This window comes from Equus caballus, chromosome 6, assembly GCF_041296265.1.
Source record: "Equus caballus isolate H_3958 breed thoroughbred chromosome 6, TB-T2T, whole genome shotgun sequence".
NCBI classification, from domain to species: Eukaryota; Metazoa; Chordata; class Mammalia; order Perissodactyla; family Equidae; genus Equus; species Equus caballus.
Window position 1 is genome coordinate 9,974,513 of NC_091689.1, and position 72,089 is coordinate 10,046,601.

The window sequence follows — 72,089 nt, forward strand, 5'->3', positions numbered from 1 at the left end:
CTAGGTAGTTACAGCAAGAAGCACATAAATCAGTGTGGGCAAAGTCATATTTAAAGTGCATTCCTTCATATATCGATATGTCATTATTTAAATAGACAAATTGCATTGCAATTAACTCTTAAAGATGTTCTAATTTTAATAAATAATTTGAAATTCTAGTGATCTCAATACCATAATGTGCCATCAGTTATCTCAAAAAGTTCTTCCCCCAATTTCTTAGTAAAATTTTTAATTTTATGTCACTTTGATGTTTTAATACTACACCATGCTCTGAAATGAGCATTTGCAAAATTCATACAAAGATGATAGGGTTTTATAACTCTAAAGTAGTGGGAATCGCTGTGGCATAGACTTTCTGAACACACATTATAAAGACATTTTCAGGCGCTCTTGACCTTGTCTTCTAGAAAATATGCTCCTTATATGTCCATTTACTGCTGCATTTTGAATCATCACCTCTGAGGTTTCTGAGTCTCTTTTCCACTTTGAACCTGATAGACATGTCCATTTCTTAAAAGTAAAGATTCCACAAAGGGATAGGAAGTAAAGGCTGAGTGGCTAAAAGCAGAATAATATTATCCTACTGCAGAATACCTAGGATGTGATGTGGAAAATTAGCGGCTGCTTCTGGATGTGGAAAATGTGTGTTTTTATTCCTCCCTATTCATCTAGCTGGAGAGTAGACAGTGTGGGGGTTAAGGATCCAGGCTCTGGGGCTGTACCACCTGAGTTCAAATCCTCGTTCTTCTGTTCGATAGTCATATGAACTTGGGCAAAATTTTAATCTTCTCTGTACTTCAGATTTCTCATCTGTACAATGGGGATAATATTAGTGCCCACATCACAGACTTATTGAAAGAATAAATGAGCTAGTACTTCTTAAACACTAATAGTGTCTAGCTAAGCATTCTATAAATGTTAATTATTTTTATCTATCTATCTATCTATCTATCTATCTATCATGCTTCACACTCTGAAAGTGCTATCATAAAGAAGCATTTCTTCTTATTTTGTACAAAGAAACCTATTTTAGACTGTAAGCCCCATCCTTGTATTACCAGAAAATTCCAGAAAATTGAGGATGTCCCTAAACCCGAGATTTTGCAAAGTTTTCCCCACTGCTTAGACTCTTCAGTCTATTAGTCATACATCTACATGAGTTTAGTTCAGAGCCATCCTTTATCACAGCTCTTTGATTCCTTTATGTCCCCAACTTCTGCTGCTTTTGTGCTATGTACCACACTGCCATTCCCTCTAGGGGCTTCCAGGCACAATGGGGAACACAATTTAATAGCTCAAGATGGAGTAACAGAGATCAAATTTACCCTCCTTCCTAGAACAACCCAAAAATGGATACAGCACATAAAACAATGATTTGTAGGCCGCTAGACATGAGACAATGAAGCTCCATGATCCCTGCGAGACAGGAAATGATGTGAGTCCTATGATTGCTTCAGTTTACTGTCAGGAGAGGGTTTCCAGTCTACAGTGTAGGAAAGGGGGTCCAGGCAGAGACGAGGATATTCCCTGGATTAAGGAGATGGATCTGAGAGTCTGGGAAAACCAACCAGCTGGAGTTCACTGGACAGAGTAATGGAGAGAAGAGAGCTGCGTAGAGCGAATGCCAGAGAACTACAGGTGGTTCTCCTCTAGCATTTAACTAAGTACTGATATGTGTGAGGAAACTGCACAAAGCTAGGAAAGAACCATCTGAAAGGATTAGAGGGAGCAGAGCTCAGCAGTCAAACAAGGCTGGGACTAGTGTCTGTCCCGCCAGAGAAACTAGAAAACCTCAAGATTCATAGGCTTCGGGTAGAGTGCTTAGGAAGATCTTGTCTCAACAGTGGGAAAAATTGGTCCTAGACTGAGCATTGCTCTGATCTCAAGTAAGAAATGTTAAATGCAAGAACCAAAAGGATCAAACAGTGTCCAAACAACTTAACTGCATCCTGGAACAAAGCTCCAGAATATTTATAGTAATACAAAATTATATAGTTCCAACAAAGTAATATTCATAATATTTGGCATCCAATCAAAAATTGCCAACTTTCAAAGAAGCAGGAAAATCAGTCAATTGAAACCAACCCAGCACTATCACAGGCATTAGAATTAGCAGATAAGGACATAAAAAGAGTTGTTACATCTGTATCCCATATATTTAAACAGTTAAAACATAGAAAATATAATAAACATCCAAATAAGACTTTTAAGTTGAAAACTATAATGCCTGAGAAGACAAATATACTGTATGGTATTAATTTCAAATTAGACCTTGTAAAAGAAAGATAATGAATTTGAAGGCCTAACAATAGAAACTATCCAAAATGAAACCGAAAAAAATATGGAAGAAAAAGGAAAAAAGAAAAGAGCATCAGTGAGCTCTAGGGTAACTTCCAATGCCCTAATATATGTGTAACTGGAGTTCCTGAAGGAGTGAGAGAGCAGAAAATACATTTGAAGAAATAATGATTGAAAATTTTCCAAATTTGGTAAAAATGATAAACCCACAGATCTAAGAAGTTCAGTGAATCCTAAGCACAAGGAACATGAAGAAAGATGCATTAAGGCACATAAGAATCAAATTGTTCAACACCAATGATAAAGAGAAAAAGCTTATAGAAGCCAGAGGAAAACAGACATGTAATGTACAAAGGACTGAACATAAGGATTACAGAACATTTGTCATCAGAAACAGTGTAAATGAGAAGACAGTAGAGCAACATCTTCAAAATACTGAAAGGAGAAAGAACCACATCAATCTAGAATTCTAGACTGAGTGAAAATATCTTTAAAAACAAAATTGATGTGAAAATATTTTTTATATGTAAAAGATTGAAAGAATTTTATCACCAACAGACCAGCAGTATAAGAAATGTTGAAAAAAGTCCTTGGAGCAGAGAGAAAATATCACCAGATAGAAACATGGATCTGTGTAAAGAAATGGGAAGCAAAGACAGGAAACACATAGGAAAAATCTAATAGAAGTTTCTTATTATTTAAATATCTTTAAAGGTAATTAATGTTTTAAACAAAAAAAAAATGTAATTTCAGTTTTATAACATATGTGAAAGTAAAATATATGACCACAATAACACATGCGTCAAGAGGGAGAAATGGAATTACGCAGTTGTAGGTTCTTATGCAGGATGTGAAGTGGTGTAAGACCATTTGAAGACAGACTATGACAAGTTTAGAATATATGCTATACATTCTAAAGCAACCTCTAAGTTAAAGAGTTATATCAAACATGCCAACAAAGGAGACAAAATCATGAAAAAAAGGGTGTACTGTCCAATGTATGTTTTGCTTAAAATAAATATTATAAATCTTACTTCTGGAAATTCATTCCTTTAATAACCAAAGAGTTGATTCTGAAGAAAGAATAGAAAAGCACTTGGAAAAGCTCAATCTTACACTTATCTCTGGGTATATCAATCATCTTTGTACTTACAAATAACCTGAAAACAAGAAGCTCATCTCAAGATTATTGTACATATTATGAAAATATGTATAAAATACTATGAAATATTGTAATTGCTGTACTAATTAGAATTAATTTTTAAAACTATAGGCCACTGACAAAAATGCTGTTTTACCCATCATCTATGCAAGCTGATAGTCTTAAGTCCTACTTAAGGGAGTATGCTGTATTACCTTATAACTTAAAAAAATGCCCATGAAAAGGGTACTTTTGAAAGTACATTGGCTGGGCCACCCATGCCACATAAAATTCTGATAGTATTGATATTGTTTGAAATTCTCATTTTGTCGATCATTCTCTTCTTCTGCTACTTTTCTTCTGGGCTCATTTAGAAACAAATGGCATTTCCTATATTATAAACTACCGAATTTTAGGTAGCTTTGACTAATGTACAGTATAATTCATCCGTAAAGATAAAATCCATAAATAAATTCCTATGGATAGTTTTATTACGCCAATCATTACATTTTGTTTTTTCCAACTTTAGATAGAAGCTGGCTGAGGGCAGAATCAAAAAATAGCATCCAACTAGTTTTCTCCAAATCATATTTTCGGAGGTAGGATGGCCTTAGAGATCACATAATGCAATTCAACACGATCAGTTAAGATAACAGGAAATTAATTAAGGCCCAGATTGATGATGCTCATTCTTGATGGTAGAGCCATGATTGGAGCCGGCTCTTCTAAACACCTACAAGAGTCTTCTTTCTGATATTTTTTTCTTAATTGTTGAGGGTCCCACATTTTTTAAAAGGAAAAAACAAATTCATAACCAAAATTGGGTGTTTCAAGAGAAATACAGTCTCAGGGGACGAGCTAATGTGTACAGAAAGCGTAAAGTATAGAGTAAAAGCAATTAAAAAAATTGAAATGTGTTCTTTAGTTATTTAAATCAGATAAGTGAGGACGTATGTTCTTACATGATATCATGAAGCTATTCTATTTTCTAATCTTGTTACAGCATCACCAAAGGGTATTTTATCTTCCGTCTTACTTTCTGCTTTTCTTGGTTTAGTAATCCTTTTAAAGGAAAAAAAAATCTTGCTAAAATTGAAGTGAATATATTTAATGCAGCATAATGAGCTTCTAAATCTACTTAACGGGAGCCCCATCATGCATTTAGTACATTGAATGAATGGCATAAATGGGAAACATATTATAATGAGGCCCGGGTGAATTTTGTGAGACTAAAACTTCACTTTGTTGAAATGTTTTTAAGCATCTGATTTTGTAGTCAAGTATAGCTCAATTTGCATACTTCTTTATTTGCATTTGACCTAGACACCTGCATTACTTTTTGGAGAATTCTACTTTTATGGTGCTTTGGAACACTTCACTGCCACCCCACTATGACAAAATGCATTTCGCTTGCTGTGGCTCTTTGAGGGGTGCACAGCGTGATTATTTTTAACCTTTCACTTGTTTTCATTTAAGCTAGAACAAGTTGTTTACTTATATTACAAGCGGGTTTTGTTTTTTAGAGGTTTACTTTCTCATCCAGTTTTTAAAAACTACACGTAGTTTTAGAGACGTGGGCATTTTCTGAAAATAGAATGCAAATGATACCTATCGATATCATAATTGCTCATGTACTCATAAAGGGCCCCTCCCTACTCATATGTCCCACCTATCAGCTTCCCACCTCATTTTTCGGCAGAAGAGTGCACCACTTTAATTGTCTCGATAGAGAATTATCTCTATTCTCCTTTTTGTCCAACTTGAAAACCTGGAGTTACTCTTCTTTTTTGAAGATTGGTCCTGAGCTCATTCCTGTTGCCAATCTTCCTCTTTTTTTTTCGCCCCAATTCCCCAGTACGTAGTTGTATATCCTAGCTGTAAGGTATTCTAGTTCTTCTATGTGGGATGCCATCACAGCATGGCTTGATGAGTGGTGCATAAGTTCATGCCCAGGATCCAAATCAGCGAATCCTGGGCCGCCCAAATGGTGCGCGCGAACTTAACCAGTCGGCCATGGGGCCAGACCCTGGAGTTCCTTTTGATTCTTTTCTTTCCCACTATCCTATATCCAGTCAATCACCAAGTTAGGTTGCTCTCCCTCCTTCAGATCTATTGGGTCTGTTGCTTCTCTGTTTCCATAGCCATTGCCTTAATTCTGACTCTCACCATCTCCTAGCTGGACAATTTCAAAGTCCTTATTCCTCTACTTCCTGCATCCAATTTTCCTCCTTTCCTATGCAGCAACTTTTCCAGGATTAAAATTTAAATCTCATACTGCCTCGCTCAAAATGCAAAAGGCAAGCTATCCCAATTTCCTTTAGGGTAAAAATTAAACTCCTCTCATGCTGTGCACCACATCTGCAAAATCTGGCTACTGGTTGCCTCTTCAGTCTCCCACCTCTCACTGACTCTTCCTCATACGTTACTCTCTAGCCATACGCAACTCTTTGTTATCACACCATCTTTTGTGTATTTCTGAACTTGTGTGTGTACTGTGCTTAGAATTCTCATTGCCTGGCTGCATGCTTTGTGGTGTATGTCAAGATTATTGGATGTCAGCATATAGGTGGCAATATAGGGTCTACTTTCCAGTCCTCCCTTTTATTAGCTGCAGAACTTTGGCCAAATTACTTAGTTTTCCCATTTTAGTTTTCTCATCTGCAAAATGGTGATAGTAATACTGCTGCCTCATTGAATTTTTGTGAGGTTTTGTGTGTAAAGAGTGAAGTACAGTGTCTGGCACATAGTGAACAATGAATGCTGGCTATTATCAATGCTAATAATTAGGAATAATTATGTCATTATCATCATAGGAAAACAAAGCTATTAAAGACACCATGTTGTGTCTCATATAAACTGCTCAAAGCTATGCTGGATAGCTATGGGGAAAAGAAAGAAAAAAACCTATGCTTTTCTCTACTGTGCCTTAAATAATCATCTAATTTTAAGTCAAGTCTGTGTGATTATATATAATGTAATTCATCTTCAATGGATGTCAATGGATAGGGCTGAGAAATTACAGTCACCAAGAAAATATCGACTGGTGGATATTACTTATTTGACTAATGAGTCATAAGCTTCTGAGGCTCGCTGTCTTGGACTTTCTTTTGAAGGAGAAGAAAGAGTCATTAGCGATTTCCTGATGGGCATCTGCTGAGAGGTACAATGTGCAATGGCAGCTTGAGTCTGGGAATCTCCTGCAGTTCACACTCTGCCTTTTTCACCCTTGCTGGCCTTTTCAGTTATTCCTGATTTGCCTCTGGGTTCAGATCCCAGAGCTTGCCTGCAGGGTAGTGCGGGTGGCCAAGAGGAGCCCCTGATTTTACAAGCTCTTTAAACTCTCCCTCCAGGGCTCGCCCAGAGGTCTGCGCTGCCTCCTCCAACTCCTTCTTTCTCTTTCTGACAACCTGACAGTCACCTCGTGATTTCACTGGCTTTGTGGTCAGAGTCACCTCTGCTATTGGAGTAAACCACACTCCCAGAATAGCCATCAGCACCTCCTTCTCTCTAGGCCAGAGAGCAGGAGAAGGACCCTGCCCCTCTACTGTATGAAATAAGTAATTATTACAGTTTCCAGAAGTGGATGACCCAAATCTAAGTTGAGCAGGAAGCTGCACTAGGCAATGCCAAGGTCTCTTTGTGCTCTAAGATCTTATGATTCTATGTTTATAGGCATTTTATTTTAAAACTCCCTCCCCCCTAAAATAAGTTATGATAAAAATTAAGGGCACACATGATATCTTTTGTTAACAGCAGCAAGCAGGCTGTCTGCTGTAGTGAGAAGCAAGGATTGAGTCTAGTTCTTCAACCTGGCCCCTGGCAATCTTCCTGGTGGCAACGCAGCCCGTCCCCAGGATCTGCATTCCCCTCTCCCCAGAGGTGGCTGCGCCTTGGAACCCTGCGTCAAGGAACAATCTTGATTTCAACAGGAGAGTTGGATTAAGGAGTTCTCACTACCTTCCCTAGGACAGTTCCTGGAAGTCCTGGGGTCCCACTAAGATGCCTTAGTGGCCATAGAAAAGTAGGATGTGAAGGGAGGGAAGATAACTGAGCCTTAGGCATGGAACCTTCCATCAGAGCTCTACATTCATCCATCTGGCAAATGTTTGCTGAGCCCCTGCATGTGCCAGGACTGTGCTGAATGCTGGTGGTACTGGAGGTGACAGACAACATCTCTACCTTCTACAGGGGCTGGGGAGTGCAGGTGGAGGGTGAGAGGGGGCAAAAAAGTTAGCAAGGTAATTTCAGCAAGTGAAAATTCTACGAAGATATTGATAAATCATTTATAGAATGAGTGATTTCAGGGGCCACCTTCGAGAGGGTGCTGTGAGGGGAGAGGGCAGTGGCTTTACCAGGAAGGTCAGGCAGAGACTTTTCCAGGTGGATGGTCTGACCACGGTAGAAGGCTAAGCCAGGAAGTGATGAGGATTTTTAGGCTGGTTAGTTTTAAAACTACAGATGAGATTCAGGCTCCAAGGAGTGGAATTTGTTTGCCCCTTTGTTGGGAAACATTTACATTTCTAAGGGAAACCTCTATCTGTGAAGATGCCTCCCTCTCTGTGCCAGGAAGAAGGGGGGATGGTCTTATCTCTAGAAGCTCTTAATCAATGCCAGAGGCAAGAACTTAAGTTGGTTACTGTCTGGCAACCTCATGTAACTGACCACCCTCCCCCCCACGAATCCTCCTTTGTCTTTAGCCGAGGATAAAATTCAAGCTGTGACTTCTGCCATTTACTCAATCTGGTTTGATTCTTATCTAAAAGTTGTGGGACCGCCAAATGGCCAGACCAAACGGGCACTGATACCATTTTAACTTTTTTACATATTCTTTGTCTTGTAAAGAGATGACTCACATACCTATGCCTTAAATTTAGCCCTAACCCTCAACTCGGGGCAGCAGCAGGAGCTCTGACTGCCCGTGGGTCCTGTCCCCATGCCAGCGGGGGCAGCAGCAGCGGCTCTGCCTGCCCATGGGCTCTGTCCCCATGCCAGCGGGAGCAGCAGAAGCGGCAGCAGCAGGAGCTCTGACTGCCTGTGGGTCCTGTCCCCACGCACCAGCTCTGCCTGCCCATGGGTCCTGTCCCCATGCCAGCGGGGGCAGCAGCAGCGGCTCTGCCTGCCCATGGGCTCTGTCCCCATGCCAGCGGGGGCAGCAAAAGCGGCGGCAGCAGAAGCTCTGACTGCCCATGGGTCCTGTCCCCATGCTATTCTACTCTCTAAATAAAAGAGCACTACTGCCAGATCTTGAGAGTCTAAGAAATCTTTCTTTCGACTCCTTGGCTCACCGACCCCGCATCAGAAGGACACAGAGTATACAAGAATCAAAGGAAGGTAAGAGGGTGTCAGAAGGGAAGGCGGGATCCAGGTCACGTGGGCCTTTCAGGTTACAAGACAGAATTTGGAAGTTATGCTAACACATTGGGTTTCAAGCAAAACTTCATATGAATGAAGAAAGTACAGCAGAATGAGTCCAATCAGGAGACAGAAATCCCACAGTAGTTTGAACAGGGGCAGTTTAATATAAAGAATTATTAACTATGATAAAAGACTAAATGTAGGATCCCAGAGGGACTGCGGCTGGACCAGGCTCTTCCACCTACACACCAAGCTCTCCAGCCAGCATTCGAAATTGCAGGAAGCCTCTTCCTCCTGGAGTGCCCTTCCAGCACCCTTTACTGAGCAAGATTAACATCGTGCTCACTTTAAAGAAGAAATATTTAAAGGATTTTCATTGTTTATCTCAGAGCATATATTGAAGGGTGCTTCTGGAGCATGGAGGCAATAAATTGATAACTAACACAGGGGTCTGGTAGCTAAAAGTAAAGTAAAATAAACCGTCTACTCAGTGATGTCAAGTTAACTTGCTAAATTTCCTTGCTGATGTTCTGAGCCCTCAATTCTGGTGTCTGTGCTTATCAGAAGATGCATTGTGTCTTGTCCCCTGCCCTTGTATCTTGCTGTCATCCCTGATTTCTTTATAGTTCTCTGGATCTGAGTGTCTATTTTCACTTTCTCCCTAGTTCTCTAATCTTGGGATGAGGGGTCCTGACTCTGCTGTTTTCACATTTTCCTCCTGGAGCCTCCTCGAGCTGCTCAACATGTGACATCTCACACTCACTGAAGGACTTCCTGGAACTGGACTTCCTGCCTGCCAGCCTGCGTTCCTGAGGACCACCGCCCTGGCTGCTTCTGCACCTTCCACCGCTGCAGCAGGGACCATGTTCTCAGCAGTGTCTGCTCCAACGCAGCAGAAGTCGCCATGTTCCAGAGGAAAGAGCCTGGGCTTGGGCATTAGCTCTGGTTGCTTCCTTGCATGGTTATTGTGAGGAATAAATCGAAAAGCAATTTAAAATCTAAAACATAAAGTACTTAGCACAATACCTGGCACATAGCAAGCACTTCAGTCATGTTAGTTTCCTTCTGTCCCAAGGATCAGCTCCCAATCCTGCTCGGAGCCTCTCCTAGCTGGCCCCATCCTTTGGTAATTATCTAGATCATTTTTTTCTAAAAAAAGGGTAACAACAGCAACAACAATGTGTGCTGTATATCAAGCCCTTCTTATTTTCCAAGAGTTTATAAGCATTAATTCATTCCAATATTAACACAACTTTTTAGGGAAATGCATCAACATCTTTGGGCAAATTAAAAACTGAAGCTCAGAGAAATTAAGTAACCCATCCAACATCAGCCAGTTGTTAAAAAATGGAGCTGGGACTCTAGACCACGTGTCACCCATTCTGCTGTTCATGCCCTTAGCCAGAGGGGCCTCCTAAATATCAAGAGCCGATTAGCAATCTTGTCTTTGAGGAAGTGCTCAGGTCTCACATTGGGTATCTTCTGCGAGAGGCCCTAAGCTCTGGTATTTCAAAATGTTATTTGGGGATAATGATATTTATCGCTTTCAACGCAATATCATAAAGATTAATTAGTGGATGTTGGTAAAGCACTTTGAAAAGGAGTGATTTAGACATAATCACAAGTCTTACCTCTCATTGATCTCTAGGATCCTTTTTATTTAGTATCGACCCAATATTATTGACCAGCTCGATGGCCATTAATCAGGCTGGCTCAGGTTTTCTCATTTTGAAATACATTTCTGCAAATAGGTGATATAAGTTATTTTTGTCATAGTGCGTCCATGCTTCCAACTGTCATTTTAACTGAGAATTTGAAAAGTTAAATTAATTAACCTTCAATGATACTTTTTTTCATAGTTTTATTATAGCCATTAATACATGGTATCGTAATTTACTGCATATGTGTCATCCTAGTTTTCTCCATTTGAACTCTTTAGAGCAAGGATTATAATTTCTTAGTTATCCCTGAACTAAATGGCTCGAATAAGTGCCAAACATGATATTTGACATCTACATGAGCTGAACATTAGCTAAATGTAAGAGATTGTGTAAAAGAGTTAAGTGTACTCTGGGTAGACTCTGACAAGACTTGGTTTGGGGGAAGACACTTAAAGACCGTTAGGAGCAATCTTGTAGCTTTTAGGGGGTCAAGTCACCCAATTTCTTTCCTCTTTCCAGCTGTTGTATACTACACTAATTCGAGAACTCTCATGGCCATCTTCGCAATCACCCCGATTCTCAACATCATTATTTTATGCTAGCCCCTATAGAACCACAGCACAAGAGTTCTGAAACAGTTGTTCTTTCCTTCTAAAAGGAAGGAAGCAACGTTGGGATCTGGCATGCATTGTGTGCACACTGGTGCTAGTTGTAGAACTGTATAGAGCAATTATGTGGGAAGTTATTACCCCAGCTTTGCAGGTAAGGAAACTGAAGCTCACAAAGACTGAAGACCTTGTATAGGTCACACAGCCGGGAAATAGAAGATCCTGGATTTGAAACCAGGCTTTGACTGGCTCCAGCTCTTGTAGGTTTCAGCCACAACATAACTCCTTCCAGGGCTGGTAATCAATCATCCCTTCCCCCTTTCTCATCAGAGAAAATGTTCCAGTAAACATTTAATTGATACTAACTATATTGGGATCCTTTAAGTAACACTACCGCTTAATTGCATTTTATTTTACAGCTTTGTCATCAACTAAAATAGAGCAAGCAGAGGGCTGTTGGGTTGGTGCTGGGAGGGGCTCGTAATGGGCAGCAGGGACTGAGGCAAACTGGATAACAGTAACAGGAAGCAGATGCTGAATGAGATGAGCATGTAGGCACATCTGTGTGTTCAGGGGAGATGATAAGAAAGAACTGGGTCTGGGGGCTCCCCGTGGCCGAATGGTTAAGTTCATGCGCTCCACTTCGGCAGCAAGGTTTTCACCCATTCGGATCCTGCACGTGGACCCAGCACCGCTCCTCAAGCCTTGCTGTGGTGGCGTCCAACATAGCAGAAACAGAAGGACCTACAATCAGAATATACAACTATGTAGTGGGGAGTGCTTTGGGAAGAAGAAGGAGAAGAAGAAAAAAGAATGGCAACACATGTTAGTTTAGGTGCCAATCTTCAAAAAAATAAAAAAAGGAAAGAACTGGGTCTACCCCAGAAAAATTCATAAAGGAGATGGGACTTAGCTCAAGTCTTAAAGAAAGACACCTGGGTTCCCACTCTTGTATAGTGCATTGTTGAAATGAAGCCCTGGGAACCAATTTTGCAGTGAATAGTTTAACAGTGGAGGAGCCACATCCCTGCAGTGACAGCAGAGAAAAGGACACCAGAATCTCCCTGTAAATCTAGTCACCCTATCTTGTACTCGGGAGCCTGTGGTCTTCTGAGGAAAGCCTGCTCATCTTTCTCCTTCCCCTTCTCATCCCTTTACTGCCCTTCACCGCTGCTCACTCCACCATCCCTTCTTGCCTACTATTGCGTACAAGTGAAGCAGAATCACAGAAGGTGCAATCTTCAGAGCCTTCAGAAATTGGAGGGGCCCGATCCATGACTCATCAGGAGAGGGGACTGAGGGACATTGAGCTGCTGAAGATCACGCATTCAGTGTTGGAGCCATTAATGCACCCTGCAGTGTGTTCATTCACTATGTATTTTTAAGTATGTAGTACAGACTGTGTTATATATAATAGATGACGTGTTGAGTCTTGCCCTCCAGGAGTTTACACTTCAGTGGAAAGAAAAACCAAGACTTGAGCTCCTACGACAACTAGCCCCATCCTTCGTGCTCAGCATTAGCCAGAACTTGAGGCCATTCTCCTGTCTTCTCTTGGTAGGTGCCTCTGGTCTCACATCTCCCCAGAGAATGTCAAAAGCTCAAAGAGACTGTTCACTTTCTTGGTTAAGATTTCTAAGTGGAGAGAGAGAATATACATTCTCTCTTGGCAATGGGATGGAATCGGGGAGAGTATTTCTGTCGCAGCGTGAATCCCTCTGGTCCCCATTGTCCTGCAGTGCTTCACTGGAGATGCGTTCAGCAGGATCAGCCAATCACTTCCCAGCACGGTCCTGCGCCTCCTGGGCCAGTCCCGCCTCTCTGACACTGTTTCTCCTTGTGCCATTGCTGACACCTATTTAGATCTGTAAATGTGGCTGATTAAGCTATAGTTAGCCATTATTCCAATGGGCCTGGGAGAATTTCTGTCTCTTCCTATTATGATCCCGTATCACTAATCCAACTTCATTAAACATATAGGACATGTTTTTAAAATTATATCTGTAATACTATGGAAAAGAGACAACCCATGACAAATTCCTCCCTGCGTTCATACAGGTATGTCAAGGACATATGCGGCAATTTCTCCTCCTTAGACTCTAAAAGAAGCATGCGTCTTATGATCCACCCTCAGAGTTACAAATTTTTAAGAGTTTCTAAGACCACAGCCTCCCCCCACCAAAAGAAGGAAGTCCAAATTGGGTAGGGAAAGAAAGAGTGGGTGGAACTGGAGAAATCCTGGCTCCCTAGTTCCAAAATGACCCCTCAATAAGTTAAGAATATCTTGGCATCTATTTACGTTGCTTTGCAAGAAAACGTGAACATGAATGGGGTGGATATGTTTTATATCTCCTTCAATTTAAATAAACTTAAGTTGGTCTAAGTGATACCATTGCATCTTGGGCTCTAAAAAGACAATCCAAACTGATGGTAGTACTAAAATTACTTGGCATAAAGATTTACTTTAAACCCCTGCCAAGGAGATTGAATAACATAGATATTACTTTCCTTTATTCTATTTTCCATGATTTGAACTGTTGCAAGTACACCCCATCCAGCTCCATAATTGCCTAGCAGATTGCTAAAGGGTGGTTTTCGATTACTGCAGATGGTGCCACCTACAGCCAGTTCCTCAGTCCTCGTTTACTCTGCCAGTGGCCTTGGTCATGGTCTTCTGACAGCTTGTTTAGGAAAGAAGAGGGAACCATGAGCCCTTCTGTTCCCAGTTCACTCACATTCAGCGGCCAACGTTATATTGCCATGGATACAATCGTGCAAGGGAGTGGGCAACCACCTAATACGCCAACCCCATTTCCAAATTATTACTCAGGACATATTGGGAAGAGTGGAGATATCCTGAACATGTGGCCAAAAAATATTAAAGTGATAGCAACCAATGCCTGTTTATCAAATATTCAAGGCTGCAATAGTTATTGATGTATAGCCTAGCTGAATACTATTGAAAAGCTTGTTAAGATCAAACCAAAGCTGAATTCAATAGAAATGTGGAAAAGTGGCTGTTATGTTTCTAGGCTATTGTTATCCCTGTATGTGCTAAGGATGAGTTAACAGATCTTCCATTACTTTTTTACACCCTTTGTCTAACATGTAAATCGCAAAAATTTCTTGGAGGGCCCATGGGGTACTCTGTTTGAAAATCCTTTAGATATAATCAAGAGTTATTCAAATACTCTTTGTGATCTTAATGATCAGAATTGTCCTCTTCCTCTTTCTCCTCCTCCTCCTTCTTCCTGAGACAATAGGAGCACATTTTGGAAGAATCTGAGGGAAAGAGTAGCAAAGAAAACAACTCTTTGCAACCTACTTTCCAAAAAATGTTTGACATCTTAGAGAAAAAAGAAATGTTTGACTGTTTAAAGATTAGGCACAACTGAAGTATTGGTCTCCGTCAAATTGTAGGTTGCACTCTTAAAGCATGTCTACACTAGCAATGTAGTGGAAATTTTATTCAATTGCTCAGATGACTCAAGCCGCTTTCTGATTTCTCCAGATAATTGGAAAAAATACACAGGCAATATGGCATAATTACTGGATAATTATGGATGTTTTGGTGGATAATTTCATCATGAGAGTACAATCCTGGCTTTTATTTCAACTATAAACTCTATTAGATGGTTCTAAAATTATTGAGACAAAGTTAGAGGGTGAGATTAAGAAGGGGGGAGAGAGAAGGAGAGAGGAAAAGAAGGAGGAAGAAAGTGAGAGTGAGAGAGACATCCAGGAACATATTATAAAAAACAACAAAAAAAAGCATTGTTACTTTTTGTTTTCCTCTGAGATTCAACCAAAAAAAACAAAAAAACTATACTGATTTGACTCAGTGTTTTATTGATGCTATCATCAGAAAAATACTCCTTACGAAAGTTTTGCTCGTGACAAAGTGAACAGCTAGGAAACTCATTCACCATCTGGAATTTAATCTCTCTTTGACTATAATATGGGGGAAAATACGCAGAGGGATTTCATGAAGAGGAAGACAGAGCTAACTAAGGTTAAAATATTTTAGATGGAGATATTAAATATTCTATTTGAGATTTAGTAGATTTGAAGTCAAATATTTAAGAATTGCTTAGAACACAAAATTAAATACTTGGAAATTAAAACTTTATAAGTAGAATACATAGGATAAATTTCTAAGAGAAAATATGTTTATTTGAATCACCTTCATGTATTTATTAAAATTATGATGATTCAGAGAAATTTCTATAATTCTGAGAAATTTAGATTCTTTTTTAAACCACACAGTCCAAATCCTACAGCAATTCTGGCATTTGTGTCTGACAAATCATTAAAGTTTATCAGAGAAAAACAATTAGGCCAACATTTTGTCCATCAAAAAAAATGTCTATGACATTTTAACATATGACCATGAAGCTGGCCAAGTTTGAATTGTTTTTCACATTTTTTTCTTCTTGTCTTGCAGGATGTTTCTAGAATCTTTGTCCAAGTTTTTTTTTGTTTTTAAATGGTATTTATTTGGAGAAAAGGAAAACAGAAACTATTCTATGTTTAAAGGATACAAATGAATCTATCCCAGATAGTTTTTAAGATGAAAAGAGAAAAAAAGAAATGACAGGCTACGCTCTCCTCTGATTTTTTTTTTTATCTGACGTGCTTTTTATATATACCATTTCTGCCCAAGGTAAAGTTAGAGAAATGACAATGACAACTGTAGGTCATGATAAGGAGAATGTCAATTGCTTGTCTAGACACTGTCTTTGATAACAATAAGCATTTTCAGATAGCCAGAGAAAGCAGATCCCTTTCAGAAAGGTAACTAGATAGGTGATGTGTTCTTATATTACCAATAATTGTCCCTAGAATTAAAAGCAGAAAATTTTTCCCTTCCCTAACTGGCTCATGCATCAAACTAAATATCACCTGCTCTTTCATAAATGAAATTCCGGGAAAGGAGAATAATTCTGGCTTCAATAAATGTGATGCATTGTTACAGACCATATGAATAGGTTTCATATTATTATCTTAGATACTATATGAATTTTTATAATGACCTCTTTTAATAGATTATATGAATCTGTATGGATTAAACAATGTTCACACTCAATTTTATCTCTTGCTACTTAACATCTTCCTTTCATTCTTGATTATTATGTTTTCCTATGGGATTTGCTGTCATTTATTTGTTTCTATCTATGCTTTTGTCATCAAGGATGTATACAATATACGAAAAAACACTAAGCATTTCTATCCCTTTCAGTTTCTCCTTATTGCCGAGGTGAACTTTCCTGTGGGTAGAATTCAGCCTGCAGAAGCATGCCGGAACTAGCTGAATTTAGACTTCATCAGGTTACAATGCAGAAATATCATGACAAAAGAGTGTGTTTCATCTTGTCTTTTGATGAGCACAGCACAAAGTAGAAAATGTTCCCTTTTAACACTGACTGCCAAATTTCTAAACTGGTGCTCTAATTACACCCTTGCAACATGAAGGCTTGTCCATTTGCACATCAGTGGAGAGCAAATCCTGCAGCACACTGGAGGGTTGATGCTGTCAAACAAACTAGGAGAGTGGGCAAATGATTCTTTTCCTTTTAGTACTTTCCCCCAACATTTTCTTATGAAAATTTTCAAACACACAGCAGTTTGAAAGAATTTTTCAGTGATTACTGAATACCTTCCACCTAGATTCTACCATTAACATTTTGCTACATTTTCTTTATCATATATCTATCCCTCCATCCATTCCTCTATCTCTACATCAATCCATCTTATTTTCGTGATACACTTCAAAATGAATTGGGTCCTGTTCCCTTAAACACTTCAGCCTGCTATAATGGTTTTGATGAAGAAAATGGATGCATTTCTCCCAACCAACTTTGAAAGAGCAATTTTAGAGAGGCGAATAAAGGTAGAGAAAATTATTTTCCAGGAACAAAGATACGAAGAAAAATAAGTTTCGAGAAATCACACAGGGTCAGTTTATAGAACACTGTTCTAGTTCGGCTGGAATTTAAATCAATATATATATATATATATATTTTTTTTTTTTTTGCTCCTGGTAGAAAGAGAGAATTATTCACCATCAGATATATGTGATACTCTTTAGAATCAGCAACATCTTAGTAGTAACTTCGTCCCAAGTGATGCTTAAAATATAAGAATTGCCAGGGGTTTTGTTTTAACACTACTAAGAACATGTAAGACAATTATGTTCATATATGACGTTGAAACCAAATAGTATAGATGACCTGAGCTTAGAATGAGATAAAAGTCATCCTTTCATTAGACCATTGGTTTGCTAAAATGAGGAACATTAAACATGCAACTGAGTAATTGAGACACTCACTCATCTCTGCATAATTTATGTTGCTCTTTGGCTGTATAATGACTTAACCTTATTTGGTAGAAGATGGTTAAGTTACCAAGCAATGTATGGGTGTGGACAAGGAGTGAAACAAGGATTTCTGAACAGGAGATGCTAGAATAATCCATTCAACAAGAATTCTTAAATTGGAAACAAAGATAAATTATATAGAGCAGTCTTCAATCTACTGTATACACGGAATGAGAGATGATTTAACTTTAGGATGCTTCATGTTTTAGTCCTTCAGGAATTGATACCATGGGGCAGGACAGTGAATAATGTAAAATGGTTGTAATGTGCAAGCTGTGTGGCAAAGAGAAGTAGACACACTCCTAATGCCTGGGGGCAGAGGATGATTGGAGAGTAGAAAAGAACCATGGAGGCATCAGAGAGGTTGACCGGGCCCAACCTAAGGGTGAGATAAAGGAGGAAGTCTTGAAATTCCACCAAGGTTAGGCAAAAAAGGAGAGGGTTTGAGAGGTGGTAAAGAAGAGAAAATTGATTGTGATAGTTGAAAGTAGAGAGAGAAGGAGATAGAAAGAGTGAGAGATATACATCTCTTTGGCATGAAATGTGGGACATGGTCTACACTATCCTCCAGAACTAAGACACGTGGCCTTTTGCCCAGAAATTTCTAAACATACTTATTTATTGTTGAGTAGATCATTCCAGTCAATGTTTCCTAGTTCGTCCATCCATATAGATCTTGTGTCTAGTGATTTACTGCATCCCACCAGGGGAAGCTCACACCAAGGGGCATCTGGAGAGAAGAGAAAGGGCAGTGCTTATTGATTGTGGATTATTCTGGTTAAACAGAAACATCAGTAAAGGAGAGATCTGGAGGAAAGTCAGTCTTCCAATTTTATAGAAAGACTTGGTGGTTCACCCAAGTTCACACGGCAAGTTAATTGAAAGCATTGGACTTTACCTTGACTTCTAGTCCAACAGTGCTCAGGGGCAATGAGAGAAGGGAAAAATGGGAGAGAGGGGTGTGGAGGCAGAAGAAGGAGAGAGAGGGAGGAAGAATAGAAAAGAAGAAAAACAGAAGTAAAACATTTCATAGCCCTGCAAAATGTTTACTTTCTTGCTTATCATTTTAAATATAAATTAAATATCAATAAAATAAATATAAATAAATATAATTTATTTTAAAATCTACATTTATGCACTAAATATTCATTTTTATGGGCAAACTCTATTATACATAATGAGTTTTTATTTCCTAAGCTAATCAAATGACTCTATTTGTAATTACTGTAGATGTCCTCGGTTCACCAACATTTTCATTAAAAGAAAAATAAAATCCCAAGACTTCAAAATTTCCCTAAATTCTTATATTACATCTTTATTCTCTCCATCTTATTTCAGTTTTAAACATTCAGCCATCCTCCAGACTGAAAGCCAAGGCAGAGGATGAGCGTGCTCAGCTATTCAGCTTGGAGGCTGTCAATGACAACTTGCAGAGAGTGGTACTAGACAAATATGTTGAGTGCCTTCTTCCCTTACTCTCTCTCCTTTAAACATACTATATATATACATGAATGTTTTAATAAGGATAACTTTGAGATTTAGAGAATAAGCTAATTTAGGTAATTTAACTAAAATTTCTGTGGGAGGAAAAAGACTGTCACTTGAAATTTTCTGGAAGATTCCTCAGAGATCCCTAAGATAATGGCTCTGCTTTGCCACCCAAGAACCACTGGTACCCTTAGCCCCCTAGTCTCCCTCCTTTTGCACCCTCCCTGGACACACATTAACTCCTTGCTCAGCAAATGTTGTCTAGTTTTTAATAAGACAAGGTTTTAAATTTATTATATGGTGCATTACTTCCTCTTTGTTCTTTTTTCCAAAACAAAAGTCAATAGTAATCTACTTTATAGTTACCTTTGCTGGAACCCATCTATTGTCCACTTGATAATGGAAGAAATTTGAATTCTAGAAAAAGTGTGGTTTAGAATAGGTAAATCAATAAATAGTAAATATAGCCCCCAGAGATTTTGAGAACAAAAATATTTCCTACATTATGCATGCTAAAAGAAAAAAAAATTCTCCTTTGAATACTCAGAGAAAGGGATTAATGAGATAAACTAGATGCAGAAGTTTTTTACTGGGTTTTTGCCAAAAGAAAATCATATAAATGTATCTTTATTTTCACATCATATGTGAGATTTTTCATATCTATGTCAACAAAGCTTGCAGCATTGTATAAAAGGCAAATAGATGATAAGGTTGATTATAGGATATATTTTAAGAAATAAATTATTGGCAAACACAGATTTTTTTCTTTGCTCTCTGTCTTCCATAATTTTTATATACTTTATTCATTCATCCATCCTCCATCCATCCATCTACCCATCCATCCATCCATCCATCCAACCATCCATCCATCCATCTATCCATTCATTTGGCTAATATGTGATACATCTGAGGCATCTGTTAGGGTTACGAAGAAGAATGAGACATTCCCTGCCCTGAGTGAGTTAATACCATAATAAAATGTCCTGTCTCTCAACTTAGGGTCCACTCACAGAGGTTCATGCAGGGCGATCCCCAGAGCCAAAGGCTAAACATGGCACCTCTTTCTGGGGCTTTGATTTCACTGTAAGCCTAAACTATTGGGAAAATTAATTTATAGATCATTTAAGCATTTTATGTGTAAAATAATTATAGATATTTTACAGAATGGAGACAAAATTTGAGTAGATTTTAAAAACGTTTAAGAGTCAATAAGACCCTGATTGACATTCTGTGATTCTGGAGAAGAAATGGCAGTTTGGGTCAAAGTGCCTGAAGGAATCATCAGGTGCAGGTGCATTGGGGCAGGTTGTGAGGCACAAGGCTGCCTGGGCAGGTGGAGCCAGCCTGGGAAGGGCCTCGAATGCTGTGCTGATAAATTTGGACCGTATCCCAGAGGCTCAAGGAAGTCACTGTGAATGAATCAACACAACGAAACTCCCAGAATGGTTTCGCTCTTCTTGGTAAGCTGATATCAGGCATTGTCTAAAGCTTGCTGAGACAGCAAAATAAACTGAATATTGAGCTATAATCTGTGAGTCAGAAAAACCTCCCTTCTGGTTCCACTAACCGCTAACCATGTGAGCAAATTGTGCAAGTAGCTTGGCCTGTTTGAGACCCAGTCCTGTAATCTACCAGCGATGGAGAAGGCTATCTGTCCTTTTGCCCCCATAGAGCCATTGTGTGTCCCTAGGGGGACCGTGCCGGTGAAAGCCCTGGGTGAACGGCGATGCACTGAACAATACACAGAATACTTATTGACATGAGTCAGTCGACTGCAAGAAAAGCACTCAACAAATATTTTCACAGTTTTTTATGTGAGCTCCAAATCCTGCTTTTTCATTTATTTTTTTTTTAACTCACGTAGCAGTCCTTAGTCAGAGGATTAAGAGTTCATGTCCCTTCAAGGTTGTTGTTTTTCTGTTTTTACAGCATCTAAGCACAGCCTCCAGTGCAATAATTCAGTAGGAGCTAAGAAACGTTTCTTGTATGACCCTGTTCCTACGGACTGGTGCCCTACATCCAGTCTTGCTTGTCTCCTGCCCAAACAAGCATAACCTCCTTCTTGCCCTTTTTCTTGTTGTTTTTCGACTCCATGTCCAAAATGCTACTTTGATCTTGGCCCACTCTTTGGATTGGAAACTATCTAGATATCTAGATGTTTCTACAAAGCAGTTTATCTTGGAGGTTCCCGACAACTATTCTCTTAGTATTCTTTCACTCCATTCCCTGATCTCTTAGCAGGTAAGTTTAACCCAAGTTTCTTTCATTTCATCATTATTTGTACATTCTTTTTTTTCATATACCAAGCATTAAATGTGTCCTTCCATTGTACAGCACTAGTCTCTGGAAAAATAATGGAGAAATTAAAATACTTTGTCCTTGACTTAAAGGAGCTCCTGAGGGAAGGGGTAAACAAACCTGTCGGAGATTACTTGTGAATAACGCAGGACTAGACTAAAGGTACAAACGAAAGGTGTGAGAACTTGGAGCAGGAGTAACTCTACCTGGAAGCTCTGGGCAGGCTTCACAGAAGGGGAAGCATTAAAGAATCTTAAAGAATAATAGCTTGTTTGTTAATTTATTCATCTGGTCATTTGTATTCCAAGTTGTTCCAAAAACGATTTCAGGTGGATCTCAACATTACAGATAATCCATCTAAAAGTAAGTGAGGAAATCAGGATGCTGAGAAAACAAAATAAAGGAAGAAGCAAATGAAATGAAGGCAGGGGGAGATTAGTCTACAGAAAGAGTAAAGTGAGGTCCTCACACTTACTAGAGCTGAGTGAGTGTACGGAGCATGAAGTCAGATTTGAACTGAAGTGAAGGGAAGAAACATCATCTGAAATGAATCAGAGTGTGCTTAAGATAAACACAAACCAGCTTTCAGGAGACCTCAACTCTTCCTGGCACTGGAAGATATCTATTTCCTTGGTGCCCAGATAAAGGAAACCCTTGTGAAACACAATAAACAATACTTTTGAACAACATCACTACAGTCAACAAAACAGTGAGGTTCATGGGTTTATTCTCACATCTCTTAATGGGGTCCGGCAGCGTCGTGCCCATGCCAAGTTCAGTAAAAGCAATTCTATGTTGTCAAGTATACAACTGAGAATAATGAAAACAAATTTGCCAGGTGGGGCTGGCATTGGGAGCTGAAGAAACAAGATGAACAATAGCAGAGGGTTGTGAAAGTGCCTGGAGTGGCTGTGGAACCCTGCAGAGATTGGCATGGCTGTGGCATAGGGTGTGTCTGGGAGCTCTGCTGCCTGTAGGATGACATCCAAGCTCCATAACGTGGCAAACAGGGTGCTTGATATGCTGGTTGCCTGCCTACCTTCCCCGACTTAAGCATCACCACGCCTCATCTCCACCCTTGAACCAAGAGATTTAGTCTTCCTAAACATTTTTATTTTTCATTTCCTAGATATCCCATGCTCTTGCATGCCAACATACCTTCATTCAGGCCATTCTCTGGATGGTAGCCTGGAATGCCATAATTCACCACACGCCAATCTCTATCCACTGTATCTATTTCTCTTTCTCTTTCAAGGCTCAGCATCTTTGGTCAGCTCTGTAAAAAGCCCCCCAGGCTGAGTCTAACACTCCTTTTCTGCTTCTACGATGCCTTTTGTCTATCTTCTTTATGTCCCTCCTTGGCTTTGTAGTTCTATGTGGATAAATTCCCTTCTTCTCTGGTTTGCAACAAAATGATAAGATTCTTTCTCATTCCTTTTTATTTCTCTATTACCTGGCAGAGTATCTTACATAAGTAAGCACTCAAAAAATATTTATTAAAGGGCAGAAGGAAGGCGAAAGGCAAGAGATGATACTAGAGTAGTTGGCTGGGGAAAGATTGCAAAAGACCCCATATTCATGCTAATGATTGTGGTCTTTATTTTATAGAAAATAGAGGACCATTGAAGGAGTTAATGGGGCAAGATCACATTTAGGAAGGATAACTGGCAGCATTGTGTGGGTAGACTGGGAGACCGACAGACCAACTGATGCTTATTGCAGTTGCCCTGATGTGAATTAGGACAGCTCTGAGCTGAGACAGAGCAAAGAGCTTGCAGAAACACTGGAGGTTAATCCATCAAGACCTTGTGACCAGCTTTTTTTCTGAAACTGCTTTAAAGACACTGTCTGACATACACTTCACCAGCCCAGTAAGTTTTTCTGGTTCACTATTTTTAAATTGAGATATAACATACATAAAGGACATCAATCTTAAATACACAATTCAATGAATTTTATATATTTATACAGCCATAGCTATTACCCTGATCAAGAGAGAGTACATTTCTAGCATATCAGAGGGCCCCTTATGTCCCCTTCTAGTCAATATCACTCCCCAAAGGTAGCTGCTATTCTGATTTTTATCACCGTTGATTAGTTTTCCCTGCTTTTCAACTTTTTTGTAAATAAAATTGTACAGTGCTTCTTCCTTTGTGTCTACCCTCTATGTTGTTGCATGTAATTATAGTTCATTTATTTTCATTGATGTGTAGTATTCCATTTTATGAATACATCAAAAATTTTTAATCCATCCTGTTGATGGATATTGTGTTGTTTCCAACGAATGAAGTTTCATCATCTTAATACCTCAAATTGTTCCATGAGACCTACTTTGACTATAAAGGCAGTTGTATTGCAAAAAGCCTTCAAGTTACAGTCCCGTCCTGGCTCTGACAGTTATTAGCTTTACATCATTGGCAATTTACTTCACAACTTTGTGTCGATTTTATTTTCTGTAAAATTGGGGTAACTCTGAACTCACTCGATCTTGAAAACCAAGCTGGGCCGGATTTAGTAAGTGGGAAGGATGTCTGCATGAGCTAGCAGGAGGTGGGTCTGATTCACCTGCTACTGTAGCTCCCGAGCGTGGCATGCATTAAACGCCCCCAATTGTTGAATAAGTAAATGAAAGTTAATAATAGTTGGCAATTTCACCCTTAATCTTCCCTGTCTAAACAATAAGCCTTTCTATGAGACTTTTTAGTCATATATCAAACCATTATGGAACTCTTGGGTAAGGGATTAAAATATTCGTGGTACACAAGCCTGTTCTAGACGCTCCTACATTGATGTTAGCTGAAAATTGCAATGTGGACATTGCCTGATTTTTTTTCTTGGTCATTATTTCCTTAATGTGATATTCTGCAAACGGAGCTGTTGTTTGACCGGGCTTTGCGCCCTGAGGAGCGCGGCCCACCACTGACTTGTGATTGACAGCACATGTCACTTCTCCTTCTCTTGGTCTTTAAGGCTCACTTTAATCTCCATTCCACCAAATGCACGTAGATCTCCTTTTCACTAGAAATACTAGTAATATTTACCTAATACATGGATTGGTTTAATATTACCCAATTTGCGATCATATCGTTCAGAAGTACACTGTTACTGCTAGGTTTGCTTAGAAGCTTTTGGGTAGGAACTCTGTCATTGGTCATCTACTCAGTGCCAAAACAACTATTGACTGAGTGAACAATTAAATCAGCCTGCTGTTCTGGCTATATGATACCAAAGCAACTGGTTTGAGTCCTGTAGAAATATTGACAGTTTCTGTGTTTGTTTGTTTGTGTTAGAGGGGAGTTCACTCTGAAGGCAGCTACTTTTTATACATTGTGGTAGGTAAAGGAGGAATATTGATGACGATAAGCAATGGAAATTTGTTAAATTTGGATACCCTTTCCTAGGTCCCCAATCTGACTTCTAAGGAATACAGTCTAATGAATTGTGAGGCTAATGAGTGGTTAAGAGGGTCATTGTGCCCTCTCTACTGAGCACCGGACTCCTCCTAATGCCAGCTTGGCATCTCTCCTTGGATAATCTGTAAGACATAGAAATTCAACCTATCAAAAACAGCCTCTTTTTTTTTTCTAAACTCATCTCATCTCTGTTAGCCCCTTCTTGGTGACTGACAATAGTCAGTTGTACAAACCAGAGAGGCTTCTCTCCTATACCACACCCAAACCATACTATTGGGGGACACATTGAATCTGTCACTCAGTTCTTTGGCTCTGACCTCTTTATCCCTCTTCTGTGCTCCCTGGTCTCTGCCTCCCCTTCTGCTATCATAACTCAGGCCCTTAGTGTTATTTTCCAAGATTGTTGTCTTTAGATTCCTCTAGTGACAACATCAACCCCCTCTTACTCTTCACATATTTTTTCAAAGTGATTTTTCTAGAATTATCATTAAATGATGTCACTTCCTCTTTAAAATCGTTCACTGTCTTCTTAAAGCTTTCAGGGAACATTTAAAGCCTCCTTTATTGCCACCTATTGCATGAGGTGGCCTTGACTCAGTGTTCCAGGCTCAGCCCCACCCTTCCCTGGCAGGTGTTTGTCCCTGCAACAAGGACAAACTTCCTCAAAGGTGGCATGCAATTGTTCTCTGTGTGGTTGTGTTTTATTCTTCCTTTTAATACTTACACAACTTGTATATGAACGCATTCTCATTGTGCAAGATTCAAACATCTTAAACTATGCAAAGGATAATGTGCAAAGTCCTTCCTTACTCTACTGCCTTCCCCAATGCCATCATGTTTCAAACCTCTGCATTACACCCACTCTCCTCTTTCCCTGGGAGACACTCCTTCTACATCTTCTAGAAAACTCCATCTCATTCTTTAATACTCAATCAGAACATTGGCTGCTCTGAGAAACCATCTCTGACCCCTCTCTAAAATAGATAGGCCTCCCTGGGCTTGCATTTCAACCCAGACGATTCTGATTAGAAGCATTTGCATTTGTCCTGTAATTATCGATCTCCTTGTCTTTCTCCTTGGCTAGAAGGCAGGCTCCCGAAAGGAAGGGAAAGTTGTCTTACTTGACTTTGTGCCCCCAAAATCATGCTCAGTAAACGTTTATTGAAAGAACGCATGAACAAATTGTTTAACTTGTCATCGGATCCGTTTGAAGGATGAAGCAGGAAATAGCCACATAGAAAAGGACTTTTGAGTAATGGGAAACAATCTTCTCTGTACCGATAAGCTCAGAACATTTTCTTTCTAACTCGAAGTCACAGAGATAAAGGCACCTCTCCCATGGCAGAAGCGCAGACCAGAAGACATTTATAGGGATTTAAATGATGTCAGGCAGTAGCGGCTATTCCGCATAGAACAATGAACTAGAAATTTGAAAAGGAATTGGAAACAAATTCTTCAAGTATACATATGATAGCCTCTATGTAGCCTATATATCAAGGCTTGAATTCTCAGGTTTACATATACAGTCTGAGATATCTGTAATGAGGATGTCACATTAAATTCCAGATGAAATGAATCTGGCCTGGACGGGCCTGAAGCACTGAGGGTCGGTCACGTCAGGAGACGAAAAGCCAAGATGGTACCATGAGCACTCCCGTCTATGGGTTTTGACAACACCCTTAAATCACTATGGTAAACAGTGCAATCAGGCCCTGATCACTTTTGAATATTCTTTGTAAGCTGCTGAACTCATTTATGTTTAAGTTGACTTAGTTGTAGGTGTAGAATTTATTCTGTAGCGTGAAGTTCTTCTTTTCAAATATGTACATTGGTTGTTTTTATAAAGTCTCAAGTTAATGAAATCCTAAGTTATTATCAGAATGGTACCTGAAGCAAACAGGTGTCCATTATATTTTCTTGTTTTGCTCGTAACCTGATGGGGTAAGAGCAATCAAGTGGTCTCAACATAGGCCCAGTTTGTGCCAAAATAGAACATGGTCAAAAAGAAAAAATTACATTAATAAAATGCTCTGTGTGCTTCCATGTGACAACAAACAAATGGTCTTTTATTTACAAGATATATGATTTTTCCTATCTGAACGAAATAAGCTGAGTATATGTAATATAATGGTATGTTATAATGTCATTAAGTGTAAAAAAGAAAACGGAGCAGAAACAAGAAGTCCTGGTGATCAGAAGCCTGGATTAATTGTCAGGTAGATTATATTAAAACTGGGGCCAGAAATCTGGGGGCTTCAAGCAAGATTGGACAATGGTAACAATGACATTACCCAAATCAGTTAGATCATCAAAGTTTTCATAAAGTCCCAAATACAGGATAATGGCTATTAAGGAAAGATAAATATCAAGAGATGGATGAAAGTGAGAGAATTTAAAGACGGAATTTGGGTATTGTGCCTATATATTTAGTTTCTTTGAGGCTGCTAATTGAATAGCTTATGCATTAAAAAAAGAATAAAAGTTAATTGATTGCAATGAAAATACATTAGCAAGATGAAATTAGTGGAATAAAATATAAATAATGTAGTCCACTTACCTATGACACACAAGAAATATTTTAAAAGCAAAGCCTTGTGAAAATGGAGGTCTGTGAAACTGCTTTCAGTTTTCTGAGAGAAAGAAATAGTCTCCATTTACGTCCTCCATTTCCTTCCCTTTCGTCCAGCGCTTAAACTGCCGCCATCTTCCTTTTACCTCCACAGACCCAGGGAAATGCTTTTCCTCAGGTTCATCAGGGGCCTCCACTCTGCCAGACTCCAATGCAGTCTTTCTACTTTTTTTTATTAATCGGCCTCTCTGGGCTGTTTGACACAGACGACAATTTTCAACTTGAAAATTTCTCTTATCTTGCCTTATCTGAGGTCATTCTTGGTGGTTTTCTTCGTTCTTTGGTTTTCTTTGATGTTTTCTCAAACTGCTCGTTTCCCTTCTCTCTCACTGGCTTCTTTCCCTCAAACTAGCTCTTATATTTTTAAGTATCCTAGACTCATTATCAGCTCTTTTCCACTACCACCCCCCAGGTTTTCCGAGAACCTGACCGCTTAAACGATCACCTGCGCAACAGGGACACCAAAAACTCTGTATTTTGCCCCTACCTCCTTCCTGTGCTATTCTGTCATGCTCTTCTGCCCAATTCTCACATTCCCTACAGAAGCACTTTCTTAAAGAGAAAACGTTTTCTCCAGCCCAAATTCTTCTCTTTCTCATTCATTTCCCATCAGAAAGAGCTCCACAGTCCACACTGTTGCTCAAGACAACTTGAGTTCATCTTTGAATCTTTTTTCTCTTTCACCCACCTTACTGAAATGGTCACCAAGTTCTGTCAATGCCACATTCTACCATTTTGTTTTTAAACAGCTCTCCTCCCCTTTATCTCCCTGCCTGTTTGGCTCAGACCCGTGTTCTGTCTCACCTGCACTAGTTTCTGTAGGTAGGTCAGAATCACTGCCGCCTTTGCCATTTTCCCATCTTCTGTCTCTCCCTCTATCCATTCATCCTCCAAATTTGTCCAGAGTAATTTTGCGGAAATGCTATTAGGGTCATATTACTGCCCAGGTTTAACTCCTTAAATGGTTCCCAATCATCAGGTAGGTTAAAATCTAAATCACAACAACAAATAAAAACATTCACTCTTCATTCCCCCCAAGTCCACCCTACTACCCACATGGACTACTCTCTTCCCACCCCGACTGCCACAGCATATTCCTGGCCTTGTCTTTCTCCCTGTCTTGTTGCTTTTTTCACCCATTCTCTGCCTGATGAACTCTTTCTCTTCCTCTAGGATACAATTCAAGCATTTCCTCCTTTAAGAAAACTTTCCTGTGGGTAACCTTATCTTGGCTGTCTCATGATCTTGTGCACATGCTCTGATCATAGCACTAACCAGACAGACGGTATTGTGACCATCTGTTTACCCACCCGCTTTTCCCATTAGGCAGAGATCTTAACATTTTTTCAGATGTGACACATTTCACAGATGACATTCAATAGCGCAACACATTTCCACTGGTATTCCCAATGAGGTGGCTATAACTCCACCATTTTTACTCCCAGTCAAGAAAGCATATTATAATAGGAGTGAGAGTGACAGACAATAATGACCTTGGATCTGTCTGTGCACACATATGTATGAATTTACTTATATTTCAAAAGTCATTTAGAACTCTCATTCTGGAGTCAGACTGCCCAGGTTTAAATCTTGTTTTTTTCACTTACTACCCGAAGCTCAAAATGAATTATTTAACCCATATAAACCCGTTTCATTCTCTGTAAAACAAGAATTATACTAGTAAAAATAACCTTGAGTGGATTTAAAAAAAAAAGTTAAATGAATTAATTCATGTAATTCACTTAGTATAGTAGTGGATATATGAAGTGTTCCCAGTAAATCTTTGCTGTTACTGTTACTATTATTACTACCATTTGACATGGGTTGATCGATTTCCCCTCCAGTAGATCACAGTAACTCACTATTGTTCTCCTGCTACAGAACCTGACTTCACGTGAGTACTTCTGTGAAGAGGTAGAAATAGTTATTCCTGAGACTTTTCTGAACTTCAGTTACTCATTAAACTGGAAAAATAATGCCCACAACATTGGGCAAAAGAAAAAGTAGCACTACTTGGGAGCGTCAAACACATATTGTCCATACAGTAGGCACTCAAATGCTCCTTCCCCTTTCCCCAGCCAAACCTGCCAGCCGGGGGGGAAAGGAGAGGGCAGAGCTCTTCAGATTTTCTGAGGCAGAGCTGTGTATAGAGATTATGATGAGATCAGCTTTGTTCCGTTATGTACGAGAAAACCACTTCACCAGGAGAGGGTCCATCAACTTGAACACTGGAGAGAAACAAGCCTGATGATTGGAAAGGAAATTCTTTAAGTGTGAATTGCTCCGAGTACAATATAAACCTTGTCAGTTACGGGATTCCAGCTGTTGTTTTATTGCCTTTAATTTCCCATTAGTGGTTCAATGTCTGGGAAAGGTATCCAGCCTCTGGGAGGGGAACTAAGGTCGCAACTGTTGTTCCTGTCTCTGCCAACATTTTGAACAGTGTTTAGACAGAGCCATTCAAAAGATCATCTTATGCCTAATTCTTATAAGAAGCGTTTGTGACTAAAATAAGCTTTTTCAGTACCCTCCTCCCTCTCTTATCTCTCTTCCTGTACTCACCTCCTACCCTCACCAGGAAACAAGAGGCTGGTATAACACAAAAGAATCATCATAATGTAGTATTATGGATGTAACTTTTCCTTACTTGGGAGAGAAGGGCATAGAGTGTACTGGCAAAGGAGGATGGGCTTGATCATCTGATTTTACCTCTTCTGCTCCATGGATTAAATGCCTTGTGAGTGTGTAATGCCAAAAAAGAAGAGTGTTCCAATTAGGTGCACCATAATTCCATGACTTACTCAACACATTACCAGGTATCTTACTGGTAGAATTCAGTTAGGTTTACTGGTACAGTAGAGTTGAGACGTTCCTTTACTGATCATTGTGAAGACTACTGATGTCTGGACATCATCCTTGCTGTAGACTGGAGGATGATGAAAATTAGCATTTACTTAAACTTAGATAGATAGATAAGTAGATAGATAGACATATCTTTTTGATCCATAGTTAAATACCTTTAATTTATATCATCACACTAATTTTCACAGTACCAATGTGAGGCATATAATATCATTACTTCCATTTGAGATTAGAATTCAAAGATTCTGAGAAGTGGAGAGCATATAATCTTTAAGGGAAAGGGTGGAACTTGAATCCACATTTAATTAAATCAAATTTTTAAAAAATACTCTGTGCTTTCGTATCCATCCAACTTTTCCAAAAAGAAGAAGGTAGAATTCCTTCTCTTTTGAGCCTAAGAATTTGCACTACTGAGGAACTTGAGGCAGTAACAGGAAGAGCTATGCTTTGTCACTGATTCTTATGGGGCTGGGTCTTCCAATCGGAATCTATCATGACTTAGTGTGTGAGTCCAAAGACAGTCATCTATGGAGTTTTGTAGGACTAGCAAGGATTCCTTATCAGTTGTACCTTCCATCAAAGACATTGAGATTTCTATAGAAAAGAGTGAAAAGATTCTCTCTTCTTCATATACCTGATTTTCAAATCTTTCTGTGGAATTTTTGGGGGTCAGGTAATGAAATACGGGTGATTCCTCTGACAGCCAGAATGAGAAGGTTACAAAACATTTGGTTAGAATATTCAGCACTTATAAATGCTACCCTTGTAATAGCAACATTCTTATTATTCCAAACCCTGGAGTCAGGATTTCCTGGTCCGGAGCACTAACACAAGCCATATTCTGTCTGTTTAACCACAGACACAATGGTTACTTAAAAGGCCCAAGCGTTAAATCCATTGCAGTAGGATGATAAAACATATAAATGAAAACACATAGCAGCAGTTAATATCTAAAAGGCCAACTGAATTCTATAAAAATTTTTGTTAGGAGTGTGGTTAAAGAGCAATCATGTACCAGCTTCTGGTCATGGCCTATGTTTGAGAGAAGCAATTAGCAGCTATTAGTTGGGGCATATTGTTTTCTATTAAGCAATACACAAATATTGTTAATTCTGTATATAGTGCTCATCCCTACTTAACTCTACATGTTTCAACTATTTCTAGTTAATGGATGGTTATTATGGTGTTTTGTTTTCAATCTTGCAATTTATACTAATGACATTACCATTTTAAGCCCCTTCCCCAGCTGGCTTTAAAAAAAAATAATATACAAACAGTTACATTTTTGGCAATATTTTCCCCATACCATTACATAGCAGATATCAGAAGTCAAAATAGTGCAGTTTTTCAGAGATGACTGTCACGTATGACTCCCATAGCAGGGTCAAGGCAGATGGTGGTACAGAAGGGGTGGGAGACCTCCCCCCAATGTTCTCAAAGAGCAGAGAAAAGTAGGCATTATTCTGCCAAAGCCTTGCAGTATTTGGCCCCAAATAAAGTTGGACCTTATCCTTCTGTTTCTCCATCTTTTCCCCACCTTCTGTGTGGAGACCGTGTCTGTCTCAGTCACCATGCTGTTTTGCAAACCCTGCCAATACAGGCATGTGTGCACGGCCCAAATCATAAAATTCAGCCATAGGAGGAACCACCATAGCATTCTGTCTTTCCAAGCCACAGCAGAAGTCATTGAGAGCACCTCTACATTACGGCTTAAAGATTTTTTCCAAGACAGAAATTCTAAATTTCTCTTCATCACTAATTTTTGCTGATCGATGAGCTGTTTGAGAATTTTCTTTTATGTCTAACTGGTAGTCATGTCTACATGATAGATAATTACTGAGTTCTGTAAAAATTAATGGAGTCATCCAAGTGGTTGGCTCCTGTGGTGCCAATCATCCTGAAAGATGGAATTTTAGGGGCATGATAAAACTTCTATTATCAGCTCTAAACATTGATTTGCTTAAAATAAAGTCTTCTGTCTTAATTACAGTCATTGATGCTTTCATATCTATAATCAAGGCATAGCATTTCATGGAAGCAAATCTCACAGTGATCCTTACGATAGAAATATGAATAGAAGCTTTAGTTTCTGAATGTTTTAGTGGCACTAGCCTTGCAACATCAATTTGTCTCTGTTTCGCCTTTTGTTAATTTTATGACTTGGCTTCTTTTAAAGGACTCAAAGGATGTAACTTAAGGAAAAAAGGTAGTTTGACATTTTCTACTTAATTCTGTCTTTTTAGGGAGCCCATTTGGGTAAGATGTGCAGGTTCCTTATTTCTTATTTCAAAGAGAGAAGCTTTGAAAATTGCTTTAGAATTAGCAGATGAAGAGCTGTAATGAAACTTACTAAAATGTCTGGCACATCCTCATACTTCATCCATTCATTTGCTTTCTCATTCTTTTCAAAAAAAAATATTTTGAATGTCTCTGTGCTCTGGGTGTGAGAGTAGGCGTTAGGAATCAATAAGGTATAGTACTTCCTGAAAGTGATTTATCCTAAGAATCTAGTAGATGAGGAAGTAAATGAAGTAACATAATTGAAATAAAGAATTATAGATGCAATCGCGTTGCCTTTGTGGGGTGCAGCACAGATGAAAAAGAGAGGGAAAGATCTAGCGTACCTGACGAAACAAGTAAGGTAAGGCTTCATGAAGGAAGTTATATTTGAGCAGAGTGTTAAAGGAAAAGTATGTGTCTACCAGGAGAGGAGAGGGGAGAAAAGGGCATTCAAGGCAAAAGAGTTGGAAGGGTGGGGGAGAAAAGAATATTCTAAGGATAGAAAAGCCACGGGGGCATGAGGTTGTGTTGCTCTGTTTCAAGTGTTCGAGATCTGCAAGGAGTTCACATAGTTGGAATGTGAGATGCACAGAAGAAGAGGCTTCCTGGCAACAGATAAGGTTGGAAAGAAAGTTAGTGGCCATATGTGACACGTGGGTATTGTTTGCTCTCAATCTACTTCTGGCCTTTGCTCAATCCCAGATATATCCATTTGATGATGGCTGCTATGTGGATATTTTTTTCTTATTGTAGTCCAGCCACAATGACCTTCTCATTTTCCCTATCAACCATGGCAAGAAGCTTGTGCTTCTCACGGGTAAGTAATGGGAAGCCCTTGAAGGATGCTTGACAGAGAAGAGATGTGACCAGAATTGCTTTGTCAGCAGCAAGGTGAAGAATGGATTGGATAGAACCAGACTGGGAGAACAAAGCATCAATGAATGGTAACTACTTGAAACATCCCCTCCAACAGAGGCAGAATATAGTCAGTAACAACAAGAAAGCTATGTGAGACCCTGAGTAGATAGAATCAATTGGATTTGGTCACCAATTGAATGTGGGGGATGAAGAAGCAGTCCGGGGAAATTCTAGGTTTCTGGTGAGGGTGGTTGATTATAGGGATCTGGTGCTCAGGACATGGACTGGGGCCAGAGGTATGGTTGTGGAAGTCACGAGCACCAAAGTGTCAAGTTACTCCAGAGGAGTGATTACCCAGCAAGCATTTGGAGAGTGAAAGAGAAGAATGCCAATGTCAGAACTTTGTCGAATGTAGACATTTAAGGAGGAAGAAGAGTTATCACCATGAGAGACCAAGAAAGAATAGTTAGAGATGTGAAAGGAGAACTAAGGTTGGAGAAAGGGAGAGGAATTATGGAAGAAAAGAGAAGAGAGATTGTAAGATATAAAATTGTTAAATCAGAGTTGCAATGACACAGGGAAACGCTTATATGGAAAGAGAGAAAGAGAAAGCAGAGAGAGAGAGAGAAAGAAGAGAGAAGAAACACAGCAAAAAGTCTTTCTTCTTTATTGACATTTTTCAATGAAAAATACAGGCTGGATGCCTGTGTTGAAGTGACAATGACAAGAAAGGGCTGTCTGAGCAAGGATAGAGAAACTAGAAAGAACTCATTCACATTTGGATTTTGGACTTGATGTGTGTGAAAGAGGGTGTCAAAAGATGAAGTCAGCATCCCAGCCATGCTAAGGAGCTTAAACTTTATCTCAAAGGCAACATCAAAGCATTTTAAGCAGGGAGGAGATAATTTCAGGGTTGTGTTTCAGAAAGAACATTCTGACAGCTGTGTGGAGGAAGATTGGACAAGAGCCAGCCTATGAAAGAAGATCAGTCAAGAGGTTGGTGAAATCTTGGTCAGAGGATGAGAACCTTCATGAGGGTATGCAAAGTGGGCACCAACTGCATGACCACTCTTAGAGATTCTGTTATCTGTCTTTGATAGAATTTTGCTTTTCCATGGATCCTGGTGTTCCCAAAATAGCCATCAAAGTGAACAACCAACCACTTATCTAAGTTAGCTCAGAAGGTGGATACACATTGTTGTAACTCTGTATGATTATTCCTGGCCTTCAACAGGACAATGTCTTCTCTGCTTTGCCATGGCCACAACTCTGGTCTTGAAGAAAGATTGTGGTTTTGGAGCCTGAGCTTTGCTCCACTCCAGTGGGTACATTCTCACCTGTGCTCTGAATGGCACCCCCTGGAGGCCTGCAGCACACAGCCTCTAGACCGTGAAGGGAAGGTCTATCTTTTCCCCATCCCTCACATAGGAGAATTACTAACCATGTCCTGTGCTCTCCTCCTTCTTTCACCACATGTTCAAGCAGTTGACCTATATTTTAAAGCAGTGGTTCTCAACAAAGGGTAGTTTTTCCCACCCAGGGGACATTTGACAATGTCTGGAGACATTTTGGTTATCACAACTAGGAAGAGGGGGGTGCCTTGCTACTAGCATCTATGGGTAGTGGCCAGGATTGCTGCTAAATATCCCATAATGCACAGGACAGCACCCTCCTTCACCAAAACAAAGAATTATGTGGCTCCAAAAGTCAACAGTACCACGGTTGAGAAACCTTCCTTTAAGGTCTGAGATATTCTTTTCTTAAGGATAAATTTTTTTATTTCATCACTTATCATAAAATAATAACTTTTCAGGTTATATATTTTCAGCCATCTATGTATCTACTGTAATGTGCAATGGAGAATTGAAAATTATTTGGTTATATCAAAACAAAATTCTAAAAGAATTTTTACTCAATTATTAAGCATTCCTCTAATACATATATCTTTGATTTAGGGGTTCAAACCATGCCCATCGGTGCTAAAATCTCCATTGTAGTTGCATCTTGAGCCATGAATAAATAGAATAAAAACTGAAACCTGCAGGTAGGTTATCTTATCAGATACTGAACGAAAATATTTTCAAGTGCCCTGTAAATTTTCATCCATATACAAGCTCTGGTGAATCACAGAGGGTAAATATTCCCTATTGGAACAGGATCCAAAATGTAAATGCCCTCACTTTCATCTGTGTACATTGAGATTTAGGCAACAGGTATGGGATATTGACTGAGAAATAGCCATTATCCAACTGTTTCTCTGTAGAATATCACCTCTGGTTTTTTTTTTTTTTTCTGAGGAAAGAGATTTTATTTATGTGAGAATTCTGGCTTCCAAGATATTTCGAAGAAAGAACAAATTCTGGCAGAGTGCCTTAGAGCTCTGCCTTTATAAGGTAAGAGACAATTCACACATCCCACAATTACTAAAAATGTACTAGGTTTATATTAGAAAGATAATGTGTCGTCTTAGCAAAGCTTCACTTAATTTTTGCTGGATTCTTTTTCCAGCCATTATTTATGATGTTCAAAAACAAAATTCATACAAAACACTGCATTCATCATCAACGAAAATATATGTCAACAAGGTAGTTAATTAAGCATTCAACAATTCAAGCAAATGGTTAAAAAAGGATTCTTGAGAGAGTTAGGTATTCTACACTGAAATAAGCCAACTCCTTAGAATTAGCATGGAGACCCGTCAGTCACACAGGACACCTAGAGAAGTATCTTGGGTTCCAGTCTGTTCTTCCTCTTGGCGGTGTACTGACCAGAACTCCTTTTTCAAAGTTGTATCTGAATGAGCTTTTAAATGCCATCTTGTAATTTCTATAAGGCCACACTGGCACCATACTTTTTCCTTTTGACTTTGAGTAGGGTTACCAAAGAGAGGTAAAGTCCTAAAAAGTACTAAAATGCAATCTTCTAAGGTTAAATTTTTTTAAATAAAGTAAAAATCCAATATAATTGTAGAGAAATCTGTGGCTGTTGTTTGTTTTGGAACACTTTTAATCCTTGTATGGTTCCATGACTTCAAAACAAGGGAAGTCTGGCTATTTAGGTATTAGTTTGTGTGATTAAATATTCTCTGAGTTCCCGTAATAATCCATGCACATATCCATCATTGCATTTATCACCTTGAATCTGAATTATCTCCTTATGTGACTATCTCCCCCATTAGACCATAGGGCCTTGAGCTGAGAACTATATATTAATTCATATCCTTATTTCCAGGGTATAGTCCAACCAGAAAAATAAATGAATGGATATAGAGCTGGCTGGATGGAGGTGGAGCAATGAGAGGATGCCTTGAGAATAGGTTAAAGGCAGTATTAACTTGGGCCCAGGGACACTTATAGCATATATTATTAATAGATTTTCAGTCAAAAAAATTAAAAGCTCCAGGGTAAAATACGCTTAGGGAATTCTGGGTTTGTTTTTTATAAATGGAAGGACTTTTCAGAGCCTGTGATTTGTCCATGTATGTTGTGAAATTTTGAGAAAGAATGGAATGTGTATCATTTCAGAAATTTATTTGACTACAGAACACCTAGTATCTTTTCTAGACAAAAGCATTCAGTGAAACATCTTTTGGAAAATGCTAGTTTACATCCAGGGGTCTCTGTGCATTCCCTTTAAAAGGAAGTTCAGAGCCACTGGTGAGAAAAAAAGGAAGAAAATAGAAACTTGAGAGGTGAGATTTGGGGACCTGAACTCTCAGAGTGAGTAGTATGCATCTGTAAAAACGATAATTTTCTTAGAGAACTATGAAATGAGCTGAGCTCAAGTTCATAGCAAGAAAAAAAAAGAATGCGTAAAGATTTAGAGTAGAGTTTCCAAGTTAAACATTAAGTAATAAGAGACCCAACTGTGCTTGCTTTTTTTCATTTTGACTTCTTCATAGTTATAGGATGTGAAAGGGAATTTAACTACTTTCAGTGTTGCCTAATGGATGCCCTAAGGTCTCTGCCCTCCCAACCACTACTCCCATGCCATCATCCCTTAGGGCTCTTTGCCTCTCTTTCCGCTCCAGCCATGGAGAAACTTGCTGTCCTTCAAACACACTGAACACACCCTCACCCTCTCTCCTCGGAGTCCCTGTGTCATCTCTTCTCTGTGTCTAGAAAACTATTCGCCAAATATCACTTCTGAACCTGCTCTCCAAAATGACACCTCCTCAAGGATCCCTTCTCTATCTAAGATATCCTGCTGCTGCTTCTCTCTTAAGCTTCTTTATTTCTCTTCATAGTGCTTACCACTGCCTGACATTACATATTTGTGTACAGTTTATTTTCCTTCACTGGAGCATAAGTTACTAAGGCACTGGGTCAGGTGTTAAGGATACAATGGTAGATAAAGTAGAGATGGTCCTTGCCCTCAAGGGACTTCCAGACTCAGCTGAATTTAGGTCCCTGTCTTCTGCTCCCTTGTGGAGAGTCATTAGCATCTTAGACAATGTATGAAGACCAAGGATGGTGCAGGAATACTAAATTTTCTACAAATTTGCCAAGAGTTAAGAAAATCCTGGTGATAAAACCTCTTCACAATGAACTGCAAATTACATGCAATGATGTGAATACACCAGCTCTTTATAAAAGGTGAAATACTGTAGAATTGCACATTTTCATTAGTGTTTAACCAGCACTTACTTTTTATTTAAGTTTATATTTCTGAGCCAAATTAATAAAAAGGAACCCATCTTTCAAATGAATAAATTGTCCCTAGGCATAAATTTGGTACATTCAGGAACACATTAGCAATTTCAAGCTCACCAACTTCCAGAATTCTAATGCTGGAAGGGACCTTGGGGATCATCAGGTGCAACCCCCCCATTTTCATATTTACGCTTATGGCACTAATTATTGCAATTACTGCAATGAACAGTGGTCGAGAGGCATTAACACACCCAGAGGAGCGTTCCATGTACGGGGCCTCTAATTGGCAGTTACAACTCAATCTTGGCATGAGAAGGAATTTCCTTTTTTTTCTCCTTTACTATAAACAGATAGCCTTGGTCTACATAGTGGTTCTTTTCATATTGAGGAACGAGACAGGAAGGAGAAATTTGATATTAGAAATTGTTTGATTGGACTTGCCTTTGTTGAAGTTCATTTTGTTGTTTGGAGAAAAAGAATCTGGATTGAAAATTGCTCATTCCCATGTTCTGAATCAGTCTGATGTCAAGATTCTGATGTCAAAATTCAAAGGACTTCATCATCTAACTGAACATTCAAACAGAAAATAGTACGATGATCACACCAGAGAAAGACGAATGTGCCCTTTAATTAAGATACATTCGAAGAAACAGAGTGTGGTCTTCGTTGATGAAACACTTCGAAAGTCAACTTGTAGAAATGAATGTAGGCATTTGTTCGTGATGCTAAAGACTGTAAGAAACCTCGGTGCTGTCCTTATATGTCCACTGACAGTTTTACAAAGTCCATTTCCATTGTAAGTGTGATTAAAGAGTCGTTTTGCTTTTTTAATTTTTTTCGGGGGAAGGGGTAAGAAGGAGACATTATTCCACTTTCAGACCTTTTTATTCTTGATCAAAGTATTTTCATTAATTAAACTCAAGGTGACTGAAGCCCCCTTTACCCAAAATCACTACACCAAATTTATAGATTTGACTTAAATTTTTATTATCATTGGCTTAAAATTTTTGTAGTATATTGGCAAGAGCAGGATTGATAAATTGAACATATAAGGAATGGTAAAATAATACTTTTTACTTAGATATAAACCGTATTACATGGTATAGTTAATATGTATTTATATAGACTATACACTTAAAACAACTTTCAAAAATTACACGGTATTTAAGTGGCTTTTTAATTCTACAATATACAACATCTGGTTTAACTAACTCTTTTATACGCATTCACTCATCACTTTGAGATTGTGGACATAGGCTAGACTGTTCACCAAATGGATTTTTGAGCAAAGCTCCACTGTTAAAATTGAACAAGGAAAACAGTGCTCATGCATCATATGAACATATGACTAATAACTCCTAGCAATAAACTGCCTTAGATATAGATCTGTGTTTAGTAATGAAAATGTAGTCATAAAAGTGTAACTCACCCAGGAGTCTCTATCCTGCCAAGCCAAGTTACCATCAACAAACATGTTAATGCCTGACAGCATATTTCAGCACCTTAATGTCAGAAAAATAAGGAAATGCCAATTTTATTCAGAACTCAACAGATTTCACCTACTTAGGCATCTCCCAACTTGTGGATTGAACGTAATTTTAAAATTCTGATTGCTCAATAACTGATAATCATCTTTTAGAGATTGTGTCTCTTATTCAAGAGGCAAGGAGTAAGTTGTAGCAAAGGTGATTTTTTAAATGAAATATTTCTAATGTATCACAGTTTTTAATACACTGTGACTTTTTAAGAAGGATATTTTATGACAATTATTCTTTTCTTTCTTATACCTTGTGTTGTACTTATCCCACATGTCAGGAGAAATGTTTCCTATCATCAAGATTACTTTCCTTTTATGATTTCTTTTTAGTCATTCATTCCACACGCATTTATTGTGTTCCTTTTCTAGGGCAAGCAACAGTGTGTTTGGTGCTAAGAATACAGAGCTGAATAAAACATAGTCCCTCCCCACTAGGAGCACACAGGGTAGCAGGCTAGACATTCTTGGAGATAGATACCTCCAATACATTTTTATAAATAGTATAATCAAGTTATGAACAAAAACAGTGGAAGCTCAGATGTTGGAGCAACTCATGACTGAGCAAGAAAAGCCTGTCAATAGAAGGAGACATTAGCTTTAAATCCAGAGAAGAAATAGAAATTTTCCAGAAAATGAGAGAAAAGTCTACTGTAGGCCTACAGAATAGCATGACTAGATTGAGAATGTCTTGTGAAGGGACATTCACATCTAAGGGATGGTGAGAAGTTGAGGGTACCTGGACTGGAGAGTTAGGAATGAGATGGGAGGAAATAGGAGGGTTATATTTTAAAGAGCCTCATATAGGCCACACCAAAGAATTTGGATTTTGTCCCAATAAAAAGAAACATTACGTGGTATTAAAATACTCATTTAGACTCATAAGAGGGTTTCCTGTTTTTTCACCTGTCAGTTAAAATCAACATTTTGGTTGGCTTCACTCACATAGCCTATGTTCCTAAGAATTGCTTTAACACCAGAATTGCATGGCTGCAGAGAAGAGTCTAAACACAAGACTATAGTGTAAATGCATGAGGCTCCTCTGAATGGCAGCATCCAAGGGACCCACACAAAGCCCCGGCCATTAGATCCCCAAAGACATCAATGTCCAGAATGAGTTTGGAGGATCAATTTTGGGTCTTCAGCACAAAGCCATAAACCCTGTGTCTCTATGGCTGTGGCCATCATCCTGCACAAGGGTAGAGTAAGAATATAGGCTGCATGCTGAAATTCAAAGCACAATAAAAGGAATAAATATCCCAAGATATCTAATATCTGTCATTGGACCTGTTCCATTGGGAAAGCCATTGTCCACTGAAATCCCTATTAAAGCACAAGTGTCGTGTCGAGGTATATGAGCATCTATAGTCCTGGTCCCTAAAAGACACCAGGTGTACAATGACATCTGGATTTGAAAGGAATGGTTAGTATATTTGAATCTGAGGTATTGTTTACCCCCAACTGGCCAAAATAAGGACAAGGTAGAAAGTCAGAAGGATGCAGAGCAAGAGATTCGATGGGACTGAGCAGAGGTGTGGAAAGGCTTTGACTTCTCCTGACGTAGCATATTACTACCATAATACCTATCATTATTCTGAAGGTTTAAAAGCCTCCCCCACTAAAAGTCATGGAAACCAAAGGAAAGAGAAAAAACCAAGAAAGAAACAAAAACTACCTATGGCTGAATGAGCTATAGGCGTCTGTTTGGTACCAGGTGTGAGATCTGAGTTCACTCTTCTTCCAGGTTCAAAAGGATCTTCTCGCTAGTTTCTTCTCATTTGGTTTGAGGGCCATCAGGCTGCTGGCATTGCCTTGGTTTTACTTGTCTCCCTGGATGGAAACACCTCCCTTATATGAACCCGACAATTTATCTCCCTGAATTTACACCGACTTCGCAGTTCCTCCAACTCCACTGTCTTAGAGAAATGCAGGGTTCCTTGCAGGATCTGGCCAGTCCCTGGCAGCCTTCAGTATGTGCTGGTCATGTGGCTGACATCTGTCACTAGCCAGCTTTAGGCTGAATGTCCCTAGCACCTTGTGATCGACCTTAGTGGTGGCCTCTCCTCACCTTGAACTCCTCTATGCAGTGCCATGCCTAAGATAGAGTCCTCCTCTTCTCCTGCATCAAAGCCTCATCTGTCCTTCTTTCTACCTGTAAGCTACCGTTTCATATCTGAAAACTGCCTCCTGTTTTAGTTGCGTGGACAAACCGCTGAGGACTGAACTCACCAAATAATCAAGAATTTGGTCCCCATTACACCATCCATTAATTTTCCTGCCATAGGTAAGCATGTGAGGGGGGCGTAGGGTGGGAGAGGTGTTCAGTAGCAATGTTCCAAAGTCCCGTTATCACTTTGTGTATTGACATACATGAAATATGCACTAAAATAGTAATTAATATAAATAAATAATATTTATTGAATGCTTATTGTGTGCCAAGCATCTATATGCGTTTTACATAATTTTTAAACTTCAGCTCTAAATAACAGCTCACCTCCCATAGGGCAACTTAGAGACCAGTTCTGCACGTTCGCAGAGCGGAAGTCTTGATGACGCCATTTTCCCAGAGCTCCTTTGTTGGTTTCCTGAATAGACATCGTCTGTCTGTCTCTTTTGGCTCAAAATGTGAACATTGTCCCGCCCTCAAACTCATGCACACCCGCGCGTCTACACACACTCGCACACATACGTATGCACACATTTGTAATTTCTTCCTGCGTCGTGCTTCATCTGGGCTGTGACGCTCGCGGCTCTCCAGCCAAACCCCCACGTTATTAGTATTCTAATGCTCGCTTATGAGTCACTGAATCAAGCACAATATATTTCCAGGTAAGTCGAGAATTTAAAAAATGTATTCACAATGCAACAAAAATGTACATAAGATAATATGAACCAGAGAGGGAAGCTTTTGAGCGGTCATAAATATTTTTCGTCGGCATTTCTCACTTAAAATAGCAAAGTTGGAATATAAAGACAAATTTCTTAAGCCTCCTACAAAGCTTAGGATCTAAAGAAAGTGAAAAGAAGCATAGATCTGATCTGTGCTTTGACTCATTTTTTAAGATAACAAACCAGAGATTGTTTTCTTCACCAAAATAAAATAAAACGTGATGCAAGGGACTCATCATTATTATTTCCATAATTTGTTAATTTCTTATTTTCAATCCCCCCATGGAGAAGGAATTTCTGTTTGGTAGACAAGAACATAAAAAAGGTATCTGGATATAATTCTGCTAAATACCCATGATTTCATATTAAAGCGATCAGTTTATAAAGCAGTTTTTCAGGGCACCAATTGGGGTATTTCCTCCCAAAATTCAACACAATCGCTTTCCTCTTTCACAGATAAGTGCCAGATCTTAGACAAAACAGCCTGCTTTCATAAATTCAGAGTATTTCCTGAGTGACAGGACATCAAATTGCCAGTATGTAATCTTGCCAAACTCTTGTTTTGGTTTGTCCTCAGAACTCAAATTATGTTTCAGATCAATATCAGCAAGCACTTTACTAAAGCTCTCAGAAGAGTTAAAAAGATCATATAAGATGGCAAAGTGGTATGTTTTTCTTGAGTATATATTTAATTGTGTTTAAACAGACTAACCACAGACTGAAGGCTTTTGAACTTGACTGATTTTCTTTATTTGGAAGCAATTAAAATACCCTTGTTAGCTTAAAGATATTCTTTCATATGGAAGGTATTTTAAAGAATCTCAGATATCATAAAATGTTCAGATTTGCAAATATTTGAGATTTTAAAAAGTTATTACTCTCTCTCTACGTCATTATTCTGATAATGTCTATTTGAATTATCTGAATGGTTTAAATTTAGGGCACTACCTTACGGATGGTTGTGATCCAGGATAGTTGGTGTCCATAAATCCATTATTCTCTTTTTGCTGCTTTTCCCCCCTTCCATTAACCTAACTTTTAATGCCTGGTGCCTACACTTTAAGAAGTACATCTTAGTATATGTACTTATCAGGATGGGTTGTTATGAAAATATAGAAACCAACACCCTCAAATCGCAGGGGCTTAAAATGACAAGGGTTTATTTCTCACTCATGGTATGATTCCATCTTACATCAGAAGAAGGCTATACTCTGCTCTGTTCTCACTCAGGGGCCCAGCCTGCCCAGGCACAGACAATCTGAAATACTACATATGGTGGCGATAAAAGCAGGGAACACGGCGAGTCGCATTCTGGTTTTCAAATGTTTCTACCCCAAAGTGACGCTCACCACTTTGCTCACATGCTAATGGCCGGAACAAGGACTGGGAAGACTCTGAATCTCCAAGAGATGAGGAGGTTCACTTGTATCTTGTGCCCGGATGAAGGAGACCTGAATGTAACAGAGAAGAGCGTTAAGAACCCATCTGGTCCTTAAATATTTAGTTTACTCTCCTTCCTGCATTCAAAATATGCTTAACTCCTTTCCTAGTGAGACAACCCAAAATTGCCATTGGCTAAGGGCATCAAGCTCACAGTACAGGGTCTCTGGCTGATAGGAAGGACCAAAAGTCTTCACCATGAGAAGTGATATGCAATAGTCCGTATGTCCGGGCCGGTTATGTTCCCCACACACCCAGGATGCAACAATGGGACAAAGACAGGATAACTGCAATAAAACATCATGTCCAGACAGAAGAGGAATGGAAGACACAGCAGATACAGGGCTGGCTGTAGCAATTTTAAAATCCCACCGTCAGGTGTTTTGAGGATTCGCTTTGATTTGGCACTGATTTCTCTTCCTGGGACCAGCTCCCATGTCTTGTTGTCTGGGGCCCCTGGACCAGCCCTCTGGGAGAGTCTTCTTCCATCATTCTCCTTCACTTGGAAGTGGGTACCCAAAGAAAACAACCTCCCTGATGCCTGAGCAGCCCTCCTCAGCTCACCTCCTGTCCACAGACAATTGGAGGGCCAGGGGCCATTTAGAGTTTCAGAGTCTGTTCTTTCTAATCCAGGTTGATGGTCCTTTTGACAGAACAACTTTCTTGAAAAGTCTGTTGGCTTTTTATCTATTTCAGAGTGAACTTTATTTGCTAGTAGCCACACCCAGTGTTCTTTTTGAGACGTAATTTTCACATGGACTAATATTCCTTGGCTTCTCAATGCGTTTCTCTATTTACTTGTAGCTATGTTGAGCCCATCAAGCTTTGGTGGAAGAGCCATAAATTTAGTCATTTTTTCCTAGCCTTTTTGTCTGATCAAATGGATTTAATGGGCACCACATTCTTAGTGAGGCCTGTCTGTTATCTTAACAATTGGCATGTTGGTCACACCCCAAAATTTACCTTTGTGGAAACGATACAATTCACTGGCCTTTGTTGCCCCAAGATTTTTTAGTTTTATCTTTTGCTGTTAAGGAATTAAAAACAGTTGCCCTTCTCTCTATTACACATTAAAACAACAAAAACAAAAGATGCAAACTGAAATATATTGTAAGCCATGACAATGAGAGAGTGAGAGAAGACAGAGATTAATGGTATAAAATCATGAAGTCTAGAATCAGTGTTATGCATTTTTAACAATTTAGCTCATAGCAATGATAGCATTTCATATTAGTAACTTGAATTTGATGTATGTTACAGATGTATTAAAACATCAAATGTAAAAAATTAAATCATAATAAAATAGAGAAAGATGTTTATCTGATCTTATATCTAACTTCCAATATAACATCTGGCAGTTGGCTAATGTTCAATAAATATGTGTTGTATGAATGAATGAATGAATGTTACTTTAAGACTACTTAGCATCTGATTCTGTTTCCATTTCATTCTTGTTTCTAAAAATATGCTTTTGGGGGGGGCCCTGCCCAGTGGCATAGTGGTTAAGTTCATGCACTCCCCTTCAGCAGCCTGGGGTTCACAGGTTCGGACCTACACTCTGCCCATCAAACCATGCTGTAGTGGCGTCCCACGTAAAATAGAGGAAGAGTAGCACAGATGTTAGCACAGGGCCAATCTTCCTTACCAAAAAACAATTTTTCAAAACCTGGTTTTTAGCGGGGAGGAAACATCTCTAATAGGGATATAGTTTTCAGGTTTTATGAGATTTTGTTTTAAAGGGGACATTTTAATTTAATTTAGAAGTATTAAACAGTCTTACTAAAGAAAGTGAATAAAAAAATATCTTTGGATAAAAATAATAAAAATTGGCACCACATACTTCCGAGGGCAGAGGTCAGTTCATAATTATTTAGTTTCATAGCCATGTTCAGTTTATTTCTAAGATTTTTACTGTTAACATGATGAGCTGAGGCACTTGATCAATATAACTGGTCAATTAGCAAAGATTTAAAAATTATTTCCTCTTTATTGAGACCCCAAACCCCTCAAAATCAAAACTTGGAAAATTCACTTAAAGTTGGATAAGCAACAAAATTATGCTTATCTGTAAGGTATGAAACTGTCATCAAATCCCTCAAATTCAGGAAATTTCTAGAGACCATGGATCTTTGATGAAGAAAGTCCAGAAGCTTAGGTCAAAATTAGTTTTTGATATAAAAATTATATATTTTTATAATGTATCAATTTTTATTTCAGCTAAAGAACTAATATGAGAATGCCTGAAATATTTCTGTGATGTTTCCCAACCCTCCATCTAATCTTTCCAGCAGAGTGTGGGGGGACTACAGGTTTGCCGCTCCTGCCATGGAGAGGTGAGGTCTGTGTGCCCTCCCCCTCAACGTGGGCTGTCTGACTGACTGTCCAGTAGAAGGCAGCAAAACTGACATCTTTCTCTCAGTGAATTGTCCCACGAGGGCTGCCTGAGGTCCTGACACCCAGAGTCTTGAGAAAATAAATGGTTGTTGCTTTAATTACTGCAATGTTTTGGGGAAATTTTAATGCACCAGGAAATAACCAAAACACAGAGTATTCAGAATTAGGTCTATATATTTGCAGCTAAATTTTTTTAAGCTGTGTTTTCAGCACTTAGATATAAATTAATAGGAGGAATGGACAGAAGTCTGAGGGTGCTTTAGGATCAGTGTCCGCAGGCATTGGGAAGGAATTAGGCTATGTAAATACTTATGGCTGAAGTGTTGGGTGCGAATGGTGATGAAAATGGGCAGAGGGAGGGACTTGGCATATCTGCACTGGTGGAGGATGCTAGGACCGGGCTATTTGGAAGGATGCAGGACCCACGTTGCTCAAGACTTGTAGCTATCTGCCCACAGCACAAAGAGCAGTGCATTTGGGGGCTACTTCCCCTTCCTCCTTCCCTTTGACACATTTCTTTCTTTCCTTCCACACCTCCCTGTACATACAGTATATTCTCACTCCTCACTCAGTGGCACCAGCATGTCCATTGATCACCAACACTTGAGTAGTTAGGAGGAAACCAAAGAGCACAACCAATGCATGAGTCCGCCTATGACTGGTCATTCTTTCCCCAGTTGCCTTTTTTCTCCAGCCAGTTGTCCAGATAGACACTTCTTCTCCAGACAGACAACCAATTCAGTAGGTGCTGCTGGGATCGAGACATTTGCTCATCTATGGCCCCCTGCGCTAGATCCCCAGGCAGTTTGTAGGTATATCAAGATGGAAATGAGTTGATAGTAGTTGCCTCCCCAAATCTTGCACCTGTTACTTCTCATCACCATATCATCCTGGTTTGAAACCCACTACTTTCCAGGAAGCTCCAGCCTCAGAGGTTGGCTATTTATTTATGAATAACATATTCTTGGACCCCCCAAATCCTGGCTGCAGTTTGATCTGAACAACTGTTAATTGAACAGCGTAACAGTGACAGATAACACAGCAGCAGCTTCTACAACTGTGAAAGGTGACAGCATGGCTGTCCCAGAAGCACTGCACATTTGCTGAGCGTCTGACACTCCCAGAGCACTGACACCATCCCCTTCAGGCTAACCTTCAGAGCGAGAGAGCTTTTTTAGCATGTTTCCTGTCCCCATCCACGTTCGGGTCAGCTCTGCAGAGCAAGGCCTGAGATTTTTCATTTCTTCCATTAAAAAAAAAAAATCTAAAGTATGCAAATGCTTAGCCCAGAGGAAGAGCTGGCACTTTCATCTTCCAGAAAGTAAAGGAAGCAGTGTTGAGAACTGCTAGTCTGGATTTAATTCTAACCTACAAGGAAGGACATGTCGAGGCGGGGGCGGGGGACTCGGAATAATAGGAAACTTAGAAGAAAGAAGTGATCTCACCTTAGAGTTGCTAATTATCAAATAAAAATGTAATGAGAATATCAAATTCAGACCCGGGCTTTATAAAAGCAGATTTCAAAAAGTTTTATAAAGTATATGTCTCAATTGGCTAGAGATTCTAAAGTAATGGAGATGGAAATTCTTAAAACAAGCAAACGAGGAACAAAGGAGCAGAAAAGGACGCAGCATTACTACAAGTGCAAATATTTCCAATGAGGGAGAGGTCTGGGAGAGCCTAGAGTGGAAGGGAGACAAAAAGGAATTAATGAAGCTGTGCAAGAAGCTTTTGACACACTCAGATTTTAAAACACCACACACAAAAGATGGAAAGAAGAACCTGTGGTCTGAGGCAAATTAAAGAAATGAGTGACAAAACTCAGCGAGTATAGCGGCATGGGAGTCAATGTTTTAGAGTAAATTAAGACTTGTAGAAATGCTCATAACAATTAAAACGCCTTTGGATGAATTTGGATAATGAAGGATGGGGAAGCCCATTAGGGAGGATCATTAACGGATGACAGAGAACAAAATAACAGAACCAATAAACAGATGCGTTGCTTCAGTAATTTCTATAAGTAAAGGAATCTAAATGCTAAAGAGCTAACAGACTGTGTTTAAATAAAATTGGTATCTGAACCAGATAAAAAGGTTCCACTGGAACAGCCCAAAACTGCTGGCTTCTCTGAGCCCAGGAAGACCACTGCACACGAAGAAAAACAGCCAATCTGAGGAAAGATGGAGAAGAAGTTCAGGGCATCACTGCCTGGACCAGCATGAACATCACCTGGGATCCTGATGGAAATACAGTGTCACAGTTTCCTCCTCCAATCCATGGAATCTGCATTTTAACCAGATAGCCTGGGATCCACATACACATTAAGGTTTGAAAAGCTCAGTTCTAGAAAAGTGTAGATGGGCAAATAATTTGATTTTCAACACATATCAATTCTGTATAGTAAAGCATTGTGAGTTTTGACATTAGTCTCAGCAGAACTGGAGAAGGAATTATTCAAGAGATGGTTAATGGACACCCTGAAGGGTGGTAGCAATCCTCAGACTAGCAGAAGTCCACGAAGAACAAAGCACACAAACTCAACCCATTTAAAAGCTAAATGTAGGGCAGGATAGCAGGGAATGCCATGTACTTTTCGTTGTTTGTTTGTAAGTGGCAACACAGTATAAGGTTTAAGAACAAAGGCTTTGGAGCCCAGCCGGGCTACTAGGTTCAGAGCCCAGTTTTGCCATTTACTGTGTGAATTTAACCAATTGCTTAACTTCTCTGTGTGTCAGTTTCCTCATCTGTAAAATGGAGAAAATGATGGTCAGTATGCCTTACAGGTTACTGCGAGAATGAAATGAGTTGATAAATATAAAGCGTTTCTAAATGCAAGGTGGATTGGGTTTTGGAACAGGAAGAGGACATGGGTAGAAAAACTGGTAAATTCCAGTGCAAATCTGTGGTTGAGTTAATGGCAATGCACCAATGTTATTTTTTTGATTTTGGCAAATGCATGTGGTTATGTGAGATGCTAACAGTTGGAAGTGGATGAAAGGTGTGTGAAACTCTTTGTACTATCTTTGCAACTTTTCTGTAAATCTAAAATTATTCCAAAATAAAGTTTACTTTAAAAAGCAAAACGCAAAAAATAGTGCCTAACATGGAATAAACACTCAATACATGTGAGCTATTATAATTGTTTTAAAGTTTTGTTTCTTTATAGTTGGTATGTAAAAATCCAAGGAGTCTAACGGAGGCATCTAATCCTGGTCCAGCAACATATCTTGGGTGAAGATCCAGCAGATATAATTATCATGTTTCGAGAAAGTACTAAACTGGGGGACAGCTAATATGTTCAAAGCTTGTACCCACTAGGTTTCTTTTAAGCAAAAGATGCCAACCTTAGCTTCGATGCAGCTTATATAATTGAAGGAGTCACAGAACAATGGGGCTCAGAAAGGACGGGATGAGGGAAATGCTGGAGACCTAAGTACCAGGAAAGAATGGACAGTCTAATGAGCGTGCAGCTCAGGGATGTGTAGGCCACAGTAGTTTTCATCTTTGGGCTCCTCCAGGATTTCAAGGAGTGGGAACAGCTAACGAGTCCAGTCTGGGTTATGTGGCCCCTCTGGAGTCCAGTACAGAACAGAGAGGGGAGAAGGGGGCTATGACCAGAAGGAAGGAGCACCATCTCCAGGCAGTCAAAGGGAGCAGACATCTAAGGCAGCCATAAACACAATTTTGAAAAGATCTTAACAAACTAGAGGAGGATTTTAAGGATATAAAGTCTGGCTTAAAGGTTAACGTTGTTTTACAAAGGGAAAAGATAAGCTAAGAGACTCTAATATCCACAAGCACAGTGTGAACCAGCCTGTCACGGAGCTGCGCAAACAGCACAATGTGAGGCGGTTGCAGTGTCACTACTGGGGAGAAATGTTCTCCTGATCCTGGCACCCATTAGAGGGCCTTTGTGTTCTAGTTTTGGCTCTTTGTTTAGTGGGATATTTCCAACCTGAAATATATAAAGCAGCATTTCTCGAAGTTCTGGAACTGTGTTCCGTGGTCTCCAAAGTGGGATCTATACACCCCAGGGAGGAGCAAATTAATACTTTGAGGTAAAGGTAAAATATTAGAACTATTAAAAATATTAATACTCATATTTTGTAGAGAGAAAGAAATTCATTAAGCTTGTGGTATTTGTTACACAGATTGCCACTGGCATGCTCCCTAGGACCAGATATTAGATGGTCATGTGTCACATACCATGCACCATACGTTGGGCTGGGGTCTGAGTTCCACCCCGGAGGCCACCGTCTCATGTTCTTTTGGTGGGTTGTGACACACTTTGATTGAATGGGCCCAGCGAAGCGGGTTTGAGAGGTAATGTGGGGAGGCTGTCTCAAAGAGGCACAGATCAAAATAGTGCAAGAATGGTAGAAAAATGGAACCAGAACAAAATGGAAGAGCACACACTTCTGCTCCCAGCACAAACTCTCATTAGCTACATTAAGAGAGAAAAGAAATAACGATCTAAATAAATCTGCAAGAAGCTGACAACAAGTTCACAATTATCAAGAAGACTGTCTAAATGATAGATTCATATCTGTAACATGGAATGACAATCCTTGCCCTAAACACAGTAGTTCTTAACAGGCAGCAACTCTGCCCCTGAGAGAATATGTGGGATGTCTGGAGACATTTTTGGTTGTCAAAACTGGGAGACGCCCCTGGCATCTAGTGGGTAGAGGCCAGAGATGCTGCTCCTAAAACTCCTACAATGTACACGACAGGTCCCCAGCCCCCAACCAGGAATTCTCTGGCTCAAAATGTCAATAATGCTGAGGTAGAGAAACCCTGAACTAAATGTGCATTGTTTAAGATATTAGGAAATAATAAAGCTCTACCTATAAAATTTATGAAATAGCATATATATATATATGTAGAAAGTAACATTATATATGGCAAAATGTACTCAAAATACTTTTACAATAAGGGATTGTGAATCAAAAAAAAAAAGAGTTCCGATGCCATCAGAATAGCACATAATAGACTCCTGATAAAGGTTGTTGTTTGCCTTTATTTAAAGACCAGTTAAAGTTTTTGAAACCATGTCACAGAAATTATTGAAGGATCTGTGATTGTGGAATTTGAAAGAGAAGATGAAAGAATTGTGTTGGCCGTCTTCAAAACTCTAAGAGTATATTGTAGAAGAAAGATTTGTCTTAGCGGTGTATCTCCAGAGGGCAGAACCAGGATCAGTGGAATCAAACACCAAAAGGACTATTTTGATACAGTAGAAGGAAGATTCTTCTAACAGTTCAGTGGTTAGGCAATGAAATGAATAGGTATACTACAGGAAACGCTTACTTGGGGTAGGACATTGGCCAACATGAGCTATGTGGGCCTGAGCTCAACATTTCTGCAATTTTGTTCTTAAAATAAATGAACAGCATTTTGAGCAATTTATACTGTACTCTAACTGGCCACGTTATGCGTTTAAAGAGGAGGGTGCAAACCTGTGGTCCTCGGAAGTGTGTGGTGTTTTCCAAAATGGTGTTTAAAAACATTTTTACATGATTGCCCAACATTTTAAAAGCAAGAGACTTCACATAAACAATCATCCAGGTTTCAGCTCTCCCTTGCGGTATGAGAAGATATGGCGACACCAGGTCCATGTTCCTACATGGCAAAAACAAGCTGAGGTTGTCCACTTCACTCATTTCCGTGACCTACCTTGGCCCAGAGGGCTTGAGTCTCACTGCTGAGTACTGGTTAATAAAGTTGAGTCTGGAGAGCCATACGACTCGGCTATAAATCCCTCTGCCATCTTTACTTGTCACGTAGCCTTGAGTAAATTACTTCATGTTCTCTTTGCTTTAATTTTCTCAGCTCTGATGTGACAATAACAACGATACCCATCTCATAAAGGTGTATGAAGATCAATTGAATTCCCTACATGCGAGTCCTTGGAACAGTTCCTGGCACGTAGCAAGTGCTTAGTGAGTATCTGTTATTATTATTTGAGTTTGTGGCTTCTCGTAAAAGGTTGCCTGAATGCCTTTCTTGTGTAATTCTCAGCAGACTGAGGCAAGAGTATTTCCTTGAACTGACATTATCATCTAAATGCAAGAAACAGTAGTTACGTTTCCATCCAGGCTTTGAAACAATAGTCCTGACCATTTTTACATGTCAGATCCTGTGACTGGTTAAAAATCAGATAAAGGTGTGGTCAGAGGAGATGGGAAAGGACTGCTTGCTCTTTTTTTTATGTGACTGATAATTTCACGTCAGAAGTTCATAGTGGAAACACGAATCTAAAAAACTACAATGCTGGGAGAGCCATAGGGGCCATCTCTATAGTTGAGCACTTTGACACCCGAGGCTAAGAGGAGGGAACCCCAAACAGAAATTCAGAGTGGATGGAAAGAAGAACATTCAGAATGTCTGTTAGAGCACCAAGAAGATCTGCAGTTCCCAGGGACCACCAAACCACCATTTCATCATCTAGAATATTCCAATCAGTTGATATAAAAGAAATCTTGAGTTAAAACTGCATTATCCTCTTGCTGAACTGGAATTAAAGGTTTATTTCTTTGTGGTTTTATGGAAAAGTTCAAATATGAGTAGAATCCATTAGGAAATACATTGGATTTAGTGAATTTTTACCCAGCCAGGGAACAAAAACTGGCTTTGATATTGGTTATATAACCTTCTCATTTTTGGATCAGGCTGGACAGAGATGGCACACATAACTCTCAACGTTGGTTGCTATTCAGAGCAAAACCACAAAGCCCAGAAATTGCAGGTTCGTTCACTTTCCAGTGCTTAACAATCTCCCAGGAAAGGCCGATGCATTTTCCAAGATAGTGGTTTCATCAAAGAACAGCCGACGATGACAGATAAAGAGCTGCCTGGTGGCTTGTGCTTACATCTTTTTCAAGGATTTACTGAATACTAATAGGACGTAGCTTTTGTCTGAGAAGAAGTCTTTACAGCCAGTTATCGCCTTCTATCATTAAACCTGGTCACCAATTGTTTTGCCCACAGGATCTACTTTACCAAACCAGGGAAAAAAAGAATTAGATTTTTTTCACATGACAGAAAGAAGCTGGATTTTGAAGCATGCACATGTTTATGCAATAATGAAAAAGACGTGTGTCGGACAAGTGAGGTCTATTTCATTCCTATAGAGTTACACATCGGACAGTGGAAGGCAGAGTGAAGGGACCTGGAATCATATCCTAGGAATCATCTCCTAGCAGAGAACTGGGCACACGTCGTAGGTTCAAAAATACATGCTGATTGATTGAGTGACAAATATTGTAGATGGAGAAAGGGATCAAAAGAAAGATTACAAGTTTCCAGCAGAAGCTGAATTTTCAAAGGATTAAATAGCGACTGACTTAGAAAGTGACTTGAGTGAAGAGAAAAATAAAACTCTGAGAAGATGGCTTGTCCCAACACTCTGTCCAGACAGGAGCTTCAAAACAGAAATGGATAATTTTGAATGATGAAGAGAAATCCTTAGCTATAACAACACAGATAACAGTTTATGAAGCATATTTAATTTCTTTATGACACTGTAGATTAAGATAATGTAGGATCAGATTAAGTACCTCAGTTCTTAGAAACATTTATACACAGGTTTCCTTCTCGCTTTGCACTATTTTAATCACCATCATTGTTGGCCTATAGCGATTTTATTTAAAAATTAGATAATGATAGAGGTGTCAGTAGTCATAGGAAATATGTTAACTATTCTTCCGGAACCTACATTCTCACCCCCATTCGCTTGGGTTTCTATGGAAGGTATTGGAGAATTTATCTGGAAGTGGGCATCCCATACGAATTTCAGCCTGACATCCTAACATGTTATTAGTCAAATGTCTGAACTGAGATAATGAACAGCCAAAAAGTGGCGATGGTGCCCTGAGCACTTTTTCTGAAGTTGCAAAAGGGAGAGTGAATGCCACGCCAGCTGTTCCATGACTTGTACAAAAGCCGTGGTGACTTTTGTGTGAACCAGAATCTTTGATTAGTCTGCATATGAATGGAATTGCTGTCTCTCCTGCGACAGATGAGTGACGGACTTCGATTGCATCAGGGCGTACTCAGGCCCTCCTGCATTTGGGCAGCTATTATAAAATCAATGCACCAGTGAAGTCTTGCCTAGAGAATTTAAATTAAAGGAAGCAACTACCTCGTGAGTCACCACTTTAATAAATTTCAATAGGGCAAGTCACCAAATATGTATCCTCTACTTTTATATTTATTTCGGAAGAGAAGGGACAATGACTTAACATTTATTGAACAATTCGTATGGGTCAAACTTTGTATAGGGCTTTATATCATTGACTCTTCAATAATACTCTGAGTTAGATGTGGTTATCCTCACTTGGACAAGAGGAAATGAAGCACAGAGAGGTTAAATAACTTGCTCAAGGTACACACAGCTAGTGAATATTAGAATTAGGATTTGAATCCAAATCTATCTTAAAGCAGAGCCCATGATGTTTATCCTTCTTTTTCATCACCCATGAAAAATACAGATTTTCAATTGTCTGCAATTCTACCATCCTAATTGCATCAGTGTTTTTCTTTTTCTTTTATTTTTTTGAGGAAGATTGACCCTGAGCTAACATCTGTGCCCAGCTTTCTCTATTTTATATGTGGGACGCCTGCCACAGCATGGCTTGCCAAGTGGTGCATAGGCCTGTGCCTGGGATCCAAACCTGTGAATCCGGGGCCACCAAAGTGGAGCGCACGAACTTAACTCCTACGCCACTGGGCCAGCCCCTACATCAGCTTTTTATGTTTATAGAACTAACGGTTATTTTGTATTGACTGCATTCTTAGGTTTCCTGTGCTAAGAGCTTGAGACTTATTCTTTTTTAATCCTCATAACAACCCTGCAAAGTAGGTATGATGGTTATAATTCCTGTATTATAAATGTGGAAACTGAAGTATATGGATCCTATCTAAATTGTGCAAGGTCACGTGACAATGGCAAACCAGGAGTTGAACCCGGGCAGTGTGGCTCAGAGTCTGTCCTTGTAATCACCATCCTCAACTACTGCGCTCTGTACGCCTTACTATCTTGGACATAAGCACAGGCTTAGCTGTGACCTTGAAGGGTGACATTTGGTGCATTGATATGTAATTATCTAGTAGAGACTCAAAGTGGAGCTTCTCTGGGTGTGTCACTTCAAAATGGTTTATGCGCTAGCCAAATCGGACTGAATAAATAACATTTTACTCTGCCAAGAGTTTTATATGTTGGGAATCCATTTTTCCTATGTCATAATGTCGTATCTCTGAAAGACCAATTTTTATGGATTCCATTAAAAACACAGGTGATTCTTCAATAAAAAATGTAACATAGGTGCTGTTTGCCTACCAAATTATGTTTTCTCTTCAATATAAATTAATTCTAGATGGTCTATGGGTCAAAGTGGGTTACAATATTGCTAAGATTTCACCTTATTTTCAGTTGAGGACTCAAAGTGACATTGGTATCGCTTTCAGTTTCAAAATGAAATAAATGGGCATCTTGCTTGCCTTTGAAGATCCTTTTGCTAATCTCAGATTGCCATCTGAAATTTTAATTAGTGATTTAAAATGTGCTTACACAAAGAACCTTGTCCAAGTTGTCTGTTTCTGCCAAATTAAACTATTAAACTAAGTAACCTAATTAAAATCCTTTTAGCTTTTAATCAATATTTTATTTACATTCATATTTCCTGGGAAGCTTGATTAGTTTTCTGGAAGTGATAGTTATTTCTCCCCCATTTATCAAAGGTTGTTTTGAAAGAGGAAAGTCTCTTGTCCAAGGCCAGAGTGCCAGGAGGACTAACTGAGAATGCTTGTGGCTCAGACCCCTCCTCCCGCTACCAGCCCTGGGTGCACAGGGAGGTCGGGCCATGCACCTGCAACTTCGGGGAGATGGCCAGGCTGCTGCGATAGGAGACAGGGAGGGAGGTGATTGTCCTGCACACAGACATCCCTCTGTCTCTACCTCTCCCTCCCAGAGATCCTGGTAACATAGAGACCAGGGACCACAGGAAGTGAAAACCACAATGTACTGTCCAAGCCAAAAAGGAGTTTCCCCTCCTCCTTATTCTTAAGATTCAAGTAGTTTTATAAGACTTGTGAAAATAATACCTTTTTTGTTCCACTGTCACCCTTCTCCATTGCCTACTTCCATTGGAAATGGGTTGTCCATTTCCCAGAGGCAATCAATTCCAGCTCTCTTTACACATTTATGTACCAATAGCTCTAAAAAACACATTGAAAAAGTCTTGATTTTTAAAGATCTTAGACACACCTATTAATTTCCTACTGTTGAGGATAATGATAAGTCTTTCTTTAGTCTTCCCACAGTGCCCACTCAGATACGCCTACACATTCTAACCGCACATCTCATTCTCCCAGGAGAATTACAGCACAATTTTGGTTATGTAAGTATTTAACATTGACATTTCATGAATTTATAAACACTATTCTCAACTAAATTATGTAATATACTATGATAAATTTTCCTTTCTTGCAAAACTCTTTGTTTTCCTTGAATTTGTCTTATTTATTGGTTACTTAGTTTTCTATGTGTCCATCTACTTTAGCTTCAAATTCTCCCCTAATTGATTAAATCTCCGTTAATACAATCAAACATATTGCATTGTACAATTTCATATCTTGGAGACGTCCCTCCCAGAGCCTCCTGACCACTTTAATCTGGTTGGTCTTTGTGGGAGGTGCATGGCTGCCATTCTGAGACCACCCTTCACTGTCCTGGGGAGTCTCTCGTCTCTCCATGCAGTCAGGTCCTCACTTGCCTGGATTTCAGTCAATCATAGGTCTTGGTAAAGCACATTCTCCTCTGGCTTCCTGAGAATGAACATGTGGGAGGGAAATCATCTGACATCTAACATGTCTGAAAAATGGCTTTATTCAACCCTTGCACTTAATTAATATTTTCTTTGGATGCGGAAGTCTAGGTTGATATGGCAGATTGTATTTTTCAAAAGTAGCTAAAACAATATCTCTCATCTCACATGCTCTTAGAATGTACCTCTGACACTCTTCTCCTAGACAGGTGAGGTCTCTATTCTCTGCTCTAGAATATGACAGACTTGTGACTATGGTGGTAGTGACACTATTTGACCTCCAAAGCTGGGACACACAAGGTCATATAGGTCTTTCTTGGTTTTGCTTATTTGCTTTTCCCTTGTGGCACTCGGCTCTTGGAACCAAGCCAGAATGCTGTGAGGATGCACAGACCACCCTGTGGAGACGCCCATGTGGAGAGGAATCTGTAGCCAGCACCCACTCACCAGTCATGTGGGTAAGCTCACTTGGATCAGTCAAGCCATCCCTGCTCACGCTACCTGGAACAGAGCCTGCTGAGCCGTAGCCAAATTGCATACTCGTGAGCAAGACACGCGATCCGAGGGTTTGAGATGGTTTGTTATCCAGCAATAGATAACTGGGACAACTGGGGAAAAAAATTCCCCAGGAGTTTTGAAGGTACCACTCCGCTGCCTCTTGGCTTCTCCATATGGCTGTGACAAGCCTGCAGGCATTCTAATTTCTAACTGACTTCATACATTTTAAAATTCTTACAGAAGTTTTTAGAATTGACTCTTCAGTCCTATGCAGAAATTTCAGAAGGTTGAGCCCTGATATGAGTGTTTTTTCACCCATTATGCTAAGCACCTGCTGAATGGGCCCCTTAGTCATGGTAAATGCCCTTGCATTGGTTCTTTGAGGATTTCTTCTCTTACCTTTATTCTTTCTTTCTGGGTGTCTACATGAATATTGAGTCCTCTGGACAAGTTCCTCACATCGCCTATCCTCTATCTTCTTATCGTTTTTCTCTTTTTATGTTTTCTTCCACTTTCTGGGATATTTCCAGTACTTTGTCATTCAACCTGTCTGTGGAGACTTTCAGTTTCTTGTGGTATATTTTGAATTCCTCAGCATTTACTCTTTGTTCTCTGAGTTTTAATAATGTCCTTTTTTTGTGTTTTTTCCCATGAATATACCATCTTTACTTACCTCTAAGAGGGGATTAATGATAAACATGGTTTTAAAAAAATCTTCCTTTGTTCTATATGTTCTTTTTAAGTCTCCTAGGGAAGCAGTCTTAAGAAAAATAAACACATTTATAAATATGCTATTTTTACTTTTGGCTCTATAGAATAAGAAACAAGCAAACAACCCGGAAAAAGAATCTCCCTGCATGGCCTGCCTCCTCCAGCTCACTTTTTCCTCCTTGTCTGTCTTGACCTCTGTCCTTTGTCTTAGAGAATTTCTTTGGAAATCTAATGCTCATCGGCTATCTGGTGGTGTCAATGTGGTACACCAAGAAGCAGATTAGAAGCTCTGTGCCCACTTTTGTCAACTGCGAGCTCCACTTTAGGATGAGTTGGCTCCGTGGGCCATTCCATTGGAGAAGACCAGGCGTATCTTTGTCCTTTCTGTTGGTCAAATTTACCTGGGAAGAATCGTCCAGTTTTCTCAGGAATGACTGGCAGTCAGAGTTTCAAGAGCTGAATGGAAAAAGAGAGCTGGAAGTTACAACATGCAGAATATAAAATCTCACTTTGTTTTTTCAGTTTTCATCAGAACCCTCAACTGGGCCTGGTGTTCCCTACTCCAGAGACTTTCTGTTTTACCATCGCCATAGAACCAAACTTGACTCCTTTTCTCTGGGGGGCCTATCGGGAGAGTGGGAATGGCTTCTCAAAGGGACTTTCAATAAATTATCCCATTTTACATCCTACTGTCTTCCTCTCTGTCTGTCTGTCTGTCTCTCTCTCACACACACACACCACATACACCCCTCCAGGCGTCCTGGTGCTGCCAATTTCGGATCGTTTTCGAGAATTACACTGCAAATTGTGTTAATTCCCATTTTTTCTACTGCTGAGTTGGTTCCTTTGTTTTGTAAGCTTGCTAAGTCTATTACTACTCTTTTCATTTTTCAGCTTCCAAAATGTTGTTGTTGTGCCTTTATTCTGTCTATTTTATTTTGTTCTTGTGGGTTGATGAAAGGAAAACAACAATGACAGCAATAATTCTTTATTGTCATTGTACCGAGGTTTTGGAAGAATTGGAGATAGATAAATGCCAGTATTGTTTCACTATTCCTATGTGACAAACCACCAAACCACCCTAAAACTCATTGTGCTAAAGTAATAAATATTGATTATTGCTGAGATTCCATGGTCAGCTGGACAATTCTGGTGATCTGAGCCTGGTTCAGCTGATCCCAGGTGGGCTCACTCATGTATTTGTTGTCGGCCGACAAGTTGACTGGAGTGTGGCGGGTCTAGGATGGTCTCATTCATCTATCTGGAGGGTGATTGACTGTTGGCTGAGGTGATGCAGATGACTGAACCAAGGATGTCTTACCATCCAATAGGCTGTCCCAGGCTAGTTCCCATGATGGTTCTTATGATGAGGTTTCCAAGAGCAAAAGCAGATCATGCAAGGCCCATGCATGCAAGTGGCACGTCATCACTTCTACCATATTCTATCTGCCAAAACAGGTCATAAGGACAACTCAGATGCAGATAGGGAGAAAATATTAGTGAGAGGAGCTACAAAGAGTCATTTCAAAAGGCTTTGATACAGAGAGCGGCAAAGAACTGAGGACATTCTTAGAATTAATCTACCACTTGTGTTTAAATAATCAATTTTAATCAGAATTTCCCTGTGATAGACAGAATAGTGGTCCCCCAAAGATGTCTACATCCTGTTTCCTGGAGCCTGTGGATATGTATGTCATCTTGCCTGATGAAAGAGACTTTGCAGATGTGATTAAGTTAAGGATCTGGAAATGGAATGTGGTCCTAGATTATCCTGCTGGGCCCAATGTAATCACAAGGGTCCTTATCACACGGTGGGGGTAGGGTCAGAGTCAGAGAAGGAGATGTAACGACAGAAGCAGAGATAGAAAGATGCCGTTGCTAAAATGGAGCCACAAGCCGAGGGATACAGACAGTTTCTAGAAGATGGAGAAGGTAAGAAACAGATGCCCCTCGAGAGCCTCCGGAAAGTATACAGTCACTCTAACAACTTGATTTTAGGACTTACGACCTTCAAAACTGTGGGATAGTCAATTTGTGTTCCTTTAAGCCGTTAAGTTTGTGGCAATTTGTTACAGCAGCACAGGAAGCAAATACATCTCACATTCCTTTCAAATCAGCCATGACAGCTACAAATTAAGATGTTTGCCATATCCACACACCACTTCTATTATTATTTTCTTCAAAAATATTTAATCAGGGGGCCAGCTCGGTGGTGTAGTGGTAAGTTCACATGCTTCACTCTGGCAGCCCGGGGTTCTCGGGTTTGGATCCCAGGCACAGGTCTACACATAGCTCATCCAGTTATGCTGTGGAGATGCCCCACATACAAAAGAGAGAAAGATTGGCACAGACGTTAGCTCAAGACCAATCGTCCTCACACACGCAAAAAAAGAATTTCATCAATTTTTTTAAAAATCATATCCTCATTATAAGCACTATTGTCTATGGAATCAAGAGGTATTCCAGCTTTTCTTTCCGAATGCATAAAGTAAATATGATTATTAAGAAATGTTTTTGTTCACATACCACAGGAGAGGCATGTGGTATAACAACATTTCTCATTTTCTTTGACGGTGTTGCTTTTTCTTCATGGAACATTAGTTCACTCATGAGTTCATTCAATAAATATTTATTGAGCACCTACTATGTGCCGGGCATGTGTGAACAAGAAAGATGAAGCCCCTGACCTTGTAGAGCTTACATTCTAATGCAGAACACAGATAATAAACATGTTTCCAAAAGTGAATAATACAGCTATAGGTTCTGGAAAGGAAATAAAGTGTTGTTCTAGGGAATAACTTGGGGTTGTGAGGTGGAGAATGTCTGGGACGTGGGCCATGTTAGCATCTCACAATATTAGTTCCCTGGAAAGAGGTGATTTACAGTCTCATAGTCTACGTGTTTTTATATGGACTCTTTTTATTTATTTTATTTTTTTTGAGGCAGATTGGCCCTGAGCTAACATCTGCTGCCAATCCTCCTGTTTTTGTTGAGGAAGACTGGCCCTGAGCTAACATCCATCTCCATCTTCCTCCACTTTATATGTGGGACGCCTACCGCAGCATGGCATGCCAAGCAGTGCCATGTCTGCACCGGGAATCTGAACCGGCAAACCCTGGGCCGCTGAAGCGGAACATGTGAACTTAACCGCTGTGCCACTGGGCCAGCCCTTTGTATGGACTTCTTGTTCCATGTTTCTACATGGAAATCTTCCAGCTCCCTGGTCAAAATTAACGAAAGGAGACTCTTCATTCTGTACCTTTCCAATCCATCACTAAAAGCTATTGGTCATTGTTTGTATTTCTTTTTGTATCACTTGCTTCTTTCTATTCTCAATTTCCCACCCAGGCTAAGATTCTTACAAGTGTAAGAATAATATTTTTCTGCCCCCGTAGCCTGGGTGGATGCAATATATTCCCCCTTGTAAGTTTTATTACACCCCTCACTGATTGAGCAATGAGGTCTGAAGACAACGGTCAGAGTCAGAAGTCCCACAGGCGATTCTAAGAGTTTCCATAGGCAAGGACAGTCATACCTCAGTGGCTCTGTCACTTTGAGGAGGGTCACCTCATACCTGCTTTAGGACAACACAAGTGTACCTCTTCCAGAGAAGCAACTGTATACAGGAGGAGCTCAAATAGCGTTCGTCATGTGCGTCACTTCCCTGGCTTCTCGTGCCCTTCCTGATCCAATGGTCTCTTCTCTGCAGTGCCAACAAGAAGCAGCCCTGAGAGCTCTCAAGTGGGCCCAAGACAAAGAGAAAGCAGGCTCCCTATCTCTTTAAACTGCCAATGTATGAAGGTGAAGAGCAGCAAGCTTACATCTGCCTTAGTCTTGTCTTCGTTTCCCCTTGCCCACCAAGCGCCGTCCTGACCAGCTGTGCTGGTGTTTAGGTGGGTGTTCATCCCGCTTTCCATCACATCATGATGTGTTTTAGAGTCAAAATGTATTTTAGAGATTATTTAATCCAAAAACAACACTTGAAGAGATAAAAGTCCAGCGACATCATATGCCTTGCTCCAAATCATGTAGCTTGTCAGTGACAAACCTACAATTCAAATTTGAGGTTCCTGACTCAAATCCAGGTCTAAACTACCATATTGACCTTCATGCCATGAAAATATAGGGTTTCAGACAAATAGTTGCTTTAAAGTTTATCTTTAAATGATGTTTAGAACTATATGATATACTCATATTTCCTTTACTTTTTCAGGGTATAAGAAACTTTTTCTGGTAACAACTGCCTACAATACGTGCTATGATAGTTTTGGTTGAAGTCTTTCTTTGTTAACTTGTGTCTCCTTCGTTGTCAAGAATTCATTATTGGGGCCGGCCCAGTGGTGCAGTGGTTAAGTTTGCATGTTCCACTTCGGCGGCCCAGGGTTCACCAGTTTGGATCCCAGGTGCAGACCTACGCACCACTTGTCAAGCTATGCTGTGGTAGGTGTCCCACGTATAAAGTAGAGGAAGATGGGCATGGATGTTAGCTCAGGGCCAGTCTTCCTCAGCAAAAAAAAAAAAAAAAAAAAAAAAAATTCATTATCTTCTCACTGTCCCTATGTCCAGAGCAATTTTACAACACATGCTTGGTAAATTCCTTTTGTTTTCCCTGCAACAATTTTCAGTATCCTCATTACTCACAGACGACAGAACAAATTGCCACACTTCAGAGCCATCCTCAAAGACCATCTCTTGGGGCTTCCCTTGCTGTAAATGAAATGTGCTTTTCATTTGTTATCTAACTTTAAATGTAGACCTTCTAAGAACAAATTGCAAAGGAGTCTTCTCCAGTCGCTGTTCTCAGAAACACTCTTAGAATTGTTCCTGAGCAGTATCCTTCTTTGGAGGCCTCAGCATTACAGGAAACCATTAGATAAGAGCCGCTTCTGTTACACATCCCTCATCTAACCAGAGCAAGGTGGACACTGACACATGTTATTTCTCTTGTTCTGACTTCCGAAAACACCTTTAAAATTCCCTTAAAGCAAATTATCCACTGTATTGACAGGAAAATGGAATGCACAAAGCTAAGCAAAGTGTTCTATACTCTTTGCATAGTGTCATGATCAAAATTAAACTGTAGTATTCATAACCAGTCTCTTCTATTTGTTTTTATTTTCAGTTACATCAGGCATGACAAAGAATGGCACGTGTGCTGTTTCTCTCATTCTCTGAACCAGGGAAGACATTACTAATCAATCACAGAACTCTATTGTCAAGCCTCAGAATCTTTCTTAACACAGCCTCTAGGTAGACATCACCCAACAATCACATTATATACGTGAATTTAAAACCTGTTCGGTTAATCTATACTTTAGCTATTCTATGTATCTTGCAAAAAGCACAGACATGAAATTCCAAACATATATTAGGAGGTTATTAATATTATATAATGTTATTATTTTTTTCTTTTCTTTTGCCTATTGAAAGCACGTTTTTAGTTTACAAAGGCTTTCCAGAGATTCCTCTTTCTTTAATGTAAAAAATCCTTGAGAACCTCAATATTATCACTGATAAAACAAAGGAATTAAGTTTCTCAGTTGTAAAAATGTGAGATTCTATTGTTTGTGTCAAAGGGTATTAGCTGAGAAAACACATCTAAATAGTCACAGAAAACTAACATTTAAGTCAGAAGAGTCACTGCCAATTAAAAAAATTACCCCAAAATAAACATACTTGAAATCATCCTGTGTATATAAAGAAGGAAAACAATTATATTTACAAATAGAATTTAAGTAGAATTAGTGCATAATCTATGTTTCTGTCACAAGCAAAATATGACATTTTTTGATGGAATCAGTGCCAGCATGTAACGTTTTGTGAATATGACTTAGTCACTCAAAGAGCATCTGGCTTAAACAAACAAAAAACACACAAAAAAGCAAACAAAACTGGAACAAATTTGTGACTGGATAGGGCCAGTGAGAGGAAATCCTTTGAGTACTGGCCTCAGGAAGCACAAACATTATTAGAACTATGCTTCTAATGGTCCTCCACCCCAGAAAGATCTTTCTTGGCTCTTCCTTAGTCAGGAGTGAAGGGAATGCATGTTAGTTGGGAGGAAATGGAAAACACGATCCATTGATGTCTACAAATCTCAATGCACAGAGAATCTGTTATGTTGGGGTGAGGTGGAGGGTAGGTTGACCTTCCTCTAGCAGTTTCTTACACTGGAAAAAAATGTAAAGCACTGAGGATAGGCCTCCGCACAGTCACCACCAGATGCCACCCCAGGAACTCCAACACTAATAGGACTCGAAAAGAGAGAAAGTGAGATGATTAAAACCACAAACTCCCCAGGCAGAAATTAGTTTTACAAAGCTGTCACCTCTGTTCATGATGGACTGAGTATCACCCCAGGTTAAATAACGATCAAGTGAGCCTAAAAGATAAATTGAATGACATAAAATGAATGAAGATAAGCTTTCTCCTAGAGAGACAGCTTAGGCACACCTCACTTATGAAATGGTCCTGTTCCTGATTATCTTTAAATACATTTTTTTTTTTGGTGAGGAAGATTGGCCCTGAGCTGACATCTGTTGCCAATCTTCCTCCTCTCTTCTTCTTTTTTCTCCCCAAAGCCCCAGTACATAGTTGTATATCCTAGTTGTAAGTCCTTCTAGTTCTTCTATGTGGGACGCCACCACAGCATGGCTTGATGAGCTGTGCTTAGGTCCATGCCCAGGATCCAAACTGGAGAACTCTGGACCACCAAAGCAGAGTGCATGAACTTAACCACTGTGCTACTGGGCTGGCCCCATTAAATATATTTTTGTACTACTTTTATAGTAAATATTGGTGCTATCTCACTCAGACAGAAACACATACATAAGACATAAAGCAATTATATTTAGCTATAGATAGTTTTTTATGATGTAAATCTAGCCAAAATTTTTACTCTTAGGATTAGTAAATCTTTAATTATTAAGGGTAGATATATAAGGTGCGGCAATCTTTAAGGCTATCTCCAGTGTTTCAATTCTGCTGTTGGGATTATGCATCGTTTATGCTGTGTGACTTGCTTTGGCCAATGTAATGGGATGCAGAAAGCGAGCAGGAGTAAAGTGTTTACTTCCGGGCAGGAGCCTTGAAGAGACAGTGTATGGTAAGCCATGTTCCTTTCTCCATGCCACAGTGATGTAACAGATGTGGAGGTTCTGTCATCTTGAGTCCCTGAGTGAGAGGGACATGGGGCAGAGTTACTGCCAATCTCAGAGACTGATACAGCAAGAGTGAGAACTATAGTTTTGTTGTTTTAAGTCACTCAGATCTGTGGACTATTTGTTACTGCAGCATCATGTGGCCCATCCTGACGGATAAGCAGGCTTTCCCCAGCATTTGGGGGCTGTCACAGAATTGTATGGGGAAAGATCAATGATGGCAACTTAGCTGGAGAGAATATTGGATTGAAAATCACTTAACTTTAACATCACCCGTTCTCAATACCCCACAGTCAGGTTTGTGCAAATCTCTCTAGTGACTGAAACTCTCGTTCCCAGCACTTTGTGGACGCTCCCACACCTTAGAAATGAACAGATTGATCAGGGGTCCAGCAGGGGAAGAGCATCAGCTTCAGCCATTTGATGTGGAAGTCTGAATGGAAAGAAGGGCCAGATTTACCAGAACACATGTTACAAAGAACCGCACAGTTCTGGAAAGTGAGTTGTCAGGATTTCAAAATCACTTCTGCGTTGTGAAAATTCAGTAAGTTCTTATTTCTGTATACTGAGGATCTCTTACAAAGTAAAACTGTAAGATGGACAAAGAATCAAATTGCGGGAACAGAGGGATCACCCTAGCCAGACTCTCCCAATTATGAGGTCACATTATGTGGATTCTTCACAAAGTCCCTTCTGAAATTTCTGAAATCTTGTCAACCTAAGCCTAGTAGCCCCAAAGATGGATGAATCCCATTAAAATGCCATCTTTGGGTTAAAACTGTGCATTAGCTACTTTCAGTATTATTATAGTCACTCTTATAGTCATTAAAATTTCTATTCTTTGCATTCGTACCATATCTTAACAGTAATCCAGTTGATCTGGGATGTGCTTAGGAAGCACTGGATCTGTTTTATTTGGATCCTATCACATTAATCACATTGGAAGTGTCAGTCAGTGTTTCTTTAGCTCTGTGTATTATTCACGTTGTGATTCTTTCTTAAATAGTCATGCTTTCCAATTTTTTTTTTTTGATGTCTACTTTACCTTAACTGCTTTTTGATACTTTAGTTTTTAAATTTGGCTTTAGCCTTTGGAGACACTACTTTCAAACTTTACATTTACACTTCTTCTTGGCTCTAGAAATGCTTGAGGAAGCCTTTGTACTTTCCCTCAGTCCAGAATACAGTTATAAAATCCAGGAAAAGTTGATCAAGCAGATAGAATACAGAAGTGGTGGAGACACCTCTTCTTCTAAGTCAGGCAAATGAGAGTCCATTACGGCCACATGGTTCTTTGAGATATTGCCAATCGAGAGGCGCTATCATTGTTAGTGTCCTAGAGCCCGAGTGGGCCTGTAATTGCTTCAACCACTAGGGAGCACAGCAGAAGGGGTGTTATGTACCTTCCAAGCCCTGGCCAGGAAAGGCCACGTAGCTTCTGCCTCCTTTGCTGGACAACTTGTGCAAGGAGTACTGGCTGCCAGATAAGAAGTCTGACTAAGCCGAGATGCCTCGCTGAAGAAGCCACGCGCAGTAGCCTCAACAACTAGTTGACTCTCAGCAGACCTGCAGCCTCCACTACCTTGTGAATGAGCCATCCTGGGCACCCAGAACTTTGAGATTCCCATGGCTGCAGCTCAAGCTAAAACCTGACTGCCATCACACAAGAGACCCCAGATGAGAACTTCCCGGCTTCCCAAATTCCTGACCCACAAAATTATGAACAAAATAAACTGGTCAAGTCACTAAATCTAGGGGTATTTACTATGTATGAATAAACAACTAAAACAGGTTTCATTGGCTTTTTCCATTCTTAACAAAAGTCTTAGCCTTTTGATACACTGGCCATTCAAGGTTCAAGCAACTCTCGCCATCTCATGGGAGAAATCATCAGGAAAAATGAATTTTGTCAAAATGGAAACAGCACAACAAGGCAGAAGGAACAGTTAGGTGCAAAGCTGAAGATCGGAGTCTGTCATTTACTTACAATGGGACTTACTCAAGTCACTTCAACTCCTTGGTCTTGGATTCCTCATTTGCAAAAAAAAATATTGTTATAAAGAAATTGAAGGGATATTTGAACTACATTTTGATAAGTTTCCTTACATATCATGGTGTGCTGGTAATTGTTTATCAACTGTTTTCCCAAGAAACAAAAGGTCCTAATCTGTAGAGATGGCCAATTTCTCTGGTGTCAATACTCCCAATATGGACAATTTCATGCTATTCACATAACGTCGCCAAACTCAGAGTTGGGAAGACTTGCTGCTGATTAGCTCTCATGAGCCAGTACAGAGTGGGTCCCGCACATCACGCTACATCTTTACTGTTCTGAGGCTTGAAAAATAGATGCTTAGAACTTCATGAGTTATTCTAATTCCCAGCATCTTGACCCTTCTGTAAATTTTTAGAATTTATTATCTATGCCATTCATTTGACATTTCACTGCATCTTTATCTTAGACATGTCTCATATTTATCTCTTGCCATTTTTTAATTTAAAATTGTCTTGTAATTGATATTTATATGGATTTTTCAAGTGAGAGTGTAAGTTATATGAGAAGAAACTTTTGTGTTGTGCCTCTCAACGTCTCTTCCACGTCTTGCCCTTTTTCAGTAGATCCCTGTTCCATAGCTTTTCAATGTAAAAGTAATGTGTAAATGTTTACCCCACTTTCCTGTGCTGGATAAATTCAGCTTAATATTTTTGTTTACATCCATAGCTGGCAAACAATAAGCTTAAGTGGCTATTTTGCTTGTAAGGTGCTATTATTCCTAATAACATCTGTCAGTTTTATTTGCAGTTATTTTAAATTACAGATTTCAAATACAATAATAATTAACAGGGAAAGAGGTTGAGAAATAGAAGCATTTGGTACAGTTTTATATTAAGAATAATTCTTAGGAAATCAGTTCGTAATGTATCCTGCTTTCTTCCAAAAGAAGTGCTCAGACTGTAAAATACTGACAGGGCTGCAGATTTAAAGAATAATTCACCATTTCATTGTTTAGAGGCACAAATGCCCAATCTGATTACAAAATATGCTTCAAACAGCTGTTAAAAGGTTCTTTGGTTCATTTTTGTTTCCAAGAAAGGGAATATTAATATTGTTGAATGTTCAAATTATGCAAGTGACATTCATTGTGGAGAACAGCATTAATTACTAACAGAATCAATGAGAACAAAAAACAGTTGTTTGATTCAAAATACAAGGTTAGAGAAATTTATATGTGTGTATATGTGTTTATTTTCGGTTATTCTAATATCCTACAGCAAGAGATAAACCAGTCTTCATCAACATCAGCTAGTTTTGGGGGAAATCATGCAATTCAGCATCCTTGCCCAAAATGGAGTAATTTAGATAGAAATAAATTATAATGGTGCTTATCTCAGGCCTCTGAGCACATGCCAAAAAGTCCTCATTAGCTGTCCCCAGAGGGGATGAGGACATTAAGAACGACTGTATCTGGCTGGGGTGAATAGGCACAGTATCGCCATAAATAGCATTGATCAATAAGAATACCTTAATTTTCAAGACCAAGAAAATGAAAAAACATGAATCATTTCACCTCTATATGGATGCTCTAAAAAATTGAATAAATAAATTTTCCCTCTAATGGCTTCCTTTACCCTGAATTTAGGTTTGAGTTTTATTGTTTGTCAAAAAGACAGAAAAAGTGAAACACCAGAAATGTTCTAGCTAGGAGGTGGGTTGAACATCAGCAGCAGAATGAGTAAATTCTGATGCTGCAGGATATTTTCTCAGTGCTGTATCTGATCTTAAAAATGATTAATAAAATGCAGAAACAGTTATAAAATGTACATACATTTAATAAAAAGAGACAGCGACTCCTGGGAAAGAGGAGAGGTTTATGGATCTTGTGAGGATTGGGAATCCAAACTGTGATCCCAGACAGTGACTTTGGGAGGTGGAAAGTTACCAGAAAGGTGTTAGCCTTATCAAATATCCCTGTGCCCCAAAGTATGGCACAGAAGTTGGAGAGACAGCAGATATGAAGCGACAGTATCAATTGTAACGATGTCTATCTTGGCAATGACGAGGAGGTTGCTGACTTACCAACAGAGGGCGCTACGGAGCACCTGGGGTTCTTTGAAACATCATGGCACCAATGGGGGGTGAAATGGTGTCAGGGGTAGGAGGTGGTGAGAATGGCTTAATTTGAGTTTCATAGCAGGCTAGAAGCTAGAAGTTGAGTTCGTTCCAGGGAAATTAAACATTTCTTACGTGTGTGAGTTTGTGGACTGCAACCTACACCCACCATGTTGATTTGATGTGTATGTGTTGTACAATTTCATGAGAAGTTTCTGTAAAGGCTTGTCCAAAACTCTTGATCATGATTATCTGAGAAGTGGCATGAGATCTAGGGTGGGATAGGATTCGCTGTTTACTGGCAAAATTTTTGTAGTGTTTGATTCTGTCTAACCAAGTACACGTGTTAGTTCTAAATAAAAAATAGAGAATAAAGACCTCCATATACCATATATGTTTATATATATATATATATAATATAATATTCGTGTTTATATGTCACATGATATAAGTATTATACCTATATCAACATTTTAATATTTAAAATCACTAATCCTTTTCAATGGTTTGCATTCAATTACCATACTACAAATATGAATTCTATACTAATTGTTGAGTTTTTAAATGTCTGTCATAGGAAGAAAACTTTATTAAAAGAAGGGCAGGGGCCAGCCTGGTGGCGCAGTGGTTAAGTGTGCACATTCCATTTCCACGGCCCTGGGTTCCCCGGTTTGGATCCCGGGTGTGGACATGGCACTGCTTGGCAAGCCATGCTGTGGTAGGTGTCCCCCATATAAAAGTAGAGGAAGATGGGCACAGATGTTAGCTCAGGGCCAGTCTTCCTCAGTAAAAAAAGATGAGGATTGGTAGGAGATGTTAGCTCAGGGCTAATCTTCCTCAAAAAAAAACAAAGGGCAAGTGAGGTGCATAATAGTAGAAAAATGGGTTGCTGTTTAATATCACCGGAGAGAGATTACAAAGAAATGCATCCGTTTTAACTGGTGTAAAGTCTCTCTCTCTCTCTGCCTACTCAGTATAATACTCCACAAACAAACTTCCTTTCAGTTTCCTGATTCTACCTTTACTTTCTCTTTAGAATTCAACAGGCACAGAAAAAGTTCTACTTCCATGGACACTACTGAATGAGAAATCCTTTTTCAGTCAAAATTGGCTAATTATTATTCTTCTCTTGAACCGAGGCTAATAACTGCCCACGCTTTCTGAAATTGGAGATAGAATATAGAGAAATTTAAATACAACTTTGATTTTCACATGAGCCACTTCTCAACCAGCTCCTTTCATGCTGGAGAACCCCTGATAGGCAACAGACACATACTCTATCTACTCAAGTTGGCTCAATGAAAGAATTTCTCCAAGTTGATTTTCAAAAGAGTTCATATGCCACACAAAATGTAAGCCATATTCAAAGAGAAAAAAATTAACAAATATTTTAAATGGATTTTTGAAAGTTTTCTTTAAGATGAAACACATTCAAAATAATGAGAGTTTTAGTTGGGTGGATATTACCATTTTACTAAACATACTTTCAACATCTAAATTTGACAAAAAAGAAGAGGAAGTTATTCTTCAAAAATAATTTTGCCCATTATAACAAATCTTTTTTATTTGAGAGGGAGAGAGAGGGAACAAAACAAAACAAGAAAATCGTAAGGAATGGCAGCCAAGTATTCGTTCTTTGGCCAAGGCCTCAAATCGTACTTTGGCCTCATTCTAGATACAAAACCGTATCACTGAGCCATTGGCAGGGATGATATGCTACACCACTTACCAGCTGGCCCCATGGGAGCATAAATCCATCAAGAATTGATCCCCACCGTGTATGTGATCTAACTTGATCTGTCAGCGTAAGTAGCCTAAGAAAAGCCCATCATTGTTATTTCAGTAGGAAATCAGTTGTGATTGATCACATTTATCAATTGATAAACTAAGAGATTAGATGACTAACTCTTGTTTCTTTATTCAAGTCTTATAGATTAAGTTTTGGTTTTCATCCTCCTGTTCAGTAAGAGAAACATGATCAGAAACATTGAAAAGCAGTCAGTGCGATGCTGGGTGGGTGGTAACGAATATATTCACCTTCTGAAAATTCATTGAACTTGACACTTGTGATGTGTGCAGTTTTCTGAGTATATGTTATACTGAGATTTAAAAAAAGGTCAGTATCCTCTAAGATGTGTTGATGTGGTTTTTATCCAGAGGCGATGAAATTGATCCCAAATGACATTTTGAGGCTTCTTCTATCCTTATTTCCTGACTCATCCCCAAAGCATAGACTTTTTCTGACCAAAAGATGTGTTATTGAATAAAATTGTGCTCTCATCTGTACAGTTTCTCATTCCAAAGCCTCTTCAAAATGACTTTCTTTAGCTTTGTCAAATTAATACATGGGTTGTTCATTTTGATTACTTTGACTGTGGCTGTTTAATTTCCAGGTCAGGAGACTTAGCCCCATTCTTAAAAATTATTGTTTTCTGGATAAGCACCAAGGAGAGGTAAGTGCAATGAAATCTCTGCCACAAGAACACTAACAATTTCCACAGATTTAGAAAATCACCTTAGGTAGGAAGTTTGGCTCATGAGCTCTGAAATGTTGGAAACAAATTTATAATGAATAAAAACTTTCTGCAGGATCCAGTTTTTTTTTTT